The sequence below is a fragment of the Diadema antillarum genome, unplaced genomic scaffold, assembly GCF_040938485.1.
Source record: "Diadema antillarum isolate AM-2024a unplaced genomic scaffold, OU_Dant_1.0 seq00000653_RagTag, whole genome shotgun sequence".
NCBI classification, from domain to species: domain Eukaryota; kingdom Metazoa; phylum Echinodermata; class Echinoidea; order Diadematoida; family Diadematidae; genus Diadema; species Diadema antillarum.
The window spans coordinates 348,174-420,262 of record NW_027271566.1 but is presented as its reverse complement, the minus strand read 5'-3'; the positions used below and the strand labels follow the sequence as shown (position 1 = coordinate 420,262).

The window sequence follows — 72,089 nt, the reverse complement described above, 5'->3', positions numbered from 1 at the left end:
TACTGCCTCTAAGTTATCGCGAGATGTTCGTTATTCTGAAGGCTCGTTAATCAGAAATAAGAGATAAGGTTCGTTATTAAGAGGGTTCGTTGTTCCGAAACACACAAATTCCGCATAGCCTACCAAGATGTTCGTTAATTCGAAAAAAAGTCGTTAATCCGAAAATTGAATAAAGTTCAAAAGTAAAATGAAAGTGCGTTCTACTAGCGACATCCGGACTCAATCATGAACCTTATTTCAATTTCGGATTGCGAACCTTCGGAATAAGTAAATGTAACCTTCGGAACAGCGAGCTTTATTTCACTTTCGGTACTAAGAACTTTTTGGAATAACGAACCTTATTCTCACTTTCGGTACTAAGAACTTTTGGAATAGCAAACCTTATTTCAATTTCGGATTAACGAACTTCCGGAATATTGAATCTTCGGAATAACGAACTTTCACCAAATTATCGGGTCCACTGTATTGACATAAATAAATCACCGACTGAACGCGCGCACGTACAATATAGGCGTATCAGACTAGACAAGCTGCATCATCACGTATGTGCACACGGTGGATGCGACTGGGTGCATGCGGGGGGGCTAGCGATATCGCCCTGTATACGTTACATAGACAATGCCTCAGTGTGCCGTTACAGTGTAAAGCCGACAAAAGATTGCACAAAATTTCGGCCTTTTAAGTGGTGTCGCGTCGGTCGGAACGCTTTGAGATCAACAAAATAGTTGTGACGTAATTTTTAGGTTTCTTTTTTTTTTTATAGCACTTAACTTCACCCCTCATTGCATACGCAATTCATCTGCAGTGGTGTAGCCGTTTAGTGAAAATCTATCGAAAATCAAATATTCATTTCCCTTTTAGTTTTTGTCAGATTTAGATGAGCTTTTCCTCTTTGTTCTGCTTTGCACCTTACCTCTGCATTAAAGTAACAGAAAAAAACCCCAAGAATATGTTCTGTTGTACATTGTAAAGGCAATGAAGAAACTGTATTGCTGTATATTCTAAAGGTAATGAAGAAACTTACTTTATCAACAATTAATGTTTATATATATATATATATATATATATACACTCACCAAAAAAAAAAAGTAAAAGCTTTTTCAAGTTTAGATTTCTCATAGAATATTTGGCTGAAAGCTAATGTATTATATACCATATTGAAGGTAATTCAATTGGCTATCAATCTGGTAGATCATCAAAAAGGGAAATTTTACGCATGAGTGAACACCATTGTTTTTCTCTTCCAGGGCACAAAAGTAAAAATTGTAAAACTGAACAATTTGCCACTCATGCGTATGTGCTCTTCCATAGAACAATAAGAACAAACAACAAATTTCACACAAAAAGAAACACGAATTAAGTTGCAAAAATAAACCTTTGATCTCTATGATATCTTTAAAGACCAAAAGATCAATGAAGGCTAAAAGTAAAGGGGAAAATAAAGCATCTTATGTCAAATCTAAATTCAAATGAAATAAGAGAAGAAGTAATAATTAACAAAAATGGTAGAAATTTGAGGACTTTTTTCAAATTTGGAAATTGTAAATAATGTTCGGTTCTTGAAATTGTCACATGGATTCTCAAATCACTAGATTGAAAGAAATAAATAAAGAAATTCTCCTCATTTAACCATCTTTATGCTTATTATTCCCTTTGTAATTTGAAGTTTGACTTCAAAGAAAATTTTTGTTTTTCCCCCTTAGTTTCCCAGTTTGTTTTCTTAGAGGTTATAAAGAGATAAAGAGAACAAAAACTTATCTTTCCTATTTTATTCATGTCTCTCATTGTGTTAAACTGGTCTTTTGTTGTCAATATTATCAAGGGCATTTGCAAATAAAAGAGAACTTGTCAATTTTTGCAATTTTTTATTTTGTGCCTTGGAGGACAAAATCGAATGTGCTTACTCATGCGTAAAGTTTTCTTTGTAATTAACCTATTAGCCTAATAGGCAATTAAATTACCTTTAATATGGTATATAATACATTGATTTTCATAAAAATCTTCTATGAAAAATATGACCTCGAAAAAGTGTTTACTTTCTTTTTTTGCTGAGTGTATATATGTATAGCACCATCAATGTATGTAATATAGTTATACTATGTATGTGTATGTATCTGCATGAGAAATGATATAATGCAGGAACCAATAAAATAAAATAAAAATAAAAATAAAAAATCAGATCATATATTATGGGCTGATTGTGTTTCATGTGGTAATTGGACGCTCACTGTTTGATAATGAAAATATGAGTCGTTTTCAAAAATAATGAGAATACGGTCGTTTGTTTTTTTAATACGAGTACTCAGCTAAAATATGAATTTATCCGTCTACCATAGGCAGCATAACAGAGTGCAAATTAATCTACGTCACTGTCAGGTCATTAACATTACCAGAACATTCAGTATGAATTTGATCGAAAGATGAATATCAAGGTCATTAACATATCAGACGGTGGGGTGATCAATATCAATTACTTTGCCTCATTAATCTGTGCTTAATTATTTGCGTTTTACTGTTTGATTTGATCATTTTGGAACTCAATATGATTATTTACATATGATTGAAATGGGGGGGTATGCTGGGTCATTATTGTCTGAAATAGTCCGCAGCCTTGCTTCTGTCTGTCTTCTGGAACTCGCTAAAAAGAGCAAAGTGTTTATTTCGAACAGGTCAATACCAGCGATTGGGTTTCAGTCCTCGGCTGCCGCACACGACGGTATGACGACAGGCCTCTGGAATGAACGCGCGCGGGCGTAAAATGACAAACAAAAATATAGAGCGCCTTCAGTGGAGACTAACGACCAGACTGCTCAAGCTCAAATCGCGACCGATTATGAAGTTGACAGGCTGGTCGGGTAATTAACGCGCGAAGAAGGGACAATCAAAGAGTCATTTTCTGGACCTCGCAAAGAGTAAGGAACAAGGGAAAAGTTTTTCCCCACCCTCCCCTCGCTGTCACACAAGCCCGGTGTTAATATATCTCTGTTTATATTTGTTTAGAGGAGCGAGGGAGGATGGGAAGGCAAAGAAAATAACCAGCCTGTCGTGAGGTCGCATTTATTGGCTCGCCACCTCGGGAAGAGGACAGACGAAACAAAAATGGTAAGAGAGCGGGATGGGGGGCAAAGGGTGGGGCTACCCTCATGAAGGAGGGCGAAATATGATGAAAGACAGAGAGAAGAGATAGGGAGCGAGAAAGAGAGAAAGAAACAAAGAAAGGTGAAAAGCATAGAGAGGGGAACTAATTGATATGGTTCTATGATATAGCCCTACATGCTTATCCGTTCCTTTAAAAAAAAATCAAAGTCAAGGCTGGAAAAAAACAAACTGTTGGAACAAGATTCTCACAGTATCAATCCAGGTCAGATTACCATATATATATATATATATATATATATATATATATATATATATACATACATATATATATATATATATATATATATATATATATATATATATACATATATATATATATTTATATATAATGTGTGTGTGTGTGTTTAATCATGGATTGCCATCAAATGACCGGTGATTATAATGTAAACAGCAAAAATACTTTGTACGTCATCATGATACTAAAAATGGCAATGTAAAGTATCAACAAAAATGAATAAAGAATGTTATAAAAATAATGACATTTGTTACCCTTTCAAGCGTACTAAATACAATAATGGCAATATATAGCGACTGCGATGTGACGAGAAAAAGACATGCTCGATGTCTTCATTCGATCTTTATTTTCAAAATATCAGTGGACACCGTGTACCTGATGAAGCAAGCAAGTAAGGGAAACAACATCAACTGCAAACAAGAGAGGATTACACATGGGGCAAATGTTCATCTCCTCTGTTCAAAATCAGTTGAAATGGGTACAGTATTTGAGATGATTCAAGTATGAAAAAGTTTAAAGAGAGAATGGAAGACAGGACATAGATGAATAGAGAGAGAGAGGGGGGGAGTTGGGTGGGGTGGGATAAAAGATTGAGTAGAGAGGTAAGGAAGAAAACGCGGGAGTGGGATGGGATTATAGGGAGGAGGGGAGGGATGGTAGGAGGGGGGAGATCTCCAAGTCGAACAAATTGCTGGTGCGTGCGTCGCGAATGAATAAACTGCGTGACGACGAGGTATTTTTTTGACGTTAAGAGACCAGACCACTTGTGATAACAAACGAGCGCATCGAAATGATGGCTGGCTAAAATTTCATTTTTTTTCCTCTCCCTCTCTTTTCCCGTTTAATGACAGGCTGACAAGAAAAACTGTGGTTTTTGTACGACGGCAAGGAGGAAAGGGGGAGGGGGGAGGGGGAATAGAAGCTCTAAATGGTCCGAAAGCTGTACCGTGCGGCAAGTGAGATGTCCTCGGAAAATCTGACGTCAAAGATCGGAGAACAGAGTTGGTTATGGTATATAAGCTTGGAAAAGGGCACTGCAATTAGTCAGAGTGTCGGTCAGAGAAGCTCTGACAATTAAAAATATATATATGTATGATTCAGGAGGCCCCCGGCCGGCCCGGCATTGTTGGGCAGCAGCGTCAGGGTGTGAGCCGTAGGTCAACTAGTCTGCGAAAACCAGACCATGGCACGTCTTTGAGAAGAACTAAAGTCTCAGTAAAAGACACTGACCGATACCCTGTTGCGTGCGCGCACACGCACACGCACAGACACACACGCACACACACGCACATGCACACATGTCATGATGAATAGAAGAATAAGAGATAGCTAATTACTTTTTTCTTGATGAACATTCTGTTAGATTTCTTTAATTGTGTTAATTTCATAAGTCGTCAACACACCTATATAACCCTGTTTGACTAAAGCATAAAATTAGTCCTGTCGAGCTTCCTCCCCCCCCCCCCCATAACGAAAAAGAGAGAAATAGACCAAACATAAAGGAAGCAAAGCTTAGCATCACCACCTCACTATAGTACTTACTTTCAAGGCATCAGGTCAACCGAATACTGACAACAAAGATTGGAAGCTATTCAAAAATTTAGAGAGTGCAGCCAATCCCAATGTCTTAATTGTTATCTATCATCTTAACTTATGAAAAAAAAAATTAATCTAAATTTTGGAGAATTATTCATTTTCTTATTTGTCTCTTACTTGGGTCCCTCTTTTCCAATTTATAACGCAATTGTTTTGAACAATTAGTTCAAGAATATCTGCATATTTTGTTGTAGTAAATTATTTTCTTTTAACTTGTATCGACAACAAACATGTGCTATTGGAAATCAAATTTCATTTGAATTGAACTGAATTAAATTGTGCGATTCTACTCAATTGATTAAAGTCAGCGTAAGTACGGAGCACAATTTCATTCAAGTACACGTAGCTACCGCGAACATAGTGTAACACAACATTGTACAAGCATCTCCTCATCCGGTGTCTGTCTAGATGTAAGAAATGGAAACATTGTCAAAATATTACTAATAATTATCGTACATGCCAGGATTATCAATGAAGCTGCATTTTCATCCGAATGTTAACCCAAGATCATTTCAAGTATAACACGCCAGCAGTCTCGTGGCGCCACGGCAAGCTTGGCGCCGATGCATCCTGCCGATGCTGGACGCCGAAAACATCCAATGCATCAGCACCCCACTTGCACCAGCACGAGACAACACCCATGCAACACGTACCTACCGCCATGAACACACACAAATATACACACCTCAATACGCGCGTAAACGAATACAAACATAAAACAACAGACTTAAGACACACAAAACACACACACACACACACACACACACACACACATACTCACTATCACACACAGACAAACTCTTACGTTTGGTCGTGTCTGTTCCCATCGTGTTCAATAACGTCTCGTTGCGAATCATTTGAAATGTATGACTACCGCTCTCATGCTCTTAATAGTCATGTTCACTTTAAAGAGGAAATCTAGTCCAAATTCAAGATAGTCTGATGAGAAAGAGTAAAATACTACGGGTTCAATGGTAAAATTTTGATCGAAATCGTGTGAAAAATAAGGAAGTTATGACATTTTGAAGTTTTGCTAATTTTTCAGGACACAGTTCTTGAACGGTCAATATGAATATGCAAATGGCAAAGTGAGCGTGTCATCCCCTCACAACTTACTATTTAGTTTGTACATAAAATTTTGAAATTTCCACTTTTTCATTCAAACGCAATTATGCTCGAGGCTCAAATCCTGATATATCTAACTGATCACTATTCTGAAGTTATTCAACCAGGAATAACATCATGCTTAAGACCAAAATGACAGAAACATTGATTTTTTTTTGTCATTTTTTGTGCACGATCAATGGAAAATTTTGAGGCTATCACATGGTTAGCTCACACATTTGTTAATTCATATCCACTGTGCAAGAATTGTTTTGCAGAAATTAGCAAAACTTAAAAATGTCGTAACTTCCTTATTTTTCATCCCATTTCAGTCAAATTTTTACCGTTGAACTTGTAAGATTTTACTCTTTTTTATCAGACTAACTTATATTTGGACTGGATTTTCCCCTTCAAACAACATCATGAAATGCAAGCGCATTTCATTGAATATTGCCACAAACTGATTCTAAGATCCATTCCAAAATTGGAAATATCTTTATATATCTATATCATCTACAAAATCTATATCATCTAACAAATACACATTTACGTTTGTCTGTCAGGTGCATAGATTACCTATCACAACGGAGAAATATCCACATTTGGTTGTAAGTATAATCGAAAAAGAATATAATTATGAAACTTTCCTTTACAGCATTGTTTATTTGATTTGATTTGATATGATTTAATTTGATTGATTGGTATCTGCATTATCATTGTACATGTACACACATTACTCGAATATCACAAGGAAGAGATTTCATTATATCGGGCCCGGTGTGTCTGATAGATTTCTTCAGAACAATCACCGTTTTAAGATTTTTATAAATTAAATTTTCAGGTAGTCTTGTAGGATAAGAGTGTATGTCTTGTTCAACTTAAAGAATGGGGAAAGATAATGGTAACTGACTGTTACATAAACGAAACATAACGAGTGGATATTGTAAACAAAAATAATGTCATTTACCTTAAGTTTTTTTTTTATTCTGCGAATAAGGGAGTAAGTGCAATTCTCACTTAGAGGCTTAATTGCTTTTGCAAATGATTCCTGTTTAACAAAATTATTTGTGAAGATATAATGCGCAATAAAGTGACATCACAGTTACATGTACATTACTTCTGAACTGCAGATGCTTTCGCCAGCAAATAATGTAATAAGTAGGCCTACATAAATAGTCATCATTAGTCGCCTTAAAGATAAAACAAAAAAGCCACACACACTCGGAGTGAATAAGTATCAGTAAAAACTAAAAAAACTAGAACAATCGACAGGTGACAATTTGAGCAAAAAAAAAAAAAAAGAATTAATGAGAAGTATCTCTCACAGAAAACTTGTAATACCAGACATGTTATCTCGTGTTTATCATTTGTTGATCATAAACACGAATTCGTCTCTCATACAGACGAATTTCAGCCCTTCTAAAGGGAGAGCCGCCTGCGGCTCTTATATAAGCATCAATATGCTAATTTATATGACGCAAAACCGGTATTCTGTAATTCATTATCAGCTGTTGATTATCTGACTGTGAGTAATCTGCGCAGTAAAACATTTTCATCTCCAATTTATGCACATTAGGGAAATCATTTTGATGAAAATAAGATAATCAAGAAATTGGGGCACAATCAGATATACAAATCAAAAGGGGTATAGATGCCATCTCGTCACAGTGTTATCAATGGTTGTACTTCAAAACATCACAGAAGTAACTTTCAGTTTCAATTCAAGTAACTTTTTGGTCAGTGCATTGGGCACAGTGCATCAGGCATCGGACATACTTTCTCCATACATGGGCATAAGATAATAAGGTCACTTTAGGTATTCGTGATAGCGCAAATCACTTGGTCATGATGTTAGGTGATTACAGAGAGTAATTCAACCTAATCGTGCTGCACCCCACCATATCTGGGTTAAGATACCTTTCCAGTCAATTCTCTGCAATTCATTTCTGAGCAAGGATGAAGAGGAGCTCTGTGCTTTCGTGTTTATAGGAAAAATAAAAGGAAAATTATTCCTCAGTCATTTCCTTGCGGAAATAAACTTGCGAAAGACCGCTTCCGTGCAATGAAGTACTGCGAAGATGAGGGGGGAAAAAGTTAGGAGAAAGTAATTGTTATGCACTGCAAAGAATGCTCCCACGTGTGATATGCTGTATGATTGGTAAACGACACGGTTCGTTGAAATGGCGCTGCGAGACGCGGGCTAGCCTGGCAGCACTGATGAGCACAGTCTGTACGTGTCTGTCATTTGCTCGGGTGGTACCAAGCGGAAGCGCTTCTTTACTCTCCGTGTTACCCTTCTATACTCTAACTTCGTCGTCCTCCTCCCCCTCCTCCTCCCCCTTCTCCTCCTCTTCCAGCATCTCTTGTCGCCGCAACCTCTTCTTGTTTGAACAAATGTCCCAGAGTGTGATGTGACGAAGACAAAAAGCAAATGGGCTTAAAATGCAAGCAAAAAAAAAAAGGGAGAAAAAAAAACCCCGACTAGGATGAAAAACAAATTCCATACACATGAATGAAGAGGGAACTTCAAGTTTATGAAAGGAAATATGACATGTGTTAAAGGTTTGGAGAAATAGACAAGGGGTGTAATTTTTTTTTTTTTTTCTGGGGGAAAAAAATGAAGAAGAGTTAGCTCCGCGTGCCTTCTTTCGCCAGCTAGGACTCAAAGACCTGAAGACGGCCCACCCTAGTTGCTTGGCGTGGAGACCGGCAGTGAATACGGCGGCGAACCGAGGGGGATTTTCTCAGTGCCACCTTTGTTCGAGAGAAAATATACAAATGGGTTCTGATGTTTCCCACCTGAGGCTTTCGAGTGACAATCGTAGGATGGAGAAAAAAATGGGATGAGGACCAAGACCGGAATGAAGAAAAAGGCAAAAGTTTTGTCTGTTTTAAAAGATTATAATTTCTTGAGAGAGGAGTAAACATTGAGCCATTTCATAAAAACTCCACCCAACATCCAAGTTGACCTCAGAAATAGGATAAAATCAAGACAGGAAAAAAAAAAGATATTCATTTATGAGACAGAAAATGAGATTGCTCTATGAATTAATAGTTTCACATCTTATCTTTAAACAGTGACACCCGTGACTACATTATCGAATCATACAAATAATGTGGGTGGTGTCATCACGTCACATGCTTCCCATCGGCACATCAGTATGCTTCCCTATCAAATTTAGTTTGTGACACAAATTCATACAGTAAGTATCGAATCCGTGGGATCATTTTAGACACTGTTAGAGTTACAATGATTACATATAGGGATGACCTGCTTAATTATTTACGGAATGTGCAATGCACAAAGTAGTTTGAGTACATTGTGAAAATGTGGTAAAGTTCCGTATTTCCTCATTTTGTCTGTTGTTAATGAAGCCTTTTACATCACTGCTTGTTAAATTTAGTTGGTTGATTCCATATTTTTCTCATTTTGTCCGATCTTAATGAAGCCTTTCACATCAATGCTTTTTAAGTTTAGTTTGTTGATTCCATATTTCTTCATTTTGTCCGATTTTAATGAAGCCTTTTGTGTCACTGCTTGTTAAATTTACTTTGTCTATACCAAAGGCAATATAAGCAGGTGGCGGAGTTTCATTCAAAAACTGATGAATAGAGATTTGCCAAATACAAGCAAAGACTATTTATCGCGATCTGAGAGCCAGCTCATGATATTCATTCATTTATTTTATTTATTCACGGTACTAACATCAGTCACGGCTGTTAGTCCGTGCAATGAAAACAAGTATACATAACATAATCAGTGATAGTGGATCATCAATAAAATACAAATCAAAAACTGCATAAAACTACACAAACTAGTGTACAAATCCTAGGCAAGACACAAAAATTTAATAGTCAAAACAAAATATGATTACAGAAATGAAATTACATTTCTACTAAAACTAATTTATATAAAAAGTATAAAATTGTCAGAATTAACAAATTAATGGGAGGGAATTAAAAAAACACCAACTTACTCAAGTCATATCAAATACACACGGTAAAAATCGACAGCAGCACAAAAGGTGACAGATACATGTACATGTAAAGCCAGACACTACACATCCCCACAACCCCTTTACACATACTTTTTTATGATTTTTTATTCGAATTTCGTTCAATATCGCAGTCGTTTTCACAATGAAACGAATACAAACAATGATTTCGTGAAAATCCACACAAAGAAAAAAACCAAAAGACTACAAAAATCTGCAAGTATGTATTATACACACACATACATCCATCGATCCCCACAAACTTTGATTAATCATGTCGGTTTTTTATTGCTATCTGAACAATACAAAATGTCTTTTACTTCAACTAAAATACTATCATCATCTTTTTTCCCTTTTTTGAACTCATCTCTACCTAATTAGAATAACTCTCTTCATTGTTTGTTTGTTTATTTGTTTGTTGTTTGTTTGTTCATTTCCATCTGAGAAGATGGCTGGATAGCCCATATTCAGCTACGTTAAGCTGGTCTTCCATGGGATCCAGTTGGAAGTGAGGCGGGACCACTTCACCAGGTTAAACACCCTGCTCTTTGCGATGAATGAATGAAGCGGGATCTTCTACGTGCATGAGTTGTTACTCTCTCATACACGGGACCTCCATTTTATGTCCTATCCGAGGGACTAAAGTAGCCAAAACTATTTCTAAATTGGAAAACAAAGTCGTGGTTTACGTGCATAAAGTACATAGCTCTTTTGAAATAGAAAGGACATTGATTTTTCATAACAAAGATGCACCTCAATTAAGCTTGCCATTTAAGAGGGACTGAAGCCCAAATATGCACATTAAGTGAATGCAGAAATATTTCATCTTTTTATGTCAAGTATACCTTCCTTCCACATGTTACTGACATAAACGTTGAGGGTAAAAATATTATTTCTCCCTGCCTTCTGAAAGAGAGAAGCAAAGTAAGCTTTCATTTATACTACAAATATGAAACTATTTTGATTTTTATTCATTCTCTTAAAATTGTCTTTATAATATCGTTGTCCTACTGTGACGCCAAGAATTACTGTAGTCTTCTTATCCAGCGATGGCGGTACCAAAACTTCAAAAATTCATAACTTTGAACAGATTGTCCTTATGATGCGTTCTATACTAATATTTCTGGATTCACTCAATCTACATATATCATGTTTATAATGGGTTTCGTCGCCTTAATGTAAATAATGTTTTGCCTTTTTGTTTTGACCGCTCCGCATGCAGCACTTCGAAGACACAAAAGAAGATGTTACATTTACCCTTCATTATTAGTTTTCAACGTCAAGGGAAAATTTCCACCTGAAATGTGACAATTTATGCAAAAGTGTAGATAGGTAGAATCATTCATTGTAACTGTGAGTATAAACGCTAAACCCTCATGATAGAAAAAGCAACAAAAAGTTAAAACGTTTGATTATAGTGTTTTGACACTATTGTAAAAGTATAGCGTAAAACCTGAAAATATGACGTGACCCCCAAAGACCCCTCGACACAGAACAAGAGAAATGTTCTTAATACATCAGTGTTTGGATATTAGTATTAGAGAAATACCAAAGGATTTTTTTTTAAATTGGAAAGGAACTGATAGAACATATCATCAACAACTGCTCTTTTAGTCGTTACTTAATTACACTGTCTACATCGAAAGTAAAGGCAAACTGAAATTTGAGTAAGTAGCTGATATAAACGAACACACTTATGTATTTAGTCTTATGTACATATTATCAAGGAAGATTCGACAGCAATTTAAAAATAAGTAAGTATGTCAAATCTCTGAAGAAAACAATTATAGAAGAATTGATTTTATAAATCACGAAAACGGAACAAATATTCGAAACAATATCACAGTTTTATTTGTATAACGACCTATACATTCAACTTCTTACACTTTACATTATCGTATTTTCTACGCACAATTATGCATCCACTTTGCCAAAAACATACCTTGCACATTTATAATAGTATATCAATCTTCATAATATGTAAATCTACGGTAATTTGCCTTATTTCATTTCCCAACTATCACACGGAACTTTAACAATTTGATTCGAATAGTGATAATTTTGAAATTCATTATGGCCTTTAAGGCATCTTACCTTACCCTTAAACATTCTTCCATGGAGGATTCCACCTTACAAATTGTCTGGACCTTTTGCTGCCGTCGATATTTATCCTCGGCTCTTTTTCGTTGTCAATGCTGTGTGAGAGATGAGGAGATAAGAAAAGATGTATGTAATCTGGCTTGTAATCTACCAAAATAGCTCAAGGACGAGAGCGCAAGACTGATGCTTCCAAAGTCATCTATACTTACCTTGTCAGCTCGACCCCCGTCAAATCCGCCCCGATCTCCTCCTCCTCTCTCTCTTCTCCAGCCCCCGCGACTTAGGCCAGCTATCGGCAGCAATATGTCACACTCTTATCGCCCCACGCTGACTGTTATGGGTTAATTTGTTTTTGCGCCATGAACTCGCTCACTGATTATTAATGATTTATCCCTCCACAACCATTTAAAATCTAATGCATGGATATTGTTTCGGAATGACGTCTCGTTTATTTGACTCCGTCGATACGAAGTAAATACAACCCTAGAGGGACAGTGCCACGATAATAACGGCCGGGCCGTTAGTTTCCATCTCGTCGACACGAGACGGTGATTAGAGCGAGAGGGTGATTATTGTTCACTACATTCTTTATTCGCTCTGTGAAAACACTTTCACCTCATGATATCGAATCATCAGCATCCAGGGCGATAATTCAGCTCCCATATTTTCTTTGAGGGTGCGTTCCCACTGGCCGACGCATATCAATGGGGATATACAAGTATACCAATGCTTTGTGAATCCAAACAGCTGCCGACTAATCATGGACACTCTATCAACACATCATCCACTACCCCACCCCACAAAAGAGACAATACGAAAGAAAGATCTTTGTTGATACTCACCAAACATGTCGTAAATCGAAAAAGGTATTTCATCTTTTCAATGGCCTCATTAGCATTTAGAAGAACAAACGGGGAGAGTCAAGTTGAGTGAACTTGACAACTATTTTTAGGTCCGCTTTAGGATTTCAATACATGGAATTCCAAACCGGATGTTAAAACGTGCAGGTTAGGAGAACTCTAACCGGATGTTAAAACGTGCAGGTTAAATGGGAGAACTCTAACCGGATGTTAAAACGTGCAGGTAAGGAGAAGTCTTCATCATCTCGTTGGAGATGATTTGGAGCAGAAAACAAGACGACTCCATCCCCTACGGCAAAAATCATCAGTAAAATTACTTCATACGACAGGTACTTTTTCTTTTACGAAAAGGCCTGTAGAGAGCTGTAATTTTTTCTGAGTCTATTTCAACAACTTTGGTGTTTTTTTAAGGTGAAAATTGAGACTTTAATTAAAAACATTTAAAGAAATTAAAGTCAATTGCGTTTAGCCCAATTTGACGATTTACTTTCAATATCATTTTTTTTTAGGGGCTGGGGGGTCAGTCTTATTACTTGACCATGTTTCATGATTGGTTTCGGGAGAACTGATATGATTTTGGAAATAAGAATGCTAAGTTAGTTAGAGAAATGAATGGTTTTAGGACGTTATTCCCCATTCATTCTCTCTTTATGTCACTTTCCGTTTATGAATGTCGGAGGTCGCAATGGCATTAACCATGGACATCACTTATTGTTGTTGGGGTTTTTTTTTTCCACAGCGAAAAAAAAAAGGTTTTTCATGGCTGAGCTGCTGGATGTATACTACTTTTTGTGGGTTTTTTTTTTATAACTAGGCCTATATGGTCTGAATGATCAAGCATTCAAGTAACCATATAAACTTCATTCTCATTTGTTTAGTTGATTTTTTTAGAATACTTTTCTGCCCTTTCATTCATTAGCTACTTACAGATACAACGGAAACGATACCCCCCTCCTCTGAAAGAGTATTATGGACGAAGGCCTAAGGGCCATCAAAGAATAAACAAGGCACTGCTCTTAACTTGTTTGCTGCACTTTGTATTTCTTATTCAAGAGCTTTTATTCAAGAGACATGTCTCGCGTGTTTACAGCCAGGTCATTGGAAAATCAAAAGCAAGTGCTGTCTGTCATTTATTTGGCTTTGGCAGCCTGATCAACAAACTCGTGATTACGTGTAAAACATTAGAAAGGGCTAATAAGTAAGGAGGCTTCCTTTCTTCAAGTTCTCTATTGTGATGATATGTCTGTGGTGTACCTGTCATGTATTTTAATGTTTATTTTGTTGGATATCCAATGTACAAGAATTTCCAGAGTGGACAATAAAGTAATCAATCAATCAATCAATCAATCATTTGTGGTAAAAATTGCATTATAATATGCATCTTGCGGCATTCACACCTAGACTGCTGTAAGGCAGCCTTTTTTTTTCGCATATAGTATACATGGTATACATAAAGAAAAATCCACGTTACAGATAGTGATCGTAGTGAATTACAGTGTACAGAAATAAGTTGCTACATCAGTTTTAAGATGATATCGAACTTTCCTGAATGAAGTGTAAAATGATGTTCAAGATGGATTAAAAGATGCTCAGGCATACTAAAATTATTAAAAAGAAAAAAAGATTGACGTTGCCACTAACGAGATATTTACAAACAAAGTATCACCTCTGAGAAAGTTTGGTAGGGTAGGCCTACACGAATTTCATTTTGTTGAAACCTTTGGTGATCATTTTCCCCACCAGTGTTTCGACAACTTCATTTCTTAACAAAAGAAGAAATGCTGTAAGCGTGTAGGACCATGCACGTCAGATTCGTTAACCCGTTCCATACAAGAACCTTGTGGCCTGTGTATTAAGTCTATCGGGATTTCAGAATGTAGTATGGAACGGGTTAAATGGGAAATATATACTCTTAAGCAATGCCTCCTTCAAACGAAACACTTGTGAGGCACACGACTTATATTCTCAGAAGGCAATGACATTTTGATAGCTGAAGAGAAATCTAAAGATTATTTGAGGGAGTGTTTTCTCGTTTGTTTCAAAACTACTAGCTGGCGTGATGTTTTCAACTTGACGAATACCACACTGATGTCAAGCGTCATCATGAAAAAAGAAGCTTTTGTTTTGTTTTTGAGAAGTTCTGTGACAGGCAGGCTTCAAACTACAAAGGGTCGATTTTTTTCTTATCCCCCCACACACACATTATATTTCAAAACACGAAAAAGAGCTTGCATGATGAAAACTTCAACAACACGGTACGTAAGTTAACTCTCTACCATACGCTATCTAAATGTTAATTGACTATTTTTATGATGGCCCCGAGTGGGTTAATAGGAAAAAGACAATAAGATATTAGTCTACGCGCCTTTCTAACATGGATAGGATACATATCTGCTGGTCTCTAGAGATGTGGCTGGCGTTTTATCTTCCAACATCATCCTCCGACGTTGTAGAGGCGATAGCTCCCGAGAAGACGCAGGTAAAGAAAAAAATAAAACACGTCAGGCTCTGAGGGCCCGATGGGCTGATAACTTTATCTGCATCCCCGCCTCATCATCGCCCAACTCCACCAGGCTCTGGAACCTCTTCAAAAGTCTCCTCCCAGCTCTCAATATTTTTTATCTCCTTGCTACCACTCCACCAAAACCTCTCGACTTTAAGAGCAGACTCATCCTCCTGTGTGGGCCGGGGCTTCTTGACTCCAAATCCGCCCAACCATATTTCTTCTCTTCGTGATCCTTTTTGTCCCCCCTTTTTCCCCAGTATGTCAGATTTCTTGTCTGTTTAACAGGAGAGGGAGAAAATATAGGTTAATGGCCCATCTCCATGTCGAGAAGGAGTCAGTCATGTTTGCAAAAAGAGCCGTCATATCGTCCCATTTTTCACAAGATCAGATTCGTGGCTATGTTTCTTCACCGAGAGATCTCTCCCTTTCCCTACGAAGACCTGAATGAGCTAGGATTGACAGAAAAATAAAAATAAAAACTGGACTGATGTTTGACAGATTAGATTACATCATGTGTGATGCTCCGAGGATATCGTCTTCTCTCATTATTTCGTCCGCCTAAATAGTCAGGATCTTTTTCTTTCTTTTTTCTCACAGAGGTGTAGTGGATAGGGCTTTAGACCCCTCAAAGGGGAAATCCTGAGTTCGAATCATACAAACACCATTGACAATTTGGAGTTTTACCCACAATGACCCTTGTGGCTGCAGTGTTGATCAGTCGGGGTCGTCTGACACCCATGTATCATACAGCCAACGAGTTCGACATTGAAAAAGGTCCATGAGTGATACAGCTCATGAGTCGTACAGCCCATGAGTTCGATACTAGGCAAATAAGGCCCATTAGTTCGACACTAAGTAAAAAGAGCCCTGGAGGTCTCGTGAGCCTTATTGTTTGCTTAATATCGAACCCATGGGCTGTATGACTCATGAACTGTATGACTTATGGACCTTTTTTCTTCCAAATGTCGCTGCATAACTCGTGGACTGTATGACTCGTAGGCTGTATGACTCGTGGGTATCGAACTCATGACGTGCACCCGAACAGTCTACCTACCAATCCTATAAAGTGGTATAATGCAGTTAGGGACCGTATGAAAGAACAGTTCTTTTAACAAGGGTTCTACCCTTGGTATAAGACTAAAATAATCATTTCTTATGTTATTTAAAATACAGAATGTGTATGTACCACTGTAGTCTTGCATTAGACAAGTGAAAAAAATTGTGCAGCAGCGATAGAAACCAAAAATCAAATAAACAAAAGTGCCAAAATGGTGAAAGACGTCAAACTTCTTCCTCACTAATTTGACTATAAGCCTCCTCAGCAGGTATACTCTCACCAATTCCAAATTCGCCAACCACATTATCATAATGATAACTTACTTTTGAACCTACTTCTTTCCACGTCAAAATGCAAAAATGAAATGTATCATTCCACATGTATGTCTGGAATGAATATGAAAACATTGTTTCGTGATGCAATTCAGTTGGCATTACTACACAGCAGCCCTGTTTTTAGCTTTCCACGACATCCTGTTACGGCTTGCTTTAGGACAGTTTTTCTATGGTGGTGTTACTCAAATGTGAATGTCTTATTTCTTCCTATAGTTATAGCATCTCTTTGTCTATTTTTCGCCATGTATATCACTCTGCCTCCTCCTCCTCCCTCTCTCTTTCTCTCTCTTTTATCCTGTCTTTTCTTCGCAGACCAGTGGCAATAAGCCGCTGGTCGACATTTATCATAGGCTGTGTTTTTCTAGGCTTGGAGATTGGATAAATACTGGAGAGATGAACGACACAACGTCTGTCTGGACAGGTGACGTCAGGGCTCAACCACAGATAGACGGACAGACACACACCCCACACACACATACATATTATATATACATATATATATATTTATAAATTTACATATATATATATATATACTTATATGTTTATAGATTTATAAATTTACATATATATATATATATATATATATATATATATATACAATTGTATATATATATATATATATATATATATGTGTGTGTGTGTGTGTGTGTGTGTATTTGTGTTTGACTAGATGATAAGAAGATATCTAGTTTACACAAAAATATACACCATCTTTCCTTTCTGTGGGTGATGGAATAATAATGAGATGAACGTACTGCAATAGCTACCATGAAGTAAATAAAAAAAAAGAATCGTCCTATCCAAACATTAGTTTCCATGTACTTGGTGCACGTTCATTAATCAATAGCATGTTGACAATATACAAACACAAAAAGTCCAGTGTGGGACTATTCTAAAAGAAGCTATCAGATGAAGACGTGACATCGAGAATGATATTGTAGAAATATCCATGATATATAACGCACATCTTATGTATCGAATTAAAAATGTGAAAACTCTTAACATTACAATGCTACAACTTTTAAATCGTTCCCAAGCGAAATATGAACTAGACATGCAGGGCTTGTAATTCCATTAACATGTTGACGACACAATGCTGAGAGGGGTAGATAAGATTTCATAATAATTTTATTTCCTGTTCGTTTTCATGCTCATTATCACATGAATTCCATTCTGAACATGCGCACTTTGATTTTTCTTAACAACCTTGATGACAAGTCTATCATGTCGGCTCACTTTCTTTGGTCTCCAAAATGTAAGTTTCTCCTTCCTAGCTCTATACTTTCAATTTGAGAGGACCTACTCCGCTCCCAATGACTAATAATGGAAATTATCACATTCTGCCATCAACCAAACAAAACAGACATTGTAAGCACTTCCATAAGTCAGTTGGTGGCGGATGTAATGCATGCGCTATTGGCCATCGTGAAATATGCATTCTTATTTGTGCTTGTGCATGTACATTCAATGGCGTCGAAATAAGTTTACAAGGTGAACAAACTGGTAAATAAAGGGTCTCGAACATACACGTTCAATTACCATTTGAGCGATAGTACCATCTTCCAGTAAATTTGATATGAGTGTATCGCCCTTGTTACTTTTATTTTTTGTTATGATTATTGGTGTTTAATGTTTCCAAAGCCCACATTTCATGTCTCGATAACACTGTGGAAGCATTCAATATCTCCTTAGTTTGCTTTTTCGTATATGGTAGCAAGTAAGCAGACAAATTCTGCATTCTCTCTCTCTTTCTCTCTCTTTCCCTATCTATCCATCTGTCTGTCTATCTATCTATCTGTCTACCTACCTATTTGTCTATCTATCTGTCAATCTATCCATCTATCTATCAATCTATCTATCTATCTATCTATCTATCTATTTATCTATCTGTCTATCTATCTATCTGTCTATCTATCTATCTATCTATCTATCAATTTATCGATCTATATTTTTTCTGCCCTTGCCTTGAATCTCTCCCATTATGTCTACTTATTATTAGTTCTTTGCTTCTCTGATAAGCGCAGATCATCGATTAGAAAAGAGCAAGTAAGAAGAAAAGGGCCTGCAGTTTCATTCTCTCTTATTTTCTTCTCTCCTTTACCTATAGTAAAGGAGTGGATATAACTTCAGGAATCACTCAGCATTGCTCGACCGGCTTTCTGAGGCGCATGGAAACGGGGCGATTACCGACTTCACTTCATCCAGTCCCCGTTATCGGCCGCTGACTGTTCTCTCGCATTCCCCATCCCGCGCCATGCTAGCCCCCTTCTAACAAAAGGCCGTGATAAAACGGAACAGTAAACACATTAAAGATGTCAAATATTGAATCGCCGATTCGGTCGCGAGTCGAGCGTGTGGCCGCGGCAGGGAACAACCCGTGTTTGCTGGTCGCGAGCTGTTTTATTTCTTTGATATACCATAATCACCCTTTCTTGGTACACTAATCCCAAATATCACTTTCGAAAAGTTGACAAGTGCCATCCAGAAACTCTATAATGTGTAGATAGGCAAACAATGGATTATCGATGGGTTCGAAATTGGCCATCGAGAGAGTCGACAAACAGAGCGATTTCCAACCGTGCAACGGCCGGCTTTCGCGTGGTCGATGCATTGTTCCGTTCGCTTACCGCGGCATACTTCAGAGGAGAGTCGCGTAGTTCGCAAAAGCATGTGAATGCATCACAAATTTGCCTTCTAATTAATTAAAAGCCAAGCAAACTAATTCAATTAACAATCCCGTGGAATTAACTGATTGCCTGTGATATTCCATTGTGGTTCCGTTGTTTGTCCGATTACGTTGGCCCATGTATTCCCTGCGACTATAGTAAACGGAACTATTCTTTCTTTCTTTTTTTTTTTGGTCTTTTCTTGAACAAAGGTGTTAACTTTGATTAGAATATTCATTACCTAACTTTTTATATTGTCAGTGAATCGATTCAAGTCCTACTGGATATCCTATTGGGTAAGATGTGTGATGTGTTAACATGTGGAAAGTAGTTGATCGACAGTTTTTAAACTGTGTTCTTCTTTTGCCAAGACAAAGACAGTGATGATCACTTTAATTGATTAAAATGTAGACTGACAGAGGACCATGCATGTGTCCCGCCATCAAACAAAAGAAGTCGGGAAGAAAAGACTAGAGAAATAAGTCTTGTCGAAGAGAACTAGCAACAGTTTTTTTTTTCTTGCTTTAATAGAAAAGGAATACATTATAAAAGTCGGACACGTTATCTGTCATGCTCATGACTTGAATCTACGTTGCATATCTTCAACCAGCAATGTAGACGTAGAATACATACCTTGAACAATGCTTTAAGAACAATTCGTTGCCAGACTCAGACTCGGTGAAGTACAACTCCAATCCACGTTCAAGAAGGCTTGAATGAATAGAGAAAAATCAGGGTAACAGACTGGTAAAAGTTTCATATAAATTGGATCTAATGTAAGAAAGTTATGGAATTATTAAAAGAGTTTCCTGTATTCATGGTATTTCCACATGAGTGAAATTGTAGTCATAACCACACACAAAAAGGTGAAATGTCAACTAAGTCAATCTTGAGATTTTCGTATTTTCTGAAAGAGCTATCCTTCTTTTGCACTATCCTTTAGTTCGGTAGCATAACATGATTGGGAAAGTGTGTTTTCAGCAGTTTTCCTACAACCCTTTTCTTGGAGAGAGCAGAATGATCAGGTATGTCTTAGAGTCCCCTTTTCATTTCTTGAAATCCTTTGCACACTCTTCGCTTTCAAGTCTAATAACTTTTGAAAGGATAACGCTACTGCTTTGAAAGTTAGCATCAATTATGAGCAGAATGTATTGATAGAGCACGCTCAATTTCAGCATAATCTGATAATTCCTTCATTGTTCTTGCTCCTGTGGTTTACAACTGTGTTTTGTTCTTTTTGTTCCTTTTGTCCCTTTCATGGCCTGGTTTGGTAAAGATTAAGTGCTTGAAGAGACCCTGTATTTCAGAGCCTCTTTTCTCAGTTCACACTTTTCCAAAGCGTGTGCTTTCTTTTCAGTATTTAGATAGGTTAGAGGAGTTCATTCGAATTGAGTTATACATCATTTTCAAGCTTAGAGTCTACTCTTTCAGAATCTGTCCTTAACTAAAAATCTATGTCTGGAGACTTTTTGGTGGTTTTGTGATGCAAGGTCACATTTATACAATACCTCAGTCAGTGTGACATGAGATAATTTTACACGTCTACACGAATTACATACATACAGGTAATTGGTTTAAACAAACAAACAAAAAATATATATATATATATTACTATACAATGAAATATTCCATTTTGGCTAATCATGATATTGTTAAGAGGTAAAATGTTCTTCTGTGGTTTACCAGGGTGTTTTATCCCTGTCTAAATAATTTATAGTTGCGTTATGTTGCATGAGAGGTGTGCGAGTGTGTGCGTGATTGCGGAGTGTTCTTGTGCGTGACGGCATGTGAGTGCGCGCTGCATGATTTTTTTAAAAATTCAATTCAATTCATTTATTTTCATTCTTTTTTTCAAACAAAATGTAACACAGAATAAATCAGGATTTATAAGATAGGCATACATTCAACTGTGCAAAGGATAAATGATAGTGAACAAATAAAGATATACACGCTTCTCTATGCTGACGGTGTTTCCTATGCTACGTAATTATGAGATATTAATGTGTGCGCGTTATGTATATACACATATGTTTGTATTTGTATGTGCACATTTCTTCAGTCATTTCACTCTTTTAAATGATATTAATGAGAATAAGATGTATCCTTTGCATCAAATCATTGCAATAAGGGTAAGTAGAGAGTTTAATGTGTGTGTGTGTGTGTGTGTGTGTGTGTGTGTGTGTGTGTGTATCATACACACTGTTGGAAGAGATGTGAGGGGGATGTCTGTATGGCCTGTTCCAATTTGTGTTCTGTAGATAACAACATATAGAACCTCGAAATTTCATAGCCATTTCATTCCTGGTCCGATTTTGATAACACTTCCATCATTCTGTTCTTCATCTATTTCATTTTTCATTAAGTCATTTCATTTCATTCATCTCATTTTTATTTCATTTCCGGCCAAAGCATATAATATGACAATTGCATATAAACAAATTAAGTACAATATAACTTTTATATTGAGTCATATTGAGCATCGTGTAGAAATGTGTAAAATATTCGTAGCAGCTTATAATCAGGGATCGTTTCCAACCAAAGGATCAAATGTTCACGTGCATGCTGATTTAACTTTCTATGACATCGAACTAATTTGAAGTCATGTAATGACAAACTTGGTTTGTTTTGCTTTTTTGGTTTTTTTTTTTTGTATGTTTGTTTGTTTTGGGGATACCATGTGCAGGATCAGATTATATCATTAGTAGACGTACTATCAGGGTATACTTGATCTGATTTGAACACATGACACATATTGTTGAAATTCCTAGTATTGCAAAGGATGACATTCTCTACCGAACCTGGATATTTTCCAGATACAGTCAAACCTGCCTTAGCGGCCACCTCTCTATAGCGGCCACCTGTCTATAGCGGCCACTGAAAAATCCCCCCGAGAGAAAAGCCATGTTAAAGACCCTGTGTATAGCGGCCACCTGTCTAACGCGGCCAGCGGCCACAAATTTTGTTTCCCGCGATAGATTTTAACCTGTCTATAGCGGCCAAAAACCCGATGGAGCCGTAGCCGAGCTGATAATTCAGGGTGTTTTTCTGCTTTTTATTCGTGCCAGTCATTTCTGGGCAACATTCAGTGATCGCCACCGTTGCATTCACCACTTATTCAGTCACAATAATGCACTAATTCATGACTGTGCACATGCTACATCTAGTGTACTGTGCAACAATTTCATAAACACCGGCATTGTTCTATGAATGATACACACGTGTGCATACGTACACACATAAATGTACATGTACACGTATATATAACAACGATGATACATGTACATGTAGGCTATGCACACAAAGTTGGATTACCTGTCTATAGCGGCCACCTGTCTATAACGGCCACTTTTTCCGTATCCCTTGGGTGGCCGCTATAGACAGGTTTGACTGTATTTTGTTAAATGACGTTCGAAAAGATCAAAGGATAGCGTGTCTTTCACATGGGACTCTCTTTTCCCCATAACAAAATGCTTTTGTTCAAATAATCTAATATGGGTTATGTTTTTGGTTATTTTTTCCGCTTTCAAATGTATGTTCAAATGAATTGTATTACATTGATTTTTGGGGGTGTAATTAGGCCTATTGTTTTTGAAAGAATTTATGTGACATTGGAAATGCAATTTGATTTGAATATCATTTTCTGTTAAAAATCATATTTACATGTTTTGTTAGAGATGGAAAAATGAATGAATGAATGAATAAATGAATAATTAAAAACTCTGTTTTGAGACAAAAATCAAGGTTTTGATCAATTTTCATTTAATTATGGCTGACTTTATGCACACGCTATCCACTTTACCTATGGGAAGCTAAGATCGCAAAAATGCTTCTTTGCTTTTTAACCGTGATTATTTTGACAATTTCATCTACACCTTTATCCTTCGTATGTTTTTAACAAAGGCGCAATAACATCACCAATTTTTTTTTTCTTCACTCGTCTTTGAAACTGTCTCTAGTGGTGCGGAAAGCTCCACCCTCTCCTCTCCAGACGTACTGAAAAAAAAGAGACATACAATCATGTTTGACCTAAAATATAGCAATGGTTCTCGTCAGTCGACGCCTAGAAAGAGACTAGCATAAAAAATCGTTTTATTGCCACTGTAACGTTTCCATATGCAGTAGGCATTTTAATAACCTGGTTGGCTGTACATCTGACACAAAATGACCATTTTGAAGCATGTGCTCAGGCTCGAGATTTGAGTGATACGATGTTCCCCTCCGAAGTTAAGTGATTGAAAATAAATGGATGAAAGCGGAGAATTGGAGCCGAAATAAACACAACTAAAATGTGTCGCCATCAATCACGACAAATTTTTCGTTGATTTTTGCGATGAATATTCGTGAGCCTGTATCGAATCATCATGCGACACATTATCTTGTCATCTGCATTCCAGCGCTGCTACACGATCCCCGATTTGTTGCCGAGATCGTGGAGCGACGTCGGCGCGTCGCGCAGGAGTCGTCACGAAAGGTAAATAAGCTGCCTTCACCTCGGTGTAAGCAACCTCTTCCCCAGTCGACGCGATCCGTGTTTTCCAAATTGCCGGTGTCTTCGCGAAGAGCACGCGTTGTTGCATCGTGTTTACAAACAAACCCTGGGGTTGAGGGTATAATGTACCGTACTTCGCGCGAAATAGGGAAAATGGGAGGATTGTAATTCTCAGCTTAGACAGACGATCGATGTGAAAACAAAATAAACGGAAAAAACGTAGGTATATAGCAAATGGCCACTTCAGGAACCATACGCCTGGTAAATGTACCAGCAGCCGTGTCTTTAATATACGCAGAATAAAGTTAATAATCAATAAATCACAAGTTTAGAATAACCTCTGAAGTTTAATGACACTACATGCATAAAGAAAAATAAGCTTAAGATTAAACCCATCGCCTGCAGAAATCTAGAAGGATTATGTATAGATTCTATGGACACTTCATAGTTGATTAGAGGAAGGGTATAGAAGATAAACTAAGTTTTGGTGAAATAGTTATGACCCGTGCAACACGGCATTATCAAAGTATTGACTATTAAGAAAAGCGATGTGTATATTGTTGTTTGCGTATGCGTTTGTGTGTGACTGTACATTTTGGAAGAGCATCCGAGACACTAATATGCTTTAATAATCATAAAGCTGTTTGTTCTTACATTACACAATTATTACACTTTTATTCCACGGTAATACGAGGGATGGCACTTCTTTCAATAATTCGAGGATTTCTGAAGGTGTTTACGCATGGCATGTATGCTGTCCCGTGTTGATTATTGATTTGTATATTGTGTTTTGCAGCAATTTGCGCTGCCTTTGGAAATGAATGTTTTGCAGAGACCTACTTATAAAGTGATGTCGTATCAAGGAAACGCACTTTTCTCAGGGGGAAACATACCCTCCTTATTTGGATACACATGATCCAAGCCAGCAGGCCGACAAGCGATTGCTTGCACGAACACTGCCAACATGCCATGCTTTGATTTGCTTCATGTTAGAACTGATGGAAGTGCTGATGACATACATTTTCCATCACTCTTTCCCCAACGACTCCTCCCCCTCCCCCCAACCCCCCCCCCCCCCCAAAAAAAAAGAGGGGTATACTAGTATTCACATAGCAAACTCATAACAACATAGACTCTCTCACAATCAGTAAGTTTACATCAAGATCCCGAGAGGAGAGAAATTGTTGAACTCTCGGAAACCTCTTTTCTCGGATAAATGTCGAAAAATGAAAACAGTCAAATCGACACTACTGTCAAGTCTTCATGTCGTCACCCACATCAAGAGTTCGGAATTCAACTCGACGCGGACCCGGGCGCAACCCGAGCCCGACATTGGACATGGCTGAAATAACAATCCTCCTTCGCGATTATGATGGTTTTAAAGATGTGGTACATCGAAACAAGTAAGAGACATTCGGCTCATGTTTGCCGTGTGGAGGACGGATACGTGCCGAGTATGAATGGGAGGGAGTAATTTCCAACCAGTGAGACACGGACAAATCGTCTTCAGAAGAGCTGCTTTTATAGAGACTCCCGCGCGATTCCAGTGACGTAGTGAAATCATTGAAAAGCAATGTCACTGATGAATATGCAAATGAATGGTGCCAAAACATACCATGCCTATGTAATCCCCCCCCCCCTTCCCATGAGTCTTTGTTTATTATTTGTTTGTTGGCTTGTTTACTTGTATACTCTTACCGGGAGTGGAAGACATTGTTCCGTCCACTTTGATAATAATGAGTGCCGGTTCAAGGTTAACTGTGACTTGTCAGAATGGACAATTAGCTTCAACAGGATAAATAACTCGTCCCAAGTCTGTGTCCTGCTAACGACTGTAGCCAGGAGTCATTCTTGTGAAGGCTAAAACTACAATTACATTACACCCTTTGTGTTTGCCGTTATCACGGATTTGTATATATGCAGAGTTTCATTGGAAACAGATAAAAACGCAAATTTTGACGTTGTTAAAGTGAGGTCATCATCAACTGGATATGAATTGAATACTTCAATGATACTTAACTATGTATGCTTAATCAAATAGCAAGAAATACTTTTTAAAATATTATCAAAACCATCACGTATACTGTAATTCTTTTCTTTGTTTTTCAGTAGCTTTGATAAGAAATATCTCAAGCTGATGAATATGGATAAAGCGGTTTTTGCATTTAAACTCTTCATTATAATCTCTCAATGTACTAGACCAACCAGTAAAAAAAAAAAAAAAAAAAAAAAAAAACTGAGGGGACTCGTCCTACAACCTCTTAACAGAAATGGTGTGTTTATCTATTTTTTTTGTTAATGGACATCCATTTTTCATAAGGGTTACACACACACACACACACACACACACACACACACACAAACATTAACACCCATGGACTATTTTTGCATCCATTTTCTTTTTCTTTTCTTTTCTTTTGCTATCGTTGTTTTCAATTTCAACTGCCGCAAAGTCAGACCAAAATGACGACACGCTAATTAGGTAATATCAAATTTGCCGCCAAGTGAAAGAACAGTACACAACCACGTACGTCATTCTGCCTACAACCGGTCGTCATCTCGTGGTAAGAAGATTGCAGAATAATGTTCCCCCTCAGAGTAAGCTGTCTTGAATGAAATCATTGTCAAGGACAATTTTTTTTCTAGCCATATATCAGAGAAATGTTGGCGCCTCCTCTTCTCGTGTACTCCATTGGGTACCTCTCTCATATTACGTTGACTTTAAAATTTGTTGAAGTGTCTTCAAACTTATGAATAATCTTGCACTACGGTATCTAATTGGCATGTTAATTCCCTTCAAACTTGTTCGCGATCGCCGTTCTAGTCATGAGCAAACACATTTTGTAGTCTCTATAGAATTAATCTATCCTCTTCTTTCCTCTTCTAGTGATTTTTTTTTTCAGTATTTATGCTTTCAACGTATGGAATAAACTAATCCAGTCAATTAGAAAATCATCCGCAATTTCATCATTCTAAAATCAATTTGAAACTTATGCAGTCAGAAAACAGTTATAGATCTGTCGGTCTAAATATTTAAGTCCTTTTTCTATTAATAGCATTTTATATGTTAATGTTGTGTGTAGCCTTAACTAAATATTCATTGTCTATCGTTATTATATGCAACTCAAATGAAGTGATGATGTCCACCACATATTTCCACTACTTCATTTCTCTACTTTGATTAACATATCTATGAGAAGAGTTACAGATTTAATTTACAGATTAACAATAATTTACTAAGGGTTATATATTATTTCATGCAAAACAATTGACACAAAAAACACACAAAGGATTCTACGTGTTCATGCGCAATCTGAAGTGAGAGTTTCGAGGTAATTAACTTGCTTAATGTAGTGATACCAGTGCCAGTACCACAGTGTTCTACAACAGCACGGTCAACTTCAAAATTCCAATTTCAAATTCCATTTATTTCTTGTCAAATTCTTATAAAACTTTAAATGTTCTTTGTTACATTTAACCAGGGTGATTAAAGCGAGCTCCCTGACTTAACTGTTAAGTGGGATCTCTCTCCCACTACCCGCCCGTATGGCAAGCCGTTTTAACATTTGATCCTATTTCTTGATATCAACAATTCATTTCTTGACATCAAGAATTCGACTTCTTGATATCAAGAATTCATTTCTTGATATCAAGAATTCGATTTCTTGATATCAAGAAGTCGAATTCTTGATATCAAGAAATGCCACTCTTGAAGGAGTGAATACAAAAAAGAGTGCATTTAGAGTGAAATTGGAGTGAATTTTGAGTGAAAATGTTCATTTTCACTCGTTTTGGAGTGACCTCAGGGATCACTCGAAGATTTTGGAGTGATCCCTGAGGTCACTCCAAAAAAGTGAAAATGAACATTTTCACCTAAAATCCACTCCAATTTCACTCTAAATTCACTCTTTTTTTGTATTCACTCCTTCAAGAGTGAATATTTTCACTCGATTTTTTAAGAGAGTACACAAAATCATTTCTTGATATCAAGAAATCGACTTCTTGATATCAAGAATTCATTTCTTGATATCAAGAAATGAATTCTTGATATCAAGAAGTCGAATTCTTGATATCAAGAAATAGGATTAAATGTTAAAACCGCTTGCCATACGCTCGCCTTGTCATCAGGCGGCGGAGTCACATGATATGAAATCCTAATTTGCTTCTGTCCACAAATGTTCTTTTACTATTTTCTGATAGACATGAGGTCTTTAACGTTTTGGATTTTTTTTTTAATCACTCCCTTTTCATGTTCTGATATATTAACGCAAGGAAAGTGCAGGTGCAGGTTAATTTCATTGTGCATAAGATGAACATGTTTGATTTTTTTTTTTTAATCTGATACATATTCTAATGTAGTCATGATCTTTTTTGTAAAATGTCCGCAATCCAGCCTGCGGGATGCAATGGACATCACTCAACAAAATACCTTTATTCAGTTCAAATAGACGGTGTCTTCGCAGGTAGCAATCTGCGTGATTTCTCATCAGAAATCAAAAGAGGAATATCATAGAACAAAGATCGTGATAAAACATCTACAGAGGGTGCCTACATGTAAATGGCGCAACATTAATTTTGAGGGTTTAATTATCATCAGTTTTTGCATTGTCTGTCCAATAAAGTAAAAAAAAAAATTTAAATAGTTTATGATTCCATCCTCTGTAGAAAAGTGAAAAAGACAAAACGCCAGCTTTCCTTCACAGTCTCAATTTGATTTTTAATCCAGATCTCCAACAGGCCAAGAAACTGCAGTCATTATCTCTCAAATGGATTAAAAAGCATCTGTGACTTAAATAGTGAGATTAAAAATAACAAACTCGTTTGAAATGTTCGATATTTCAAAGCATTCGTAAAATAGGCTACATTTATTAATAATAATTTCATTTGAAAACGAGAAGTTATAAATGGGCATTTTTGAATGGTTACAATTTTGACTGTCTGATTCAATCTTACGGCAGAAAGTCATTACTATTGGAAAGCTTCACTGCCAGACTGCGGTCCGGTCATACCGCGAAGAAAAGTAATATGTATCAAATACGTTGCAATTATTGCGAGGGATCCGTCCTTTGATTGTATTTGACTTCTTTTTTTTCTGAAGACCTACACCAACAACTATCTGCTTCTATGTAAGTTCTCTTCGCACATAATCTTAATCATCTGTTATGATTGCAACGTACTCTAGACTGGTTTAAAATCATTTTGTGTCATGTAACAATATTATAATCTTTATAAACTGAATTTACAAAATATGTGTTACTTTTAATTGTCATGGATGTATGTTCCAAATACAACACTGTATAATTTGTGTGGAAACTTAATAAATGAAATGAAATGAAATATCCACCACTTTTACCCCACAAAAAGCAGGATATTACCTTTAAGCGTACCTCTAAGGGGGCAACACCAAGTCTTGATGGTGACACTGAGCAATAGGGATTATGTTTCGACGGGGCTGAACACTGCACTGGTGGGAAACGATGCGCGCTATGTTGTGGTAGACGGGCGGGCTAGCGCGAGGGCAAACATGGTCTCACGTCAACTGATGTGTGCAGAGGATTTTTCTTCCGCAGAATTCTTCACTTCGCCCGCACGCCATTTTATTATCTTTTCTCGGGAACCTACAATAAATTCGTGCGTGCGCCAAAAGACACAGGTGGTGGAAGGGCAGGAATATATCAATATGTATATCTTGAATGCTGAAGTCTTCATACTGTGGCTTTAATCACTCTTACAAAAGGGGTAGATCGAGGAAGTGGAGGGGGCGGGGAGTGTTTAGTGTATTATGGGGGACACAATTTTGTAGACAGGACATAGGTTAAAGATTTATCATTGAAAAATTCACACTCAAACAGTGTTTCAAGTCTTTCTTTCTTTGATGTCATTAGGAAGCTATCCAGGTTTTGATGTTTACAAAGATGCTCACAAAAGTCAGGACGGAAACGCTCCAACACTGCACGTGGATGTGTCTCTTATGCATCAGTCAGTGTCAGTGCAATGTCGTATTTGTGATTTTTTTTATAGTACCTGCATCTTTGTATATTGGTTATTATGTATGTATATATATATATATATATATATATATATATATAAGCACTGTAAGAGAGTAAAGCTTTCCAATCACACAACCCTTATTACAATCACAAAGTCTTTGTTCCTTATTGTGTCACAATCAGTGGCTTTCTCTCTACAACTACACTACAACATATATATATATATATATATATATATATATATATATATATATAACATATCAGGAAGCAAATTTACACAAATAAACTTACAATCAAGGATTTTGAACAAGTACGAAACAATGCCGAACAATGCGGAAATTATTTGAATGTCAATCATATCTATGTTTTAATTGATTATTTACAGCAGAGAAAGTATATATAGTCGTAATGAATTTTTCGACTGTTTTCATATTACAATATCACGTCGTATATCTAGCACATTCACTGTCAACAATAAGCACACAATGATTACAGATGTCATTCCTTTTGTCAAATAACCACAACTTCAACACACGCGCAGTTCAACTGGATACGGAACACGAGCTCACTGTTTGACAGAAATGGTGATAAATTATCATTGGTTCCAAAGATGTCACCAAAATCAACAAATACAGATAAACTTAAAGACAAACATAACGATAAATTCCGATTTACTGCGGCGCAGATAATTGCACCTTTAAAAGAAACTAGGTAGACAGAAGCCAGCTTTTACAACTCTTCAAAATATCAATCATATCTATGTATATCATCTTTATGTCATCGACCAGTCGCCGTTTGGAGGAGTATGCTGTGCAAACATTTTTCACAGACAATGAATGTAATGCGATCCTTATTCTCTGTTGCCAAAGAAAGTGATGTGTCTACGTTCTCGTCAAAAATAAAATAAAATTTGATTTGAATTAAAGTGAATGCTTCGATAAACATAATAATATATCTATGTGACTTTATAATTCATTGATCTGATCTATGTACTTTATACTTTAACTTGATTCACGAAACTGATAAACTTCTATTGTAACAAAAAAATCAGCGCACTATTGAACCTTGACCCGTGCGATGATAGGTTTGACAAATTTAAAGACCGTACTGTTTTATCTTTTATTATGATGTTGCAATTTATCATGGTGTTACGGTGATGATGTTGAAATGGCAAAGCAGGTAAACACTGATTTCTATGATAGACTAATTCTGAAGTATAATCATTGTTGCAAGAAACAAATATGACGTCTTCAACATTGCTTCAACTGCCCATGAAATATGATGATACATTTTTTAATAGTTCCGGTTACGAAGGAGAGTGAATATACTTGTGGTACAGTCATGCAATAACTACATTCCCTGTTGGAAAATCATGAAAATGAATGATGAAGAACAGTCGATGTTTGATACTGCAAAAATGGTCAAGGTGTAGTTATGATTACTCTTCGTGCTCTAGAAAAAACTTGACGGGAGGTGTAGGCGCAGGATTTAAAGGGGATGAATAATTTTCCCTAGCAAATTATTTTCTTAATTACAATCATCATGGTCACTTTTCAATAATTTCTTTTTCGTACAATTGAATATGAAAATAAGTGTATTCCACCAACGGCTCGGAGAATAAGTCAGTCAGTTTCACAGAAATCCATTGTGATAAATCTATTACCAGCAAAACTGAATCGAAAAGTAGATTTGCAGCTGTTATTTGTTGTTGTTTTGGGGGAAATCTATGCAGACTTGTGATTCATCATTCTACTTCACTTCAGAAGATACTGTATTTGTGAGAGATCGAGTCCATACAATTGTTTTCATATAATGTGAGAAAAAAATCGTTGAAATTGGACTATTTCATCGCAACTCTCGTCCTTTCTTTCACGTTATACTGATGTTCAAAAGGCCACTGCCCTCACCAAAATACATCGTACGATCGCATCCTTCCAGTGCGTCAGAGTTAGCGAACTTTTTTGTCCAAACTTGTGTCGAACTTTCCTTGTGTGCGACAACCGAGTGAAGACAGTTATTTATTTCTCCTTCGGAGGACCCTTCCACCCTCCAAGAAAATATATCCCTCCAGCTACTGCTCGTCCCCCTCCCAGTTGCTGTTCTGTTCTATGAAAGGTGAAGGCGGGAATATCGAATATGATTTATGGGAAATCTTCATGGAAATAAACAAATCCTCAAGTAGCGTCTTTGACTCCAAAGTGTTTTCGGTGATCAAACTTTGGAAAGTTTGAGGAAAGCGTGCATCTAGAAAAAAACTCGACGGCAAACCATTACTTGGCAGCACACTCGATATACATTATAGAGACTTTTATGTGAAAATATGAGGAGCACGAAATGTAGGGCAGTTTATGCAACGTCTTGATTAGCAGATCAGTCTGAGTGAAAATTCCCCATGCAACAAAACAAGATAACAGGTTAAAACATGAATGGAGAAGGTCATCACACACACGAAGAGTTCTCCTAAAATGAAAATCGCAGAAATATAGGGAAAATACCTGAAGGATGGAAGATGTTTATATTTTGTTTAAGTTTAGATTTCCAGGAGAGATCAATGCCCCCCCCCCCACCCCGACCTTAAATTCTGTTTAAAAGAGCCCTATCCGCTGGAAAACGCCATTTGTCACCCACGCAAAAACTACCCGTGGTAGTTGACTATACACACTGGAACAAATCAGTCCATCTAAAATTCAAAAAGATACAAAGCGCCTTGGGTGTGCTAGTCGCTTTTAAGATATACGTATTTGTACTGTATTTTTGTATGAATTTCTCGTTTGCTCTTGTATCAATATCATGAGTGCTTTTGGAACGAATTTGCCAATGGGTGAGAAAAGGTAATTTCTCTTCACGACAGCCGTACTGAGACGTGGATGAGAGCTCATAACATCTTTTAAAATCAAAGGAAGTGACTCAAGTGGTTCTTGGAAATATTTTGGGGGGCACGAGCCACATTTTGTGTTTAACCAAAACAATCATTCATTTCTTGCTCATGAAAAACTTGCGTTGATTCGCAAAAATGACGTCATCACCTCCTCTCTCTTCTTGGAAAATCCTTTTCATATTTTTCAATGTACATCTCAAGTTGTGGTGACAAGAAGACGATACGTGAGCAAAGTGTGTACGATGAAGAATGTAACGCAGAGATAGTAAAAGTCATATAGCACATCTCGGGTCATCTGCAGAATCAATAATATCATAGTATTGTACATAACTCGGCATACCAGTTGAAACAGTAATATTGTTATAGGTTTACTAACAAGCAGGGTTGCTTCATTGCGGCTCTTACGGTGGTATCTGTCACTGTGATTTTCAAGTGTGAAGAGTTATGAGGAGAGCGCGCCATGGAGAGTGAAATGTCCTTCCTCTTTACACTCGCGGGACAGGGAATTGATTTCCATTGTGGTTGCCTCAGTGTCCGTACAAAACGCCGTGAAGCGCGCTTGGGTAGTGGTACAGTGGATTGGAGTGGTGATACGCGGCGAGTTGCGGGTAGAGATGAGCGAACGTGGCGGGCAGGAGATGTTCGACTCCACTCGGCGGCGGGAAGCCGGTCGCGTGGTGAGGGAGAGGGATGGGGAGGTGGTGGCTATCCTTGAAGAGAACTTTGACGGCTACCTTCTTGGCTGGCAGAGGGGACATCATCTCTGCCGCCATCTGCTTCCGTTTGGTCTTGTAGCGGCGGTTCTGGAACCAGATCTTGACCTGCTGCTCCGTGAGTTTCAGAGCAGCCGCCAGGTCGGCGCGTTCGGGGCCAGATAGGTAGCGCTGGTGACTGAACCTCCGCTCGAGCTCGAAGACTTGGGCGTGAGAGAAAGCGGCGCGAGATCGTTTCTTCCTCGTCTTCGATGACGGCGCGTGCAGCTCATCCTCGTATCGTGACTCGTTGTCGATGGCTGCATGTTTGAAGAGGGTCAATAAAGAAACTAAATTATTTGATGAGAAATAAGACAGTCTTGAAATTTGCACGGAAATACGATTAAAATTATACATACAATCCCATGAAAGGAAACTAAATGACGAACTTGTTATCGAGTTTTTAAGAGACATGCATTCACCCGCTTGAATGCAAATGCTGAACTCCGTAGCTTCGCCTGCTCAAGAGCTTTGTGCATGCAGTTTGAATGTTTGTGAGGGACATGTGTATTTGATCGATAATAAAGAGTCCTAAAACCTTTTTTTTTTTGTATAAGTGAAACAGAAGTTTGAGTTATCTCCGATAGTAAAAAGAACGCATTTTTTTTTTAAGCGTGACCTTACATGAGTGATCGCGAGATTATCTTCACGTTGCATTCTTATTTTACAGCGCAGATGTCAATAACTTAAACCTTATACCATTATGTCAATTCGTTCAGCTGACATAAGACTTTGCCTTTTGGCATCGGGTCAACATTCTTCCCTCTATATTCAATGGATCTGTGTTCGGTGGTCAAAGATTTCCCCATGAAGACAAGCGATTCGGCAATTCGGCGCAGGTTACCCGACGCCACCGGGCGGCGCTCCCATGGCTTCGCCCCAGCTTCGCGGCATGATGTTTGTGCTATCGGCAGGGGTGGTTTTTGCTTTCAAATTCTACATCAATTAATATCAAACCACTTCCATCAAATACGGCCAGAGAACCTTTTTTGGGAAAAAACGCTTACCAACAATCACTACATTTTATGATTAACCTAAGCACTGTTTTTATCAAGTAGACGGAAAAAAACGGTACGATGCCATGTACTGTCATTCAGTATTTCCCTGCACGCCATCTCATGTGTAAAAGGCAATCGAACACATATTTATCGTGCAGTGCAAACGTGTGTTTGCACGTTTGTCTTTGATTGGAAGATACAGAACTGATACGTTGTCAGATCTTAGATGTAGTTCATAATTATAATCAATTAATTCATCGATGAGACAGATGTAACAAGTGTGTTCATTATCTTATTCTCAATAACTCGAGAGGCAAATAATAATAATACCCCCAAAATTTGGCAGAGATGTATTATGGTTCCCGTTTAGTTAACAGACACAGAGGCTAATGCCTATTGCTGTGTGTTATGATTTTAACCACGTGTATTTAGTGTCTGCCTGCTTTGCGCACCATTGTTATTACAGGCAAACCAATAAACTCAAGCTGAAGACAAGAGACAATGTTGTCCTTCTACCTATATTAGCTCTGATATTTCTTAATTTCGACGGATGGAGCTTCATCAGTAATTCAAACTTATAATTATTCATTGATAGATCAGATAGATTCGAGAAAACAAAGCCTGTCTTGATTTTTATGCAGCACGCAGGCAACAAGTTTTATGGTAAAATTGGGCCCGTTTCACACACGACATGGAAAAGAATCAGTGGACTTGGAGTACATCCTAATTAATGGCGTCTGCTGTGTTATGGAGTGTTCAAACACAAATGTAGAGTCAACACAGATGAAGCAGTCTGCAATTTCAGGTCTGTTTGCTTTTAAGGATGCTTGATTTAGAAATGGAGTAATTGCAAGGTTGGTCTTCTTCTCATTCTTGTTAAACTAGGATCATATTGCTGGATAAGCGAATACCAGACGAGGATAGTTGAACGCATTTTCACATGAAACTTTCGCTTATATTCCGGTACAGGGGATCGTTTTCAATTTAAAAAAAAAATGCCGATAGAAACTATATACCCGTTTCTTCATTACAGAGACATGATATGACTTTTAAAATCATGCAAACTCAAGGGATAAGATCTTTTCTAATAATATGTTTATAATATATGTATATAACTAAATTTGAATGACAAAACAAGCATTGTATGAGGGACGTATCTCACTCAATACAAAGTCTTAATTGTGAATCGTTGTTTCGAGGTAATTTTACTTCACATATTTGATGGACGGAGATAGCGCTCATTTTGATCTCAAATACATTAAAGTCATATTTATAGCATTGACTGTGTTAAACAAAGTAACAAAAGTTAATTCTCCACACTGTGTACGTCCGTTTAATTTTGATATAGATAAAAATGAATGAAACGTACTTCAGGCACGTGTTCCGACTTGATTTGGATTAAGTCGCACTCATATGGTGGTCACACTACCCCACTAAGAGCAACAGAAATGCTTGCATCTCAAAAGCAGTCTTTGTTCCTTGTTTTATTTTGTCCAACACAATTCTATTTCCATCAGTTGTTCTATGTTTGACTTTTGTACCTTAGAATCAGTAGGCGCTAGGCTTTATACAGGAGAATGTGCTTCCTGCACACAATTTCAACCCTTTCTGTGTGCGTGCGCTGTTGTGATTGGCAAGTTTTGGATGAAGATCGCATTGAACAGTTCATGGTGTATTTGAGATTAATCTGAACAATGAGATATCGCTATCCTTGTGAAAGTCATTGAATGGAGTCATGAAAAAAAAGCAAATAAAAGGCGATTTCAGACATACCAGATGTAAGTGTTTCTAGGAATGTACACATAAACTGCATAAATGACTTTTAATAGTAATGTTGCAGCCATAAAAGCAAAACAAAAGACATTTTGATGGCTGTTTTGAGTTGTGCTTTAACCTTTGAAGTTGTGAAATGCGGTGCTAACTCCAGAGGAACTAAAACGTCTCATGTTCAAGATTATTACAAATGATAATCAATCCGTCCTAGGCTGTTGACAGGGTTAATCGTAACGTGTTAACATAAATGTAACTAAATTATGAAAGTGATGAATAAATTCAATGGAGTTACAATTAACATGAGTTACTATCGTTGCTTACAAATCAACTTTATTGGTATCCCAACTGTTTAAGTCTTATTGAAAGATGAGACGGAGAGTCACAGAAGAAAGTGAGCTTTAATCCTTTCTGTGCCATTGATCCAAATATGCTCAAATTTCACACATTAACCTATGGACAACATTTTAATGCGGCTTGCAGAGAGTTAAAGGTTTTTTTTTTTCCATTTTTGACAGCTTCTATGTTAAATGATATGGATATGATTACGAACTTACCGGAGGCAATTGGCGATGAACAGTGAGACGGGGACGTTCGACTCCTTGCTTCATCTTCGTCGTCCTCCTCGATATCGTTTCCATGCACACTCTGAGCATCAATGTCCACGTCGACATCCACGTCGACATCCGGGGATGACGAGGTTCTATCGGGGAGCGGTTCCCTCTTCACGTGAAAGATATTCTCGACGATGTCGACGGGGTCATCGTCGCGGTCGCGCGTTGGGCGACGATGGCGATGTGAGTGCGACGACGCGTGATGTCGGAGCATAGCGTTGCTCACGACTCCGTCTCTTAGAGCCACTTCGTACATCTCTTTAACGTCCTTGCTGTCTTTCCTGCCCGACAATTCTTCCTTCACCGAGAATCTGTCCGGAGCGTAGATATGATACGGATGTTGATGACGCTGGAGATGGTGCCGCATTGGATGGCGTTGGAGACTAGGATGCCGGTGGGGACCCTGCTGATGATGATGAGGGTGGAGGTGATCGTGCCGGTGGGTATGAGGTCGGGTAATGTCCAAACGCGAAGTCGCGGAAACCTGCAGCTTCACTGGTGATGATGCATGTGGTGAGGATAAATCCATGGGGACCTTCGGCGACATGCCTCTTCCCTTCCCGAGGATGTCTTGAATCGAAAACGAAGTCAGCTTGTTTGAAGTCCCGTGACTCTGCTGTTCATCACCCTTGCTGCATAATTTCCGGCTGTGTTCCTCCATCTTTGAATAATTCACTGGATCCTCCGTGGCGATGAAAGTTTATACCCTACTTTTACTTTTTTCTGGAGTGCTTTACAACTCGTATTGCCGTATCTTATCCGAAAGCGTAAAATCACATTTCTAACCTAGGTATGATTCTAAAAATAATTACACTGGGAGAGAAAAGAAGCAAGATGAACTCGAAACCAGACCACAGTATATCTCCTTGAGTGCTACAGCTCAGCCGGTATCAGTGGCAAAACAGAGAGCAAAAGTTTATTTCCTATTCGACGAAAAGAGAGAGCTGGTGGAGCTGGTGCTCTTTCAAACCCCACTTGGTAAACTGCGAAACGCGGAATGGCCTATTGCAAGGAATGTCTTGACCAGATATATTATTATATATAACGACACCACTCTCTTGACCCTCGGGGTTCAAGCAGGAGAGGTAGGAAGACCGTGGTGGTCTTCTTACGGCAGCTGTCAATCATAGAAGCAATCTGCCCTTATCGCGCTATTCCTATTAGTCAATACCTGCGGTTCAGCGCGGATCCTCCCTATGCTCTCACCCAGCTCCTCAAGTCAAAGTTCTCTACCAAAAAATCTCTCCGTGCTCTACCCTACTCTGCTGCTCTCTCTTCTTCTCCCTCCTCCAAAGCTCTTAACCAGAGTTACCTACCAGCCCCCCCCCCCCTCCTCCACCACCGCCACCACGACCAACACAGCCCTCCCCTCCTTCTTTTTCCTTCTTCTTGCCTGAAGTAGAACGCACGAGTGCATTGGAGGGGGAGGGCGTATTTGACAATATCCATTATTCTTGGTCGGATAATCACCACTTAAACTGACAAGCGGACTGGAAGATTGACAGCTCTCGGACCGGCGATTAGGCTAACAATCCTCCGGAGGGGTGGAGAGATGCGGGGATGACGTCTCACCGTGCAATGCTATTGGCTCGCGCGGCGGGGTGGCATCTAGTTCAAACAAAAGACGCGGGGAGCAAAGTTTTCGCTGGTACCCGGCGAATCGTAAAACATCTTCTATTCCCCTCTCTCCCTCTCTTCCCCCTCTCTCTTGCTCCGTCTATCTTTCTCATACAGCCATGGTTCTTCCCTCTCGCTGTTTGCTTTCGACGCAGGGGCGAAGCGAAATACCAGTCCGTGTCTAAACAATCTAATTGGTGCATAACACGAGGTGATCATCCAATAAAACTCATCAACTTCATTCTGCCAGATAAGTAATTGACACTTCGGATAATAGAAAGCGAATAGGGCTCTCTCATCATCGGACGGTTTGCAGGCACATTCGATAAGCAAATGCCTCCGCTTTTGCTCTGTAAGCGTGTCTTTAATCCAGCAAACAACTGGCAATTGGCTAAGGCTCTTTTTTTTATGTCAGAGGTACGAGAAATTACCGGAAGTCAAAGAAAAGTTCGGCATTCAACTGAAGGCAGGAATCTTTGATTGCTACCATTCCTGTTTGGTTAGACTTCCCATCACGTACTTCGTATCCAGTATGAGGGTGAGATGCATCCACACTCCCCCCCCCCCCCCCCAAAAAAAAAAGGAAGCGAAAAGAGAAAACGAACAAAACACATATATATATATACATACATACATACAAATATATTAATAGTCAGTTAGGGCATTTATTGAGAAAATTATAATGATATCTCCTTACATTTGTTGAAGCTTTATTGCTAAATGTGTGTCTGTAGGATGTTTTGTGATACAACTGACCTACACATGTACATCAAATGTGATAACTCGAACATTTTTTAAAACAGAAGCACTGCTCCCAATGGTAAATATACCTTTAAAGTGTCTGTTGATGTCCATTTAGTCTATTGCTTCGTATTTCCACGTTGATTTCCCAGAGTTAAAAGATGATTGTCTTAATGTTTTCTTATCCATTCCTTTTCACCTCCCAAGTACCATTTAAACAGTTGCAGAAACAAATCAAATACATGTTCTGATCTGAAAAGATTCCTTGATACTAACGCTGGAAATGGCAATAAGTTGAACAACGTGTGAAATACTAATATTGTGTTCTTGTTTTTAAAACACAAAATAATCTAGCACCGACCCACTCAGAATCACTGATATGTAAACGAACTGTAAATCATAGTATGGTTGGGTGTCCATAATACCGGACACCTAACGTTTTTCTATCAATAGAAACGTGAAAAATCTCACAATTGGCCTGAAATTTTACTCACGTGTGGAGAAAATACTCCGTATTCACAAGCGCGCACTGAAAATGCGATCTGAGGTACGCGCTCTTAGATGGCGGCTTCGAACGCGTGGGGTGTCATTTTTTCCGCACTCACTTGCCCTGCTCATTTCCACCGACCACCCTGAGAATACGTATAAAGGGCACTTAAATGCGTTTTTTCGACAGGCCGCTGTTTTTTTCTAGCCGTCATTTTTTTCCCAATAATATTTGAATATATTTTGAATCCTTCGATATTACTTTTGAAGGACCGTTTGATGAATTTGAATTGATTTTCATAAGGAAACTTTTCATCGTAATTGAAATAAATTAGATGAGTCGGTTTGTTTTTTCACATTCATTTCTCGTTTCTGCATCAACTCGTACGGTCGTAGCGGGCGACAAAATGTTTATGTCATGTGTATGTGTAACGTGTGTGCTCGATCGTACAAGCGGCGGTGACAATTTTGCGGTCAAAATCGTCAAATTTATTACGGAAGGATACTCTACATCTAACAACGAGTCAGCAAAGGTAGGCCTAGTTATAATATATGTAACGTTAGTTACACGATAAACCTTATTCGATTTTGATAAATTTCGGTAATTTAGAGGGAATACTTAGTTGTTTTCGCCACATTTACTCGGTAGCGTAGCCAAGTGAATAATCGAACACCGTTGCGCGTAGTCCCATGCGTACATTTTCTTTCTGTACGCGCAATGCCATTATAATGCGCGGCCGGTCGTTATGGACCCGGTCGGTAGGTTGGACACCTACCATACACGTTATTCTTTGAAATGCCCCCTTCAACTCGCCCGCCCAAGGAAGAAATATAAAAGAAATTATTTTGCATATATTATGTTGGAGCCAGTTTGTTTAATACACTCCCTGTAGTGTTTAAACATGTACATCCCTTTATGGATTAAAAAAAAAAAACTGTGCGAAGCCTTTTATAGTGATTCCATTGCTTTGTAACAGTTCTATATGCATGCATATCTATGTATTTACGTATAGGACCTATATACTCATTTATCATTAATCCACTCTCGGTGTTTGTACTTTAACTGTATGTTGTATACATAATGTATTATCATGCCGAATAGTCTGTTATTACTGCACGGTGCCTTTGGAAAGCAATTTATTAAGAAATAACTGAATAGGCCCACCCTGCAGTACAAAACAAATAAAACTAAATAAAAATTAGTAGATATGGTAAACACGATACCATATACCCGCTGAACTCTTCATTGCTATTAAAGGTTTGCTTGCGTTTTATTAGCTGTTTTACACGGCGGAAAAGTCGGTTAATCTTATGACAGTATTAACGCGTTATTGATTGGATTCTTTCAGGACTATTGGAAAAAGAATATAATGTGTCTATAAAAGATCTAATGTTTCATTGAGGAATTAAAATATCAATCTCAATTGTTGCTTTAAACATGTTGCCTTATTGTCTTTGAAACAAGTGGAATGCCTTCAAACTCTTTAGAGAAATATTTTACGGATATCGAAACAGATATAACATTCGAAATGCAAAACTTCCACTAGTATTACGCCAATCTTAATCTTGATGAGATAAAGATGGACGAACCGAGTCTAAGTGGAACCAAGATATTGGTTTTGATTCTCTTAACTTTTTTTCCTCGCCTCGTTTCCTTCGTATGTTTTCTTTTTATCTCACTCTTGAAAACACAATTGGAAGAGACACTAATACGAGATATCTGCGCAGATTTCATATGGTACCTATATAACGCAGCTTCGGTGAAACAAATAGTCTCGTGCCAGTCTAGATTCCACTATTAAAGGATAAATATGACTCGAAAGAAAGGAGTGAATTTTCCAAACGTCAAGAAAAATTGTCCTTACTCTGGAACTTTACAAAGATTAGAATACAAAACTTCGCATTTGTAATCACACTTCCATCTTAATTGACGACGTAACGATTGAATTCACGATGGGGAAATTGGTCAAATTGGCGATGTCAAATCTTACTTGTATCAAGAAATCCTTAATCCCTCATTAATCTGTGCTGACTATGAGGGTCAGAACAATTTGAAATACCGATGATCTATGGCATCTAGTAGAGCAATCGGCAGGAGGATAGGCACACATGAACGCAAGATATAGACATGTTTTTCTGGGGATTATTTTCTGCATGTGTGAAGATCGATATACATATTTGCAATCCCTCTAAAAAAAAAACCATTAGAACTAGGTCACTTGGTGCATTTCCTTAGCAAAAAAAAAAGGAAAGAAAAGAAAAGAAATAACATGTTTACATCTCCGTCTTAACTCTGAAAAAGAAAACAAGAAAAAACTCAGATTTCTCCTTTAATGATAGTCTGGTCTCCACTAGTAGGTAGTCTTATTGGACATGACACGTCGAACATGACATAGGGCTGTATACCAAGGTTGGACCCATCGTAATTGGTACTTTGGTCTTCAGCTGCGCAGCTGGTGGTTCTTCACAGAGTCACGCGCGCGCTTTGTGTATACTAGTCTGCGCCGCTGCAGCAATATGTCCTGAAGAAACGTTAATAACAAAAAAAAAGAAAGAAAGAAAGAAAGAAATAACTACAAACGTAACTTCAGTGCAAATGATAGAGACTACGATTTGTTTAGGACTTTTGATTACGCAATATGTTCCATTTTAGGGTGATTGCATTTCAAAATTGACTATACGTTCTTTTTTCTTTACCTTGCCATCTTATACAAAGTATTTGAGCCATCGATGTTATTTATTGCAGTTGTCTGATTGAACGTGTCGAAGGTGGTATATTTTCAAGAGTTGAGACCCTTATAAAAAAAACAAAAAACAAATAATTGATCTAAAATAAATGATATGGATCGTGCAAATATAAACATAATACAAGTGAGATCTGACGATCCTAACGCGACGTCTATGAAACCGTCAAAATTATGTTAAAGGGATGGTATAGTTTTGGTTGAGGTGGGGGATTCAGATTATTTTAAGCTTTTTGTAAGACAATTGTAACAGAAACCTCTTGTGAAACTAAGAGGAATTGAAAGTTTATTTAATGAAAATTTCTGATAATCTATACTGCAGTCAATATTGTTGCTGTCAGTAAACAATTAATAACTTTCTTGCATATTTTCTATTCTTACCACCAATTGTTGCCACTTAATTTTCCTTTTATTATTTAAGGCTTGAAATAGCAATATACTTGGCGTACTATACCTCTCGTGATATACTTGCCTAGCATGGTGATGACTCAACTGAAAGTTATCAAATGTTATGTGTGAAAATTCATAATGTAAATTTCAATTTTAATGAAGAGGTACTTTGTTGGCTCATTTATCTCCATATTTCAAAACATCTTTATGTATAATTTATATTGTATTGAAAAAAAAAATCCTTTATCGGACGAGTGTAAGAGAAATGAAAAAAAAAATGTATCACTTTGGATTGTGTCAACATGATGGAAATAAATAAACTATTGATATTGAACTATTGTTTCAAAAAATCCCGTTGAGCTTCTCTAATGAAACGAAAGGATTACACTGACAACAACAACTACAAAACTTTGTTCAGTTTATATGTAACTTCCTATTTTGTTTTCATTTAAATTAGTTAAATCAATGAATCATTTCATATCTTTTCTCTGCATTCCGGAAACACTCTATCTGTTTGTTATTGTTGTTGTTGTTGTTTCATGTCATTTCTCCTAAATCTAAAGAAAGAAATCAATTCTTAACTAGAATCAATCATCTTTTCTTTTAATCTAAGAATTCTCAATATTTCTGCATCAAATCTAAATCTCAGGAATTCTTCTTTCAGAGTCATGTATCAGGTATATAGCTTTATCAAGCTTCTATATGCAATGTTATTCTGAATGAAATGAAAAAAAAAAATCCTGGTTTTTGAGAAGTGTTCCTAATGGTCTTTTGGGGGGATATAGATGTGTCCCCACTTAACATTTTTCTAAAGGATTGTTTTGGTTCACGCATTTGAAATGAAGGTGACCTAGGCCTAAAACACTTTGAGGTAGTGAAAATGTGTATTGGTATCAAGCTATACCGAAATGAACTAATTCAATAAGAGTTTCACATTAGTTGTGTTTAATTCAGTTTGTACCATTCTTGTATTTCAAGCTGCTATCAGATTTGAGAAATAAGAAAATGCCATATGTGCTGTTTCAAACATACATCTTTAAGATGCGCCTACAAACACTCACTGCTTCTAAAAATGTTTAAAATTTGTTTTTGTTCCGAAGTGTGCCCGAAAAATTAGTTATTATATGGTATTGTTTTGCTGTAAGCGTGGATTTTGCTTGAATTGTAAAATGAATGTAGAATGAGAAGAGTTTTACATAAAAAGATTCACAAAGAGAACAACTGCATCATCTTTCTTTGATTTGCATTTGTGCAATCTTATTTCTGTTGACAATGAATCGAAGTATGATTGTAGTTGACATGTCAAAGATGAAACACGTTGGAAATAAGTTACTCTTTTATCAACAATAATGTTTTGTTTGTTTTGATTTGTTTTGTTTTTGCTTTGTTTTTGTTTTTGTTTTTTGCTAAGCAATGCATACTTTGCAATGGTGACAAAAAGTAAATACAGCGATGAAAAAGAATGATCTACTGACAAGCGGAGCTTGTAAAACGTGGAACACTCGAAAAACAACATGTCAATACTATTTTATACCCAATCTTATCTTTTTACAATTTGAATACTTTATAACTGACATGATTGTTCATGGTAATATAAAAGGAATATTAAAAAAGAATGTCAATATGTCAATTCATATGGTGATGAAACCTCTACCGTTTTGTTTATTTCCATATATCTTTGAGGGGCGAAGCGGAATGTGAGTTGGACTTGAACTACATCTAAGTATAACCGTCTCTACAAAGTGTGTCCATGTTGACGATTGTGGTATTATTGACAATGATATAGGTTGCTATGATGATTATGGTGTAGAATTTGACAACGGTTTTGGTTTTCATCATTGTTTGGTTTATACAGGAATGATAAAGTTAAGCCTATAATTATGATAACATTATTAGGATAACGAAAATGGTTGTGATAGTTTTGATTAAATTGACAATTTATGACGGAAATAACCATATGTTATTACCACTGTTGAATACTTATGATCTCCATTCAAATCAAAGAAAAAAAAATGATCCTAAATCATCGATTCATCTAGTGAATTACTTTTAATTAGTTTTTGCAGTCTTTACATACCCATTATCAAAATTCCTTTATTCGTCGAAGAAACAAAACAAAACAGGCTATCACGGAGAGGTTCTAACGTCGTTTGAGATGCCGATATGAAAGAAGTGATGTCCGCTAATGGTTGAAAAGCAGACAACTGTGGACCTTGGCACAGACTTGCCCTTGACTAGACCTCGACCCAGAGGATAGCGCCGCAGCACGATTCTATCGACCTCAAGGAATTCAGATGAGGGAGGGCAGCATCAAAATATGCCAAAAATTCTGAGCACCCGATTGTCGTCCTTCGTATATTATTTTTATGTTTTACTCTGCTTTTTAGTTGTTGCTTTTTATCATTGAAAAAAAGACCACCACAATGTATCATTTTTCCAGTTTACCCGGTCATTCTGTTGTCTGCTTATTTTTTGTTTATTTCCTAAGACTTTTAGAAGGAAATATTTCTGTATTTCCTGGTATTTCCGTATAACATTTCTATTTTTTTTCCTTTTTTACTATCGGAAGTGATCGTATCATAATAATCATAAGGTTCGTCGCTATTACCATTAAAATGATTGTCTTCAAAAGGCTTTTATCACTACCTTCCGTTCAAACGTGATGGTTGTTGTTTTTTTTTTTAACACGATGATTTTTTAATTGAAGGCCACAATACGGTCATTATGGAAGTCTGCGCTAACAAAAATGTTCCACGGCATGTCAGACGGCGGCAAATGTATGTGGTAAACAGAATTAGTTTGCAGTTGATCTATTTTTTACTACCCGTTATCGTGTTTACTGCTTTTATGTGTGAAAAGCATTCAGTGTTATAACGGCACATCCACAGGAGATGGGGGGGGGGAGGTGTGAGTGCACCACCGACTTGCTGGGATGTTCTGCGTTGAATCAATGTGACCGCGACAAAAAGTGACAATTAATTAGTCATAATGACACGAAAGTGATCGATCGCAATACCTCAACTGTCACTCCCGCTCCTAAGAGTCCTCCTTCCACTCTCTTTTGTCCGTACATTGAGCATTCTGTAGTACTTAGAGGGTCTGATTGGGTGGTCTTCACTCAAACTTGTTTAGACAAACTCTCGATGTTTAGGCCCGACTTCGGGTCTTCGATCAATCAAACTTGTGAGGGGTGTCTATCTGCCCGTTCGTCTGCACCCGCGCGGACCAATCGCATGGGTCGTTCTGCGCCTCAGTGTCTCCAGTAAATGCAACTAACGTATCCGCTGATTGGCTAGGCTGGAATTCTCACCGTACCAATCGTTGTGCCCTGCTTGTATGACAGTTGTTGAGTGAAAATTAGTGTACGATGTGATATGAAAGGTCAAACGTCTGCATGATATTTCTGCTACTCCAACATATTATTTCCTGCGACAACCGTTGTAACTATAATGATATAAATTATTCTCGCTTGCGGTTATTTGATTTTTTTTCTGTGTTATCTGCTCTTCTTTCTTTTTTCAAAACTGGAATGTGACGTCATTGTGAATTTGAATCTATTTTGATTTATTCTTTCAAAATTATCAAAGGTTGTTAACTTATCAAGATTAAATCAGTATACGTCACAGACTTCTTTTTCTCAGGACTGTTACTCGACCTGAACATGTAAAAGGTGATATCACGGAGCTACGACTGACTTTCAGCTCCATGCTTCTATGGTTATGCCAAAAAACACATGTATGAAATGCTGGATTAATTTTTGGTAAGATTTCGAGTTGCTTTTTACTTTGGAACTTGTTTAAGTTTATCTCACAGTGTCTCAATGAATCATATTCAATTATTCTTGGAATTTAGGTGTAAGATATTTTTTTTTCGGTATCAATATTGACACTCCGTGTTTCTTCGTTTTAACTTGCTTTCAAGACAGGGCACGCAACTTTATTTAGCTTTACTATGTTTGGACAATTTGCCTCATGCCTTGTTCATAACACTATAATTTCAATTTCATTTCACTTCATTTCGAACAAATTCCAATATTGCAAATAAACATTTGTATACACGTAATTACACGAAATCAATGTAGGCTTAACATTGTAATCAATTAAATTACAGTGGACAGATAGCTGTGACCTTTATGATAGATATCGAATCAAAATTGATTATATAGAAATGGAAGGGACTTCTAAAAGGCAGACCTTGTAGTTTGCACTCTCCTCATTAACAATAACTACTAACTCTACTTGCTGAACGAACAAGACTAGGCAACTTGCCTAAGAATAATTAAAAGAAAGAATAATAACAATAATAATGATAAAAGAAGAATAATAAATTAGATTTAATAAAGGCCTCTTCTGAAGAATGCCAGTTGATTCGGGATGTTGGTCTACATATTCATCTGTAAGTTGCAACTTATTCGCCCCATAATTCCCACTGGAAATTTATGTTAGGTGTTTTTTTTTGACTTCATAACACCTTAGAAGATTCTGGTCACACAAATTGACTTATTCAAATATACATTGCACCGAAGTCATCGCAAAGGTTAGATTCTAGGCAGAAAAACAACAACAACAACAACAACAACAAATGCATTGTATCGTATTGTATTGTATTGTATTGTATTGTATTGTATTGCATTGTATTGCCTCGTATTGTATTGCACTGTATTGCATTTATAGCCCATTTTGTAGTAACGATAGCCATTTACATGATATGCTGTAGTGTAGGGGGCACACAATCCGAGGACATTACACATGCGTTTGTGTGGTACGTGTATAATATCTAAAATGCGCTATAACTTCGTATTGCTGTGCAGCGTCGTCTAGTGCAGCTTGTCTACCCTCCCACCTGAAATGTGATTATAAAAGTGCATATAATTATTTTAACGGAGCAACGTCGCCGCCTGTAGATTTTTCGTTCTTGTATACATGAAACACACCCCCATCCAGGTATCATCACTCGCGAAACCTCGGGCCAAACTAATAAACTTTTCGTTGGAGGTCTAGAGTGCGTCGTCGTATTGTGAACACAAACAATTAGCTTCGACTTGTCTGATATTCCTCCGGTTTTTTGAGGGAAAAGAAAAGTCTGGATGAGTGACCGTTCGGACCTTGAAAGGGTCAAGTGCCTCTTTACCTCAGAAAGAGAGGGAGCGAAGGAGATAGAGAAATTTCAAGAGCAAAATATAGAAGAAAAAATGGAGGGAGGAAAGAAAACATAAGAAAACGACATAAACTTTTTTTTTTTGGCAAAAAGTTAAAAGATATCTATGCACAACGCTGTTCCTTTGGTTGCAGTATTTAGTATTGACGACCAGGAAAAAAAACCCCACATTTTTAGAAGTTTTAGGCAAAAAAGATTTTTTAAATATTTTTTATTTAATGGTGTTAAGTATCAAAAGAGAGAGAGAGAGAAGAGAAAATGGTGTACGGTGTCTGTGGCGTGTGTGTGTGCGTGTGTGTGTGTGTGTGTGTGTGTGTGTGTGTGTGTGGGTGTGTGTGTGTGTGTGTGTGTACGTGTGTTAAAATTAAGAGAGAGAAGAGGGAAGAGAAAGAGACGAAAAAGACGTGAGGTAGACGCGCTGGTAATTCTGACTAGTTGAAGAGGTCAGTGCGATTTAGACCGTTGATGGCGCTATGTCGCTATACTGCCATGTCGAGATAAACAAGGGGAATAGAATTTGCCTACAGAGGATAGCTGTGTATTTCACATTCAGAGCTAGGTGCAGGGAAGGACTTGCAGGGGCTAAATTCTAAATTGCATAGGCCCTCTTTGCATTCTTTGTCTTCCTCAAGTTATGTAAAAGTGAGAATCGAATTTATTCCACTAGCTGTTAACTTCAGCTTCGTTTTTTCTTTCTATTTTTTATTTTTATTTTTATTTATTGATTTTTTTTTTTGTGGGGGATGGTTTGGTGGGGGTCTGTTACTCCGGAAGCAACTCATTCATTCTTTTTAAGCTACATTGATGTTTTTCAAGGTTTTTACAATTCTATAACGGAGAAAATATTGTATTTTTCTTCTTCAAAATCAATTTTCTACAATATCATGTTTAGTTTGTTATAACGTGTAGAAACTATTGTTTGTTTCTTTGTTCGTTCGTTCATTCGTTATTTTAGGGGTACATGTATAACATTTGATTCATACATTATCTTGTCCTTTAATATCTCCTCAATGAGATATATATGTATGACTTGCCTACCTGTGGTCAAATGTAATTTTGGTAAAATACTTGCCTGTCAACTTGAGGTCAAACTCTGTTTGGAAAAATAGTAGATTTCAAATCCAACTGCGGTAAATGTTAATTGAATTTCATGTTGCTGTTGTTGTCGTCGTTTTGTTTTTGCTTCTTCTTTTTTATATGGTTTGGTTTGATTTGGTTTTGGTCTATGTGTGGGTGTAGACACTCGCGCATGTGTAGAGCACTCATGTCTGGGTGATGCAAATAGGTATTACATGAACTCTCATTAAAGACTATTTCATAACTTATTTGTTCTGCTGTATATGAGCTCCCACGTGGAGACCTTTTTCTTCTTCTTCTTCTTCTTCTTCTTCTTCTTCTTCTTCTTCTTCTTCTCCTTCTTACTATGAGCTCCTCAATGGAGGTAGTTATAAGTACGACCTCGCTCATGGAGACATTTTATTAGCGTAGGTTTAAAAAAATTATATTTTCTGATCTGTTTATAATATCGTTTCAATAAAGCAAATTTGAATTGGAGCAAATCATTTTCAATAGGGTTCCCATTTTTCCATAAACAGCAAAAACAACAAGATGTTTTGCTAATGCAATTGGTTCACAGAAATACAGCATAATAAAAAACAGTATCTTATAGAACAACAAAATTGGTTTTGTCCTGAATGTGGTTCATCTGAATGGTGATTTCATAGAAATATGTTCTCCTTCAGCTTCCACAATCACGAACATTATTTTGTACCTTAGTGAGTACTTTCGTGAGATCATAACACAACTGTAGTACACGTCCAGCGTCATACCGCCATCTACGACGCAGTCTGAAGAAGCCACCAGTAGGAGGCAAAAATAATTTTCGTGATTGTGAAAGAATAACATAATATTTTCTACAAAAAAAGACTAGTTTTGATTTAGGGATGAATTGTGTTGAGAGGGCTATCGATAAGCCTTTTCAAATAATGTGACGTCATCACCACATTGTAGTTGAATGGCTTCCTTCACTGTGACTCTCAGTCACTTGCATGTAGGATGGGATTCGGCTCAGTGCCGTATTTTAGAAATAATTATATGTTATTTGTATAAGACACTGATTCGGTTTCTGGACAAGCGCCATCTACGGTACTTACGATAATTATCGCATTATCGAGCCAGATTGAATGTCTCACTCTCTCACCTGTTTACATAGACACATGTGTTAAAGATACAATATTAAATAATTATATGAAATGAACGAAAATTCAATGTCTTTCGTGTTTTATATCGAAATACACCAACTAATTTCACTTCTTCCTTGGAATTTGCAAAAGGATTTATCCGCTCAAACTCCACCCCTCAAAAATGTCACTTGGAGGCATTGATGACAGCTTTTAGCTAACTCCCTCTACGGTAGAAAATAAACACGATTCGTAGCGCGAACAAAGCAATCAGTGACGTTCTGCAACACAGCTGAAACGTCTTCCTATAACATGTCCGCTGATAGTAATTGTTATAATTTAGTAATAATATGTGCACAATAAGTGTAAAACTCTGAGTGATTTCAATCTAATTGTGATGGTTTATCTAAGAGCAAGTGTATTTGTTTCATTGAATGATTTCAAGTGTTACCATTAATCTAGTAATCTAACAAACGCAAACAGGGAAACTGGTCAGTTTCCCTCTGTTTGCGTTCGTTATGCCCCAGTCACATAGACATCCCGGATCACCCCGGACCACCCCGGATCTGATCCGGGGAGAGATCCGTGTTGACGCCGGGAGGCCAACACGGCAACTTTTGACGGTCAAAAACATCCGGTGTCATCCGGGGATTGCCGTGTTGGCAGAGCAATCCGGAGTGATCCGTGTGGCTGCCGTGTAGCTGCCGTGTTGATCCGTGTAGATGCCGTGTTTGTCCGTGTAGACGCCGCGCTCTTCCGGCCTTATCCGTGTAGCTGCCGTGTTGATACCGTGTGTACAATCATACCAAAATCCCGGATGTCCCCGGATCTCCCCGGACGTCCCCGGATCTCCCCGGATCACCTTGTAGATTCTTGAGCATCCGTGTTTATATGTGACTGGGGCATTTCATACTCAAAAGCTGCATCACTTCGGTGATCCCTCGCATTTTCCCCAAGTTGAATTATCCTTCGGGTTTATGCCAGGTTCAAGTGTGTGCGTGTGTGTCATACCCACACACACACACACAAACACGCGCGCACACACACACACACACACGTACACACATGCACACAAACACAAACACACACAAACTGCTATAGCTTCCGACCACACGAGCATTGAGAATTAAGGGTTTCTGGAACGAACACTGCTAGGCCTTTCTATAGCTCAGTCGGTAGAGCACCGAGCTAGCAATCCGGAGGTCTCGGGTTCGAATCCCGATGGATCCCAAATTCTCTGCTCATTTTTCCATTTCGTAATCTATCTACGAAAAGTGAACAGCTACAATATTGGCCATAACGGTCTCTTGTGAGTAATATTAATCTAATAATGGCACTGATAAATCAATAGAAAGAAAATCAATTGTATTATTGAATTGAATTGAATTGAATTGAAATGAATTGAATTGAATTGATTGAATGGTTGTAACTGTTATCACTTAATATTATCTTTACAATAAGTGTTACAAACAGCCACAATGGTCTCATGAGATTAACATCAATCTGGTTTATTGAAAAACAGTCGTAATCGTTTAATCGAATGATTGTAATAGCACATTAAGTCACATCTGTCTATGATAAGTGTTAAATTGGCTACAACGGTCTCGGGTGAGTGATCTCGATCTGACTTCCATTTCTCTTTATCTGGCGATTGGTTCGATCAGGGAGGTGGGAAGAGATGATAGGAAACTCAGACAGATTGATTCTTTTGAAGGAGACTTCGTGTGCATAGCAATCAATTCATGCGGGTTAACAAGTACGGTTAGTTAGAATGCCAGTAACAGGGACTACCGTTAACGAACTAGATCGCGGAGGGGTTTTCATCCAAGACCATATACAGGCAGTGATGTCCGTGTCATAATCTATAAACCTGATAAAAGATATCTCGCTCCATTTTCCATACCTAATGGGATCTAAAATATCGAAAGACATTTTGAATAGTCTGTGATACATCATGTATGGTAGTGGAGGTTAGAACTGAAATGGACAAAAGTAACTAAGAAAGAAAAGGAGGAATATGATCCAATTGAATAATCATAGATTCGGTACTGAAAGTCTATAGCAGCCACTAAAGACCCATAGCAAAAAAGTAAACCGATGTTGTATTTAATTAAATATATTCATATTATAATAGATAAATATTCAAAGTCTCTCATCCAATGTCCTCGTAATTCGAATTTAATGTCTATCTTTTTTAAAAGAAAAAAGGGGATAGGAAGAAAAATATTGCATGATTTCACTTAAAGGAATTTACCCTGAATTTATATGTGGATCCGGTGAATGCAGAAATATCACTGATAGCACACATTAATGAATCCGGTCAAAATAATCTGTTCAAAAGCTATTAATATTTAACATTTTCGTTAAGTCCATTTGTCGTGACATGAAGACTACATCAATTCATCATGTTAGAATGGGGCAACAGCAGAAACAAAATGTACAAAGAATTAAGTCAGATTCGTCGAAAAAGTTAACATTTCTTCGACCTGCATGTTACCGACATAGGTTATGGATAATATTAATCAACTCGAGTCGGACATTTTTCAATGTATTAGATATATGAAATATGCAATAAGCGGATAGATAGAAAGTAAAAGAATGCGAAGTGTAAAAGGATTGAATGTAAACTATGGATAGTGCAGCCTTTGTGTGACGAAAGTAGTTGTCATCATTTCAATAACACTCATTTGTGAATGCTGATTTTTTGATTTTTTTTTGTAAGTAAATGATACCGAACAGTATACTTTGATTAATCTCGATTTTTTTTTCTTTTATAATTATTTCCATTTGCTTTATTTTTGTCTTTATTTTTTTATCGTTTGGATATGTTTTGAGTTTATTCATTTTTGTTTTGTTGTTGTTTTTGCCATCATTTCAGAAACGTGGGATCACTTTACTTCAAACAACAGTGATCAAATTCTCAAATGCACACTGGGATTAGAACAAAAAGTTGGTGGTGTCGTAAGACTTTTGTTTCAAAGAGGTCGTTTAGTCAAAGTAAAGAGAGTTTCATGTTGAATCTTTTCAGACAATTACGAAGTACACACGTTTTTGGTTTTAGTTTTCGGCATAAATCACAAATCACAGCAATTTAGCGTAGGGGTAAATCTTTGTCATGGATTTTCATGCCGACACCTTAAGTAAAGGGGAAAATACAGAACATGTCTTGCTCAGAAGATGAATGGAATTTTCGCATGGCTGCCCAGGCGTAAGTTCGTAAGTCTGCGCGTGCTAACATTTCGCGCGGCGCTGAGTGAAACTTTTTTTTACCCGCTGCTCTTAAAATCTCGTGCTGCAGACGACAGTGACAGACGCGCCGCTATTAGTAAGCACGAGGCTAGAGCCCGCCTTTTCTTCGCCCAGAGCTTTGGCTGATTGTTTTTCACGACTTCGATTGACGACAGAGCAGTGAAAACAGACGATTCGTTGAACTGGGAATTATGGAAGAAACGGACTTCTCACCCTGTTTTATCTCCCCATTTGTCGGGGCCAGAGGGTGGAAAAAACGCGTTGAGTGGTTATAGCGGCGTAACCATGCGAGACTGTATGAATATCATATGAGGCATGATAGGGCGGTAATTGGTTGGTTTTTAAGCGAAAATACGATCGTTGTTTTCATGAGGAGGGCACGGGTAGGATCACCCTCCTTTTGTCGCATTGGGTGGGTTGATAGATTTTCATGAGGGAGGGGAAAAACAACTTGCTAAACAATCTGTTGTTGAAACACAAACGGATCTGTGACATACGTGATTTAGTGAATCCCCGACGGGTTCGCCCTCGGGAATCATACACCACATGATCCGCATTGCTGCCCAGCTCATTATAAATGACCGAGGACTTTTATTGGTAGCTTTTGGGGAATAGACTCAAGCAGTGACAGCAGTTGCTGTCATAGATAACAAAGCAGCCTTGTGTATGCCCTTTAAGTGTTCAAAATTCGACGCATGTCTCTGCTGTGAAGTGTATGAATTGAGACGAATTCCCCCATCTCTGTCAGTTGACAGAATGCAGAAAAGCCCACTCTTTTGGTTTTACTCTGACAACAGAGAAAAACAACTCAACACCTCCCATTAGCTCGTTAATTTGAACGTCATGTGCAGCTTAGTACATGACACTTGCATGAGTAGGAAGGCCAGACATCCCCCTTGATATATGGACAGCGAGATGGAAACAGTTCACCGTTTTAGATGTTGCTGATATTAATCATGTACGCAGTTACTAATAGTAAGTAACAGTCTTATCCACTGCAAATTCTATGCCGTCTGCAATGCCATCGGCAGTTGCTTATAAGTAAAAGAGACCATACTTGTACTCCAAAGTAGGCTACCACTCCCCTTGCGTGTAAAAGGACTTTTAGAACGGAATGAGAATCAGCACTTGGTATTGTTCGTGCTTTTTCTCAAATAGTTGAGTGTCTGTATAAGGTACTGATGTTCGTTTTGAATTGTTATTAAGTTGTTGCCGCTGCGGCTGTCCAGATCTGAGCTTCGTTCATTCAAAAAGGAAGCCAGGGCACCAACCTGTCTTCAACTTTTGACACCATTAGTCCGCAGTTGGTTCTCAGAGGTTCTCAAAGGGTTTCCTGAAATTTATTCCTTACTGAAGTGTCCCTCTTCCTATTGGTGATCGGTTTTGGTAGGATAAAAGATTTCGATGCTATATTGAAACCCTTTGCTTTGATTTTGATTTTGATTTTGTTTTGCTTTGCTTTTGTCTTTTATTGGTCGTTCTCCGATTGGTCGCCAGCTTTTTCAGGACTGAGGTTCTGTGATGGCTGGCCATAGACAAAAAATAGTTTTGATCGGCTACCAAATGAGAGCAAACAAGCATTATTTACCAAGCGGTCGCCGAACGAATTAAACAAACGATGTAGTCTTCTTTTGCACAAAAAGTTGATGCTTACCGCAGTCCACAATCATTCAACCGCCGTTTCCCAACCAAGGATTCCAACTTTATTGCATTGTGATTTTTGTGTCGAACGATGCAGTCTATTCTATGCCCATCGAACCGTCATTGTGTCAATGTGGCAGTTTTCGACTAGAAATGTTCCAAACGACAAACTTGCCCTGCAAGATGTTTTCTACAAATTATGGAGCACTGGTAATGGAGCAGCTTGTACTGATTCAATTTATGGATGACACGCTCAATCAACTCTCTTCTTCGAATGTTGGATTTGAATGAAGGATATACATCCGCAAGATTCACGTAACTTGACAGGTTCCATTCTAAGGCATATTAAAGGGAAGGTAAACCCAACGAGCAATGTGGATTGAGTGAAAGCAGCAACATTAGTAGAAAACATCAGTGAAAGTTTGAGGAAAATCGGACAATCGATGCAAAAGTTATGAATTTTTAAAGTTTTGGTGTTGGAACCGCTGGATGAGGAGACTACTAGAGGATATGACGTATGAGTGGACAACAATACAAAGAAAATATAAAGGAAATTTTAACAAAAATTCACTTTTCTAGAATTATGACAGAGAAATGGACCAACCTCTTTCAGAAAGCAGGGGGAATAATTGTTACCCTTAACATATGTCAATATCAAGTTGATGGAATTTGTAATTTTCATGAAAAATGGATTTTTGTACAATTTTCTTTATATTTTCTTGGTATTGTTGTCCACTCACACGTCATAACCTCTAGTAGTCTCCTCATCCAGCGGTTCCAACACCAAAACTTTAAAAATTCATAACTTGTGCATCGATTGTCCGATTTTCTTCAAACTTTCACTGATGTGTTCTACTAATGTTGCTGCTTTCACTCAATCCACATTGCTCCTGGGGTTTATCTTCCCTTTAAGCAAAGAAGTTTTCCCTTGCTTCTCTTTTAATAGTCCCTGAACTGCGCCCTCCTTGAGATCCACGAACTCATCAAGTACTGAATTTGTGTCCTCCTCCTCGGATGCAACAGAAGGGCTATGACTGTAGCTTCGTATTCTTCCTTTTGTTCCATGATCTGGGTTGAATGGTGGGCACGACAAACCTGACCCGTTTAATCACTCAAGGTCCACGGTCGTGGGATTCATTTTTTTCTCCCGAGGTTCGAAGATGCAAAGCTGGTTATCTGTCAAAGTACGTCACGTATTCACCCAGCGTCATGTTTCCACGGATAGCTAGCGAGCAAACTTTGTCTTTGAAGGATCCGTATGCAGTGGCGGATCCAGAGGGGGTGCATCGGGCGCGTGCGCCCTCAGTATTTTGTTGATAAAAGCAAACGAAATAAAAAGAAAAAGGGGGCATGCGCCCCCTTTAATTTTGTAAAGGCGCCTCCCCTTTACGGTATTTTGGATCCGCCCCTGCTTATAGTAGGTGTAACGAGCTAATAACAAAAACTAAGGTCCGAATGAAGAGATGAATTCAGATACACATTATTTCCACCATTGACGACATCATTACACTCACGAGTCGGTTTTATTCGGACGTTCGGGACATGACGTAAATGTCAGTCGAGGCAACAACACCCTCTTGAATGCTGGGCCGGTTCTCTTCAACATCTGGAACGCTTCAGAGCAGCCCTACATTATTTTGACCCAATATGGTTGCCGAACCCCCTGTGAACACAACTAATCGACGGCAAACTCTAATGGGTCCTCCTAATTGTCATATAGCCAATTTATCGTTACACTATTCTTGATTGGACAAGGTCTCAGGGCAATCTGATTGAGCGACGATCAAAGTTCTAGAGACGGCGCCTCTGTTTTGTAGGTGCCCGGTGTTTATTGCCACTTGGTCTAATAGCAGATGATCTACTTCCCAGTTCAGCTATCACCACTACTGCTGAACTCATTTGGTCTACTATCAATTTCGTCTAATGCCCGTTTGGTCTAATCCTCACTTGGTGTAATCTCAAGTTTCGCTAATTCATTTCGTCTAATGACCAGACGGTCTAATTGCAATTTTGACTCCTTGGATTTTTTTTTCCATTTTGTCTAGTAAACTGTGGGTATTAGACGAAATGGGCATAGCCCATCTGGAAATAGACCGACTGGTAATGAGGCTAAGTGGCAAATCGACTAAATGGCCATTAGACGAACTGTGGTTGTAGACGAAACGGGATTAGACCATGTGGGTTGAGACTAATGTCTATTAGACGAAGTGGGAATAGACCAAGTGATAGATCACCGCCTCTTATTCCGTCATAGGCCTTCAATGAAATTATTATTCTCGTACGGTCGGTTAGTGTGAGAAGCAAGAAAGTAACCTGCTTGGTTACTGCAGCGGCAACTGAAAAAAAAATGTCAAATAGCACAAGGAGATGCGTAGACTCACCACCAAATTTGCCCTTTTTTAAAATTTGGTGGCCCGACTTTCATTTTTGGTGGCCCCGGGCCACCGGGCCACCGTTAGTGTCGAGCCCTGGCTAGGGTAATAATAATGGCAGGGTCCTGTGGTGGAACAGTGTCAATACTGAAGTATCTCATTTTATCAAAGTATTGGAGGGGAAAATGAGTTTCATTTTAAGCATGAAATTTCACACTAACAAATGATGTCAAAATATGAGTTTTTGCACAAAGTACCTCAGAAATCATTACATGGGACTACAAGAACATTGATTGTGACATGACTCACAATCTTCCAAATATCTTAGCGTTGAAAAGAGATAGATATATAGACATTTCTGTATTTACTATGAATCTACAAATTAAGGTAAAAACATGTTTTAGAATTAAAAAGAAAATAACACATTTTTTAGCTAGACTTAAAGCAAATAAAATGCATCAGAAGTCAGTACTCAAGTAGTACTGGGGGGAGGGGGAAGAGGGAGCATAGCGACCGATCAGCACCGGACAATAACCAGAGGGAGGGTTTTGGAGGAGGTATATCCCCCCCCCCCCCCCCTTCAACGTGATATTCAACGTCCTGGTGCACATTTTGGATGGCATATTGGGAAAATTTTTGATTAAAGTCGTAACGATAGGCTTGTTATTCATTTACCTTGGGTGGCATATTGGCGAAATTTTCGATTGAAATAGTAACGATACGCTTGTTATTCATTTTTTTCCTACAAAGACCCGTAACATACTAAGATGTGTAGTATTTGCGGGATTGATTAATTCACTGAACAAATAAAAAAACAAACAAACAACGTAGTGAAGGAGGGAGCCCTTGCATAGGTGGAATTGAAATTCAACGATCTGGTGCACACCTTTTAATATGTGGAATTTTTCGAAAGTTTCACATCAAAATAGTAAGACCCTACCTGTCAAAATTACAATAAAACAAATAAGGGGCGAAAGCAAACGAAATTCTTTAATTGTTAAATGACTCTCCCATTTAGGCCTACCCTTATGGAAAGAACACAGTTTTACCACACTATGTAACACAGTGTGCAACACAGTGTGGAACACAATGTGTAACACAGTGTTGAACACATGTGTTCAATATGTGTTTAATATGTGATTTTTGGGAGTGTGGTAACACTGTGTATTTACCCACAGTGTGAAACACAGCGTCACGACACCGTGCAACGTAGCGTTACTACATGGTCCAAAACACATATTAAATACACTGTCAATCAAACCACAGTCTCACACACTGTGACCACAGGGTTATAACCACATAGTCCATTACACTGTGGTAGTCACCACATAATCCACCACACTATGGTATTCAACACACAGTCTACCACTCTGTGGTAGTCACCACATAGTCTACCACACTGTGATAGTCATCACATAGTCCACCACACTGTGGTAGTCAACACATAGTCATCAGGTGTATCAATACATATGTCACCACATGGTCTTCTGGTGTACCAATACATACATATATATAGGTCATTGTCGTTGTAATGCATGAAGCCACGGTTACTGACTAGATAACACTGATATCAAGATATTAAATTACCTTTTCATAACAAAATTCATGACATTGGGTACAACATAACATTAGTAAACAATATTTCAAAGGAAATCCAATCATAAATACTTCAATTTTAGAAATATTTTATGAACTTTCTAAAATTTAGGTTGGTTTTTATGAATATTCATGAGCTATGCAAAAATCTGTACCACAGGACTACCACAGGAATATCACAGGAATACCACAGAAATACCACATGAAGTATCACATGCTGTACCTCAGAACTCCCACTTAATAGGTAATACTGTAGGAGTATAGGACAGGTTAAGTACTGCTTAAATCAATTGTCATAATTCACAGCATAACTCACCCATTAATGAGATTCTGGAATATGCGTTTTGTTTTGTTTGTTTTTATTCCACTTGGTAATACTGTGTGGTAGTGCTGTGTGGTATCGTCCCGTGATAGTTTTGAGGTATAGCATGCCAAGAAAAAAAAAACCACTAGAATATCCTGTGGCATTTTTCTGTAGTAGGCCCTGCTCTCTATTGTGTTTTGTGTGGTTTTGCCTGGTGGTATTTCTATGTGGTACTGCTGCGCGATATACTGTGTGGTTTTGCTGTGTGGTACTCCTGTGCGGTACTGCTGTTTGGTATTGTCCTGTGGTAGTCCTGTGGTATATGTGACAAACCACCACAGGAATATCCTGCGATATTTTCTCTGGTTTTATCGTGTGGTACGTTATCATGTATTGCAGTGTGGCACTGCTGTGCGATACTATGTGGTTTTGCTGTATGGTACTCCTGTGTGGTACTGAAGTGCGGTATTGTCCTGTGATATGTGTCCCAAAATACCACATGAATATCTCGTGCCCCATGTAAATTGTGAATGAATGTTTTTCCCCAGCCATACAATTATTATGATTATGACGTACATTGTACCCCCTCTCCATTCACTTTTGGGTCGGTGTACTGTGACAAATCTGCAACACAACATTCAAACATGCTGCAACATGTGAAAGGTTCTGTGGTTATTTTGTGGTAAGCTGTGGTGACGAGCCACTGTGTGACTTTTAGGTGAGAAGCCACATAATCTAAAATTTAACGCTGTTACAATTCGGCGGACACAATATTCCCACATACTGCAATATGTGACACAATTGTGGTTTTTGTGTGGCAAGCTGTGGTAGCTGTGATTACTATGTCACTTTCGGTGAAGAACCACATAGACTAGAATACCACACTGTGGCAACTCTGTGGAAACACAAATTTCACACATTGCAGATTGTGACACACTGTGGTCATTATATGGTAAGTTGTGGTAACTGTGATTTCTATGAGATTAGCATGCGATGAACGTCACATAGTCTTAAATACACACTGTGCACTTACGTGAACACATCTTCCCCACAGACTGAAATATGTAGCACACTGTGACTATTACGTGGTAGCTGTGGTAACTGCATGCTACTATTTGCCTAGTAGGAGATAAACCACATTGTATTTTGAGGAATATCTTGACAGATGTGGTACAATTTTATCCATACGATGACAGCTCTATGAACACACCATGCCCACATACTCCAGCATGTGACACACTGTGACCATTCTGTGGTAACCTGTGGTAACTGTGTATGACTGTATGGGTTGTATGTGAACCACATAGTTTGTAATTTCACATTGTGACAACACAGTGAACACTTGATTATTCACACATTTTACACATGGTTCACTATGTGAACACAGTGTGGTAACAGTGTGTTTGTTTCATAAAGGGTACTGCTTGGATAATTTGAAAATCTAGTATCCACGTGCAGGGGCAGGGTTATGGGAGGGTGTTGAAGCAGTATACCCATGCCGCATGAGAGAACCTTTTCAATTTTAGTGTACTTCACATTGGAAACTCAGCGATCCATTAGTTTCTGGTGCTTTCTTGTAAGGTGAAATATTAGGAAAATGTTCGAAAAAAAAAATAGATGCAATGGTTAATTCATCTACAATAAAACAAGCTATTATATTGTTGCGTGATATATATATATGTAATCATAATCTTTTGTTCAAGCGGATTCTGCTCACCAATGGAGGAAGGCGCGCTGGGGTTCGTTGGCACCCCCTGCAGCTGCGAGCCCCCCCCCCCCCCCCCCCCCGTTTGGGGTTGGTGTGTAGGCCTATGTATGTTTGATATCAGATCTATTTAAAAAAATCTATATTACGTTTTGTATTTTGAGGAATATCTTGACAGATGTGGTACAATTTTATGGAGTGAGTAGGTTTTCGTTCCTTTTTTTTTTTATTTCTCTGCTGATGCCTCTTAAGCCTTATAAGATTTGATTGTTGTAAAATTGTACTTTTTATCTTGTTAGAAAATAATATCAAAATTTTTGATATCATTAAGGCAGAAAGAATGATATTACAAGGGAATTGTAGAATGGAATGATGTCAAGAAACACAAATAACTTTTTTTATTTAAATTTCTGTACTATCGGCACTGGGTTCAAAACTAGATGCTCACTGTAGTATAATGTGTCTTATTTGTCTACCATGGCATCTGGTCATTGGACTCAAAAGTGCCTTCCTTTTCCAGTTATATTGGACTTTTGCATGGTCACATTTGTGGATTTGAATTCATTAGTCCAAATGACCCGTCCGGGTTCGGCTGAGTCTTGTTATCGGCAGCAGTCTGGTAGATTATATGGTTTCCATATAGACCGCACGGCATTCTCGTAATTCGTCTGTTAGTGGTCACATGACATGAGTACTCGTGATCGCCGTAGTCTTGGAAAGCACGTTCCTTCTCTTCACGTGCAAGCTGGCGGACACACTACGCAGAGGCAAGCGACCCTCGGCCACACGGTACCGCGGTATAAAGCAGGCTGCTGCGCTCCGTGAGAAGGTGGGCTTTTTTCTGCTGCTCCCTTTGTCTTCGCGTCCGGTCAAAAAACAAAAGCCCTTGGTGTCATAAAAAGAGAAAATGAGTGCAGTCTGCACTTTCACCTCATGGCCTGTTGAAACGGAAAAACGTGGATGCTTTAGTGCGTGAAAGGGGCTCAAAGTTATCAGTGAGTCCCAAAATTATAATTAAAACTAGCATTTGAAGGGCACAGCTTCATTGGCAGTTCATACAAGAAATTTGGAGTTATAAATGTTCCTATCTCCGACTCAACGTCGCAGTTGTTACTTTTTCTGTGATTTGAAGTGGCTCTGGTTCCACTTTTTGTTTCCATCTATAATTCCTGTTGTTTACGAGATGTTTTCCACGGCAAGAGCAGAGCACCATCTTGGGTCGTTAATCTATTTTGTAATCATGGAGATGTTTGCGACCTCGGAATAACAGCAAAACGACCTCAATTATTTTTTCTGCAGAAAAAAAAAGAAAGTTGCTTTAGAGGCGTATCATAGAAAATTAATAATGTATCTATACTTTCTGTGGAAAGGGCGACTGCATGTATTTGACCTTTCTGCTGTGCAAAGGGTGGCCGAATAGACAGACCAATGATGTGGAAGTTTAATGTGATCTAAAAATAAAAGTGATAACATTTTACTGAATCATCTAAACAGAAGATGAGACATTTATTTCTTCATTCAGAATTTATACTTTATATACTTTATACTAATTAAAATCATAATGTTATATACATGTATATATGTATATATATATATAGGTTTGGAAGTCTGATTGTGATCAATAGCTGCTCTCTTGAATTCCATGGATCTTCATCTTTATAGTGCAAGGTTGTATATATATATATATATATGTGTGTGTGTGTGTGTGTGTGTGTGTGTGTAGGTCCCTATTATTCATACTGAACAGCTGTAATTTACATCGGGTATTATAGTAATACCTCATTATATTTGTAACACAAAAGCCAACGTCTTTTAGCCATTGGTCTACGCAAGATCAAACAACCATGTCTCACTGACTTTGTTTTGACCAAAGTTTATACCACAGAGAAATTGCTCACTTTCATCTGATATGGGTGAAATAACATAGGTATATGTGCAAATATTTAAATGAGGTCTGACGGACGTACTCAATAGACAGCAACATTCATTGCTACAGGTGATAAGTAAGTTTTGGTGTGACTGTAACTGATGTGGAGATAATATATTGGTATAACTACAAGTGTTTTTATTCACGCGCTTTAATCACTTGCTCAGTTTGGGCACAAAGATCATTGTGAAACAAGAAAAGCAAAGTATTATAAATAGACATGACACACAACTGAAAACCCACACACACACATCGTTATATAGAAATACAAAATGAGAGATCAGTCAAGTCCAAAAAGGGGATATAGGGACATGATTGTACACTGCATCCGATGTCGACATCAAACGGTAAACTGCAGACCGACTACAAGCATCTTCGTCCAAAGAGGAAAGCTGAATCACTCGAAAGCCAGGAACTTGTTGAGTTTTGAAACGGCAAGTAGGTGTAGCGATGTAGATTCGATTGCAAGTTGTCGGAACACTTCGACCAGATCACATGCGGTTCCTGTGAATTAAGGGATGGAAGAAGAATTGCGTGTATGATTTTGAATTTGTTATCGGACTTCAAAACGACAAACAGGCATGAGAGTTACAGGCACGAGAGTTATAGGCTGGAAAAGACCAACACAAATCACTGAGAAAATTTCGAAAAAGGAACAGAAACTTAGACTTCACTTTAACTGCTTCTTTTTACCTTTAGGGGTACAGTCCCTTGAAGAAAAAATACGATAAAGCCTGAAGTATGATGTATAGAGCTTATAGTTCCTGATACAACATATTATTCGTATTTTCAAGATGTCTTGAAAGTCTTTGCTTAAAGGAAAAATGTGTTTGCCCTCCAAAGGCACAATACAATCTTTGTTTACAAAGATGGTGAAAGGATACAAGTTCTTCTAACAAAGACATACAGCGCTGACTTCTCGAAGACTTTCCGACGCACGTGTTTACCAAGTCATGCATGATTACTATGTAATCAGTGAGACAATATTGTGTTTTCCCTAAAAATAAATGCAACGTGACCGTTCACTTTGTTCGTCTGTGGGAGAAGGATTTATATCTTCCTCATCCACGTTTCCCATACCCTGATAAACACGCATCATCTTTCTGTTTTCAATATACCTCGTAAACAAAACAATAACAGTCGATGCAATAATATTAAGATGTGAGCGGTCTCATTGTTACACGCCCCATAATACACTGGACCACTACGGAGCGGATTAGGCTCTCGGTTCATGAATAAGAGAGAGAGAGCTCTAATTTCCAGCGAAAGCTACTTTCCTCTCTTACTTCCGTTAACAATTCAGTCAACAGGGAAACATATTGCTTTGTCTGCACATCATGTCGAATCAAAATCAGCCATCAAAGATTTTAAAGAAATATCTCCACAGGATCAAGCCGCAGTATAATACTTTTAACTCATGGTACATTCGTGTCAGGGCAATTACCACCAGATGGCAATTACCCTCTCCCCCCCCCCCCCCCCCCGGCTAAACACTGGTTAGTGATAAGGTTAGATTAAAGATTAGGTTATAGGGTTAGCTTTAGGCTTAGAGCTTGGGTTATGGTTAGGATTAGTTTCAGGATTAGGATTAGGGTTAGGGTCAGGGGAAGGGTCTGGGATAATTGCCCAGGGGGTAATTGCCCTATATAGACCCGGTACATCATTGGTTGCCGATTGCTCGAAATCACTTACAGAAGGGAACTGTCATATCTCAAAACGATTTACTACAAAAGCGTGCATTTATTGATATCACTGGTATTTATGTTTCTTTATCATAGACTGAATATCTATGTAATGATTGAAAGGCAGAGAGCGTAAGAGTCAATTCAATTGACCTATCATTAATTTCCATTCAAGACAAGGGTGAGACAATATTCAGAGCACACATCGCACAAATCGTATTATGCTATCAATTCATAAGAAATACACAATGCACGGTGGATCATGAAGTATATCATAAAATATATTTGCAATTCAGTAAAATAACATGAAGAACAATTCATACTTTGCCAGGTTGATAGAAAAGTAAGTACATGTATAATGATAGAAAAGAGTGGTCCACTGAAAAGCAGGACTCAATATGGAATATGCAAATAAATATTAGCCAGAAACTTTTCATGTAAAGCTAAAATATAACAGTAAAATGTGATACAGAGACTAAGAACAACATCATTGTAAGCAGTAATTACCTTAAAATACAAAGAAATACAATTAAAGAACTAAGCAATCAATGTTACAATCTCAGACAGTATTCATGAACTGTGTGTACCCGAAAGATATACTGTAATGAGAAAAATCAATAATACATGCATACACACACACACACACACACACACAACACACATACACATGCACTTGCCCACACACGTACGTATAAAAACACATACATAATTATACGCACAAAAGGCGCGACATCGTACACAAGAAGAAGGAAGAGAGTGCACAATGACGTCATAAAACAACAAAGAACAGGAAGAAAGAGGACAGAAGAAAGGAAAAGCAGCAGAGAAGAAAGAAGAGAGGTCTGCATAACACAATACACCACTCCTAGGACAGGTGAAAAAAAAAACCCACTCATGTTATCTGTCAAGAGCAATAGTGTTTTGTTGGTTTTGATTAAAATGTAACGGATTTAGAAGATTCTTTTGTTTTGTTAGTTTGTAATTACAATTTGATTAATTAAGAAGATTCTTTGAAAAAAGATTTGGCCCAATATAAACAAATATATCTTGCGTATACTGTATACGGTTCTCAATAAGGGAAGATGAAATTCATTATATATTTTCGCATGGGATAGTTATTTACTTGACTATTTCGATGAAATATTTTGGGGAGGGAATTGCTGTTTTAATCACACTTGAACTGGTTAAGTTGAAATGCGTACAAATCATTTACTTTTATTTTTTTTATGATCTGAGAACAGAACATCGTATGTATTCGGAGACGGAGGGAAGGGGGATGTTTGGAGTATACTCAAGCGGGCTCGGTGTGATATGATTGTTGAAGATGTTCGGTATATTACTGAGAGACATGTTTATAGTTGTATAGGCTTCTAAATATTGGGCCCCTTTGACGAATAGATGTAGATAGATCTGAAACGGGCTTTCCACCTATCGTTACATATCTTATCATTGCCACATGTCAATTTGTTTTCATTGTGCTTTGATATTCGCCTTTGATTCACTTCTTAATTATGTCATGTTCAACACTGTTTAATTTTATATATGATTTTACTGCTTCTGAAATAAAAACAAACAACAAACAAGACAAAAACCTCAAAATCTAATAGCAGCAAATACTTCTAGGGGGTAGCATCAAAATTGATGTCGCGTAGAAGGCCATATCTAAGGAGTTGCTATTAAAAAAAAATCGCTTCCTTGATGTTAAGTTATGACTTATTTACAAAGATTTATTGTGAAATCTTTTTTCGATTCAGCTTTTACTGTTTTTCATCAAAATATTGGGATTAGGATGGGAATAAAAAAGGTTAGAATCATCTGCAAAAAGTATAAATGAGAGTTTGTTCAAACAGGCTTCCTTGTGGAACTCCACATTCGATTGATTTCATTAATATTGGTAGTCAGAGTGAGCGCACTAGCTTTGAGAATCCATTGGGATCAGTCGCAACATTTCAATTTAAACCTACAGTTGTATCTGATACTTCATGTATGTATAATACAATCTCATGAGAAACGTTCGCCACTCACGTTTCGCTTGAAGATCGCGACTACACACGAGTTCGATACGCGCGGCACCCGTAGTGCAATTAAGTGGCATTTAATCATAACACGGTAAGCCCTTCATCATTAATTAATACAACTTATGGACGATGGCTAAACGTGACTCACAAGCGCGTGTAGCGCGCACGCTGACAGTGCACACACGCTCGCGTGTTGCACGACCATTAGGACACGCATGCCCGTCACACTCCGAAGAAACCCTATCGCGACGGTCATTTCACACAGGAAAAGACAAATAAAATAAAAATAGATATGAACATTGGAGGAACCCAGGGTAGGTACGGTAGAATGGAAGACCTCAGCATACAAATTACACACAAAAAAGAGAAGAATATCACTTTGATGCTATACGTCGTTTTTGTTGTGTTTGTGGTTGTTTTTAATAGCATCACATTGTATAATACCAATAATCTTCTATATGGTATTGGATTTATAACACATGTACTGTAATTATGTCACAGATATTATTTTGTGTAATGAAAATTGTTGAAATTGTAGGAACTAGCTATAATGAGTATCATATTTGCATATATTATGTTTGATTATATTGCTAAAAATGTAAATGTTGCCGTACAGAGAATAAATAAATCAAACCAAATCAAATCAAATTAAAGATTCCCCATCATTAGCTCTATATTTTGCAATCATATAAATGAAATACATGAGTGTAATTTCATGGATTAGTATAATCATCATTTATTATAATAAAAAGAAGATTGTACGAGTATTTTATTTTTATATCATGTTGTTCTTCTTATTCCAAAAGGCTAAGCTGTGCAAATAAAAGCGGAATTTCATCGCAAGTTAGTCCGCAATTTCAAATTGAACATGAGTCTTAATTGGTGTTATTTATATAATATTGTTTGACATGTTTATTTTAGATCCATATTGCTATTTGACTAAAGAACAGCTTTTGCAGTATTTCGTATGAGATTTCATCAGTAAATTGGCATGTGTAGTTTGTCTTGCCAAAGTCGGAGTTTTGCACCTGTGACGTACGCCAAATTGTGTGGATCGTTCTATCACTTGCTCGTTTTCATTTTTTTTTCAAAAAAATCATTACAGGCATATTCTGGGTTTTAAAATCCTCTCTTTCCAGTCGTAAGCATTAAGAAATGCAGATAGGAATTATAGACAATTAGAAAATGTCAATGCAGTCTTATTTTAAGCCATTATAGCCTGTTCCGTGCATTTGGATGCCTCTGCCACATGTCTTTCCTCTCTCCCTTTCTTCTTTCTTTAAAATTTTCTCCTTGGAGAATTAGATTTCCAGATAAAAAATATTATACATGGCGACAACCTACCCCGTTTAAACAGAGTAGATTAGATTTCTTTTTGATATCCTCAGAACTTCTTTCATTAGTGCATAAGGTTGATATTCTTCCAGGTTATCGAACAGATCATTCTTTAATTCTTTTAAGTCTCAGTTTGAATCAGTTACAACGAGGCCCTGGCTTTTGGAAATTTAATAATTCTTTGTTAAAAAACGAAGCTTTCGTTTCACACATTAAGAAAAAAATAAAAGATACTATTCTGTTTTATGCAAAAGACGGAGTACAGTTTGATCAAAATGATTGCATAGTGGGTGACTGTGAATTCATTGTAAATGATCAGTTATTTTTTGAAACTTTAATGATGATAATACGGGGAGAAGCAATATCATATGCTTCTTTCGTTAAAAAACAAAGTGTGAATAGTGAAAAGGATTTAGAAAAGAAAATTGAAGAGTTAGAAAGAAAATTGACAATTTTAAATGATAAGAATTCCATATTAGAGGAAATTGATAAATTGAAATTAGAACTGGAAGCTTTCCGTTTAAAATCAAATGAAGGAAGTGCGATTAGATCTCGGATAAAGTGAATGGAGTTTGGAGAAAAACCTTCTAAATTCTTTTTAAATTTGGAAAAGCAAAATAATATCAATAAAGAAATACGTCAGTTATCGACTGAAAATGGTGATATTTTAGATAAACAAAATGACATACTTAAGGAAGTGTTTGATTTTTACTCTAATCTTTATGCAGAAAAAGAAACTGATGAAATTAATTTGGAAATGTTATTAAATCATCCTGACATTCCTAAGTTGTCTTCACAATTGTCCTCTTTATTGGAAGGTCCACTTAGTGTTGATGAGGTTTATTCCACTTTAAAACTCATGAAAAATAATAAATCTCCCGGACAGGATGGTTTTACTGTAGAATTTTATCGTTACTTTTGGGAAGATATTAAATACTTTCTGGTAAGATCACTGAATTATGCGTATTTCTCAGGACAATTGTCAAACTCACAAAAAATGGGAATAATAACCTTGATTCCTAAAGGAAATAAACCTAGATATTTGTTAAAAAATTGGCGCCCGATCACTTTACTGAATGTAGTTTACAAATTGGCATCCGGTTGTATTGCAAATAGACTCAGGGGCGTTTTGTCTTTTTTAATACATGAAAATCAAACAGGATTTTTGAGTGGTCGCTTCATTGGCGAAAATATACGTCTATTATATGACACGCTACTTTATACTGAATTAAATGATATAGCAGGCATGCTTCTTGTTGTCGATTTCGAAAAAGCTTTCGACTCCGTATCGCATACTTTTCTATTCAAGGTCCTGGATTTTTTTCACTTCGGTCCATCTGTAAAGAAATGGATCAAGTTATTTTATGCAAATGCATCCTCTTGTGTATTAGTTAACGGATACTGTACAGATAGATTTGAAATAGGACGAGGGTGTCGCCAGGGAGATCCTTTGTCCCCCTACCTCTTTTTGTTAGTCAGTGAAATACTTGGTATCCTAATACGACACTCGGATTCTTTAGTTGGATTGCATATGAATGGAAAATCGCTTAAACTTTTGCAATATGCAGATGATACCCTTTTGACACTCAACGGTTCAACCCAGGATTTACAAAGTGCTCTTACAATACTTAATGAATTTGCAAATATGTCCAACCTCAAAATTAACGTAACTAAAACTCAAGTAATATGGATTGGGAAGAACAGAACTTTCAAAAAAGAGATTTTACACGAGTACAAATTAAACTGGATATCTGAAGGATATTTCAGGTACCTGGGCATTGATTTTTCAGTTAAATTATCTGAAATGGTTAATCACAATTATCAAGAAAAGGTTAAAGAGATAAAACGTCAGATAGCGATATGGCTGAAAAGAACATTGACTCCCTTAGGGAGAGTAACGATAGTAAAATCTTTATTGATACCCAAACTGAATTATTTGCTTTTATCTCTTCCAGAACCAAAACTAGAAATTATGAATGATGTTAACCGATTTTTTTATAAATTTATATGGCACGATAAACCTGATAAAATAAGTAGGAAACAAATGTGCCAATTATACAGTGATGGTGGGGTTAAAATGACAGATATTTTTATACATTCTAAATCACTCAGAATATCATGGATAAGAAGATTCTTTTGTTATCCAAGTAACGAAAATTTCACTTTACATATGTTCCAATCATTCTTGCCTCCATCATACACATCTCTCCACTTATTCATGGGGGCTGAACAATACAAAGAATTAGCCATTTCAATGCGTAACCCATTTTGGAAAGAGGTATTATTAGCCTTTTCAGATTTAACTCAGTCCATTGTAGATAATATCGCATGTCAACCCCTTTGGAACAATCCTAGAATACAAGTTAATAATAATGTAATTTATTATAAGTCATGGAGTGCTAAGGGGGTACGTTTTGTTAACGATGTTCTAGAAACAGATGGAAAATTTCTTTCATATTTTGATTTTCAACGTAAATACAATGTACAAGTAAACTTTCTTCAATATTATGGTTTGTGTAATGCTATTCGATTTGGTTATAATAAAAATGTCATACCTAAGATTATGGAACCTACATGTATTATCCCTGAAACATTGTTTTTAATACTGAAAGTGAAAAAAGGTTGTGCACATATCTACCAGGCTTTCTTGTAACATAAGACAAAGGAATGTAAAAGTCTTATAAAATGGAAACAGGAGTTTGATTTTGACAATATCATTTGGAGTTTTTATTACCAAATTCCCTTTTATTCAACTGTCGATGTAAACATGAGATGGTTTCAGTTCAAGATGCTAAATAGAATTCTTTATATGAAAGACGCTTTATTGAGATTTAAATTAGTAACAGATAACTTATGTACTTTTTGTAATAACAGCGAAGAAACAATTATGCATATATTTTGTTCTTGTATATATTCAAACGAGATATGGTCAAAACTTGAGCTTTGGCTGTCCCATAATGCTATTCATATTAAGCTTACAAATCAAAATAAATTATTTGGTTTTTATGGACGTAATAACAGTGCCCTCAATTGCATTATGATTATAGTAAGGAAAGAAATTTTTACAGCCAAATGCAAAAATTGTTTGCCAGTTTTTGAACAAAATCATGTCAGCGATAAAAAGTTATTATGATATGAAAAAGTATATATGTAAAACAAATCTGAAAGAAAAGAAATTTATAAAAAAGTGGTTACATTTTACTAAATTTTTCTGATTGTGTTTTCTTATGAAATGATTTGTCAGGTAATTTTCTGACACTTTGAAAAGAATTTGCAATTTATATTTGATTTTTGTAACTGTTTGCTGTTCTTATTGTATTTAGAATGGCCAAGAATATCATGTGTTAAATCTGCATGTACATACATATCTCTTTCTGTATATATTTGTGTGTATGATATTATTCAATAAAGGAACCCTGTGGAAGGGGGAAAAATGTAAAAAAAAAAATTGTTGCCTTTGTGGTGTTCTTGTTCGTAGGATGGACGTACTTGTCTTGTATCTTGCTTGTTTGTGCTGTTAGTCTCGTCTCTGCTGGATTTCTACGCTTCATTTAGCGTGTTTAGTGTATCAGTCCTATAATGAAATAATAGAAGCTTATGTGTGCATTCATGTAATGCTATTTACTCTTCGTTGTTTTATTTCACAGGATCATAATAGATTCTGGTTCTCAGATTATGTCCGATATTCCACGTGATAAACTAATAAATGACACCAACTTAACAATATTGTAAGCGGAGGAAACCACAGCTAAATCTCGAGCAATGCAGTTTAGATTTAGCTCCTACTCCCATTCGTGTCGTGTTTTATTATAATCTTATTTCACTATCATTGATCTTTACG

General features: G+C 37.5%; 1 protein-coding gene across 1 annotated transcript; it reads right to left on the bottom strand.

Moving 5' to 3' along the window:
• Window positions 1-33,272: 33,272 nt before the first annotated feature.
• LOC139736566 (uncharacterized) lies at window positions 33,273-37,376 on the bottom strand. Its single transcript, XM_071647314.1, has 2 exons — window positions 37,048-37,376; window positions 33,273-33,982 (listed from the first exon to the last, which is right to left on the bottom strand). Exons 1-2 carry the CDS (start codon window positions 37,358-37,360, stop codon window positions 33,498-33,500), a joined length of 798 nt encoding a protein of 265 aa, XP_071503415.1. The 5' UTR covers window positions 37,361-37,376; the 3' UTR covers window positions 33,273-33,497.
• Window positions 37,377-72,089: the final 34,713 nt, after the last annotated feature.

Bases quoted from the DNA above. Each gene is read 5' to 3' on its own strand.
- LOC139736566 (XM_071647314.1), bottom strand. From the start codon at position 37,360: ATGTACGAAGTGGCTCTAAGAGACGGAGTCGTGAGCAACGCTATGCTC. The intron at 33,983-37,047 runs GTAAGTTCGTAA...TCAAACATGCAG, and splicing joins TTCATCGCCAATTGCCTCCG to CCATCGACAACGAGTCACGA.